The sequence below is a fragment of the Simochromis diagramma genome, unplaced genomic scaffold, assembly GCF_900408965.1.
Source record: "Simochromis diagramma unplaced genomic scaffold, fSimDia1.1 OVJJ01000424.1, whole genome shotgun sequence".
Taxonomy (NCBI): domain Eukaryota; kingdom Metazoa; phylum Chordata; class Actinopteri; order Cichliformes; family Cichlidae; genus Simochromis; species Simochromis diagramma.
The window spans coordinates 135,287-207,375 of NW_024387119.1; the positions used below are offsets into that span (position 1 = coordinate 135,287).

The following is a 72,089-nucleotide window of genomic DNA, read 5'->3' on the forward strand; positions in this document are numbered from 1 at the left end:
TGAGGGCTTCCCGGGCCTGAGCATCCAATGTTAAACACTGTTCCTCAGCTAGACTCTCTTCCATCATCTGCCGCTGCAATTCTGCTAGCTCCATGCCCTTCATCTTCTCTTCCAACATCGCTGTCTGCAAATCAGTTAGCCCTGCGATGATAGAGCCTCCCGAAGGTGAGTGACCACTAGCCTGGGATCTAGGTTTACTGCATTGAGAACCTGAGGCATGTGATCGTGAAGCGGTCGAGCGCTGCCTGGCAGAGCGCTGATCTATAGCCATCCCTGCCTCTGCACCTGCTGTTGGTTTATCGGTGGATGTACCTGATTTGGGTTGATATTCAACTTCATAATCATCAAAGTAAGCCGGGAGATGTCTCTCTCGCTGAGTTTTCCGTCGCACGGATATGTCAGGGATATCCTGGTGCGTAAACTCCATGTTGTCCTCAGAGTAGCTATCTATCCGGCTCGAAGGACCACTTGTTAGCGAGTGTCTCTGGGATGCTGGGATGATAGCTCCCTCAGGACTTAAACTCCGGTCAGAGAGTGGGGCACAGAGAGTGATGTCCGGATAGACTTTAATGGAAGTTAATAGCAGCTCAACAGTACAGCAGTAGGCATACTTAACGAATGTGGGAGGGGGTGGACAGACGTGTGGTTCTGAATAACAAGAAACAAGGAGAAACAGTTTTCACATATAAATATAACACTCGTCACTTCCCAACATCATGCCAATATAATGATCTGTAACCCAAATAATCAGCTGAATGCTCTGACATAAGAAAGTCCCACAATCCCATTTAAACAGGCAGGAAACAAGAATATCTATATATCTCAGACAACAGAAAAGACCTAATGCCCCCAAATTAGGAAAGGTCAGCAATTACATGGTCTTCAGTGCCCTCTTGTGGCTAAATAACACAACCGCGGTACACAGATCCAACCCGCAACAAATGCTACGGTGGTAAGTCACATGCCTCTACCACTCTCGATAAATCTCCCAGCATAAACCCCCTGTAATCAATGTCAAAGTACAACCCGTGCTATAAGTGGAAATAGACTCGTAGAACCGGAGGGATTTTGACTCACATTTGCACAGGAACGCACACGGCTGGAGATCGCTATTCCCCCACACTCATGGAGAAAAACATGGCTAGTGCTCCTCGGACTCGTGATACGGCAGGAGCGTCGTAAAAGCATGTGACGTCATCACCGCAGCAAACAGTAAGAACAAAGTGGAACTTATCGGCAGAAATTAACACTGCACTTATAGCGATGCGATTGAAATATAAGGAGACTTTCGGACAGATAGATTATGACCCAAAGCATACAGCCAAAGCAACCCAGAAGTTTATTTAATCAAAGTAGAATAGTAGTAGAAAACTCTTGAATGGCCAAGTCAGTCACCTGATCTTATCCCAACTGAGCATTTCACTTGTTGAAGACTAGACTTCAGGTGATGTCCATGAGTTCAAGACTTCAGTTAATTAATTACTTTACTAATCAATTACTTTTGAGCCCCTGAGATGAAGGCATCATGTTAAAAATGTTTTAGTTCTTCACATTTTCATGGAATCTTTTTGTTCAACCCACAGAATTAAAGTTGAAAGTCTGCACTTCAGCTGCATGTGATTTGCTTAGTTGTCAAACAATATTAGTTGTTAAAATACACATATTCCAATATCCAATTTGTTTTAGTGGGTGTAGACAGGGGGAACCTGAAGAACTGAAGGTGAACCCATTTTATGTAAAATCCTCTATTCCTGGTGTTTCTGTCATATCATATTATTCAAAATTATTCAAGGCAGAGACAAATAAAATTTCTGTCTTAAGAGGTGAAAGCAGATTATAGATGTGAATTATTTCCTCTCAGCTGCACGTGTAGCTTGTAATGGTAAATGGAAAATATTTGATGCTTCTCTACTAAGTTTTCAGCTATCAAAGCAATTTCTTACTTCATGCCTTATTCATCCATTCACACACACATTCATGCAAACACTTTTGTCTAAGCCTATCACTCACATCTATTTGATCTGGCTAAAAGTTCTTTCATATACAGAGAACAAGGCCCAGGTGTCACAGTGGCATCACTCAACATAAATGCAAGGAGATTTAAACAATCGCTCTGACCTTTGACCTGTATCTACAGCACTGACCTCTGACTTTCAGCTCCACCTTTCTCTTCAGCAGGATGTTTCCCTTCCTGCTGTAGACGGTGCAGGTGTAGATTCCACCCTCTGTGGGGTGTTTCAGGGTCAGACTGAGGTCTCCCGTTTTCAGCAGGTCTTTATTCATCTTTGTTCGGCCTCTGTAATACTGGTGCTGTTTGTGAGGCTGGTCAGAGCCATTCTCATACACGTGCACCTTCATGTCACTCTTCTTCCACTCCACTTTAGCATCACGAGGTAGGTGAGCTGTAGTTTTGCAAAGTAGGTAGACCGTCTCCACCCCTGAATCTGCCATCACCTGGGGGACTGAGGGGACAACAAAGCACAGCATGAGCATTTTTTGACTAAATGAAGGGAAAACATGTTTGACTGGTTCCAGTAAGACTCATCACTCAACTTAAGCTCAGTCACACATCTCCCTCTCTTCCATTCAGTTAAACTGAATAGGAGGAGGAGTGGCAGCTGTAATTCCCTCCAGCTCATCAATAAACCAAAGACCAAGACACAGTGATAATTCATTTGAAGGGCTGACTCTGAGATGTTGGACATTAACTTGAAAACTCAACAACAAATAAAACGATTTTTTCTATCGTCCTCCTGGCCTGGTCACAGTCCACAGGCCTGGCCTGAGCACACAGCATCACCAAGGACCACAGCCACCCAGCACATCAGCTGTTCTCCTTGTTACCATCTGGCAGACGTTACAGGAGCCTGTCTGCTCGGACTACAAGACTCAAGAACAGTTTTTACCACCAAGCCATACGACACCTCAACCACAACACTTAAACACACACAACACAGCACTCAGAAGCTACCCTGCAGCTTCACAAGTACTCTGTTTAATCTGCACCGATCACTCCACTTTATTGTCATTGATATTTATATTTAAAAGTGCAATACTGTGATTTTCTGCTGCTCATTCCTGTGCAATATCCCATCTGCCCTCCGTCATATTTCTTTTCAAGATTTTCTTATTTAATCACTAGTGTACATATATTTATATTTATAGATACATATATATATTTAGTCATCTTTTCTCTTTGACCACATCTCTCTAATATTTTGCTCTTTACTATTTTTCTATTTATTTTTTTATTATTTTATTTTATTATATTTTCTCCTACTGTATCATGCTGCTGAGTGACTGCTGCTCATCAAACACATTTCATTGCAATGTTGACCCTGTGCTAACTTGCATATGACAAATAAAACTGAAACTGGTCAGCTGGTTTGATTTCTCAACATTTTAATTTGATTAAAATGTTCAGTTCAATTCGGTTGAATTTTATTCATACAGCGCCAAATCACAACTGCAGTTGTGTTAAAGAGCTTTGTATTGTAACGTAGACCCACAATAACACAAAGAAAACAAAGATCCCAACAATCATATGACCCCCATGAGCAAGAGCATTGGTGAAACATGGGGAAGTAACTGTGTGAACAGGAGTTAAAACACACACACACACACACAATATACCTTTGTTGAGTAATCTCCTCACATATACTGAAAGACCCACAATGACAGCAAGTGCAACAAGCAGGAAGGCCAGGAGGACCGAGGCCTCAGCTGGGAACATGTACGGCTCTGTAACAAAGAATGAAGTCAACAGGATCAATTATTTGAAATCCACAACCAAACTGAAAGAGCAGTGAGGACTCCCTCCCAGAATGCCTGACTTAAAACCTGGTTCAGCTCTAATTTCCTTAAGCTTAATGAGGATGAAAATGAAATCCTCCTTATTGGCACTAAATTCACTATCCTATATATGTCACATCAATAATCTGACCTGTTCTGCCTATTTTTTCCATCTACGCAACATTAACAGATTATGTCCTTCTCTTTCCACCCTGTCTGCATCCATTCCTGCTCATAGTCTCGTTACCTCCTGTATTGACTGCTGCAGTTCTCTCTTGCATGGTCTCCCCCATAAATCCCTCCATAAGCTTCATACTGGTTCAGAACTCTGCTGCCTGCATTATCACCAGGACCCTCCTACCAGCACATCACCACCATTCTCCAGGAACTTCACTGGCTCGCTGTGAAACTCCGGATAGTGTACAAACTTCTTCTGCTCACCTTCAAGGCCCTTCATAACCTCGCTCCTCCTCAGCTTTCTGACCTGTTAAGCACTATCACTTTGATCTTCTATCCAGCTTGCTGTGCCTTCTTTCCGCCTCACCACCATGGGAAGCAGAGCTTTCAGCTGCTCTGCTCCCAGGCTGTGGATTATTATTAAGTATTGGAGTGTGCTGCTGACCTTTGACCTGCAGCTGAACATGTGTCAGTCTGGGTTCTTCTCCTGTCACTCTGATGGTGCAGGTGTAGTTGCCGCTGTCAAAGATGTGGGGTTTCCTCAGAGTGAGGCTGAAGTCTCCAGTCTGCAGAGCGTCAGTCTTCATGGATGTTCGGTCTCTGTAACGCTGGTTTTGATCTGTCAGCTCGTCCTCTTCCTGCTGACGCTGGTGGACGGTTGGAGGATTGAGGTTGTAGCGGCTCCACACCACTGTGGAGGGTCCAGATACAAACGGGATGTGACAGGGCAGCAGGATTGACTCCGTCCCCTTGTACACCTCCAGGGTGAGGACTTGGCGGGACACTGTGAGGACACAGAGACACATGAGTCAGCTGTGTGCAGGTCACATGACTAAATAGAGACCATTTGTAATAGATTTTGTCAGCATAAGAATCACGAGGGAACAATACCGAGTAAACTGTCTTAAACATAACTGCAGGAAAATATAATTATTGAAGAGTTACTGAATATCTGATTGTTCACTTTGTTCTGCCTTTATAAATTATGCTGGATTACACTTTAAACACCATTTGTTTCTGCATCAGCTACACTAGACCAGCACCGAATCAAGGTTAGAATTGAACCACGAGGACTTCAAGCACCTCTGGAATAGAATACAATAGAATACAATAGAACAGAAAAGAGCATCAGTTCCAGGGATGCTCAGATTGTTGATTGATTAAATTTAAATAAAAACAGAACGTAAAGATTGATAAAGCCAAAAGTTTCTCATAGTAGAAAAAATATTTGAAAAAAATAATATAAAATGTTTATATTTTATGTTATAGGAAATATGAAAAATATTTACTCAGTTTGAAATCGAGGGCAGCAACACGTCTCCTCTGACCTCTGACCTGTATGTACAGCAGGTTTTATAGTGTGTTACTGACCTTTGACCTGCAGCTCTACTTCTGTCAGTGTCCGTGTGTTTCCAAATGCAGTGATGGTGCAGGTGTAGGTGCCGCTGTCAGAGGTGATGGGGTTCCTCAGAGTGAGGCTGAAGTCTCCAGTCCTCAGAGAGTCCGTCTTCATGGACGTTCTTCTCCTGTAACGCTGGTTTTGGTCCCTCAGTTCATCTCCTGCCAGGTTACGCTGGTGGACGACTGGAGGACCGAGGTCGCGGCGTGTCCACATCAGAGTGGGACCCGCAGGTACAGAAGAGTCCTGACAGGTCAGCAGGACAGACTCCACCCCCTCATACACCTCCAGAGCCGAGGCATGCTGGGAAACTGAGGACACAGAGACAGAAACATGAACGCTGCCTCAGTTCACTCAGAGAGCTTTCAGAGTTTGGAGTCCACACAAATATAAGAGGACATAAAACATCTGTCCTCAGGTCAATAATGAGATCTTCTGTCTTCAGATGTTATTAGAGCTGAACTGTTAGACTGCAAAGCACAGTCTTGTTTTATTGTACAAATAGAAATGTTTTGTTATTGTAAATAGGTTTTTCTTATTCCACAGGTGAAGCTTTCACTACATTTCCCCCTTTTAAAAAATATCAGTGGTTCAAACAGATCAGATCCAAGCATCCAGAGTCCATCACTGCAGCAGAAAATAGAACAAAGACCTTAAAGTTAATCCACCTTATGAAGGAGCTCAGTCAGACTGACTCTGAGACTCTGTGTAAATGTGTGAATTAACTGATGTCTGCATAGTAAAAACTGTTGCCACGGCTAACATTAGGTTTTGTTTTGGTTCAACAGTTTAATGTGACCTTTGGCAGCTGCACATCGTCCTCTCCAGCTACAGCCTAGTGTTTGTGTAGAGCGATATTTTAAATATAAAAATGTGTTTATATCGTTTAACTATCAGTGTGGCTGGTGGATCTAAACATGCAGCACAATGTCAGACAGCACCTCCCATCATCGCCACATCAGCATTACAGAGAAACAGTCAGTAAATCTTGCTCCATCCAGCACCACAGTGACATATATGTGCTGGGTGGTGGTGGGTGGTGATAGCCACTGACAGCAGAGATGTGTGCTTACATGTTAGGAAGAGCTTTCTACATCGCTTAGTGCTGATCTGCTATTTTCAACATCTCTCTGTGCGACTCACACACACAGGGATCAGGTGGTGCTGACGTAGTTTGATCATCTGCGAGGTGTCAGAGCAACTCTGCTTACCTCTGCTTCACCAACACTGTTTCTCTCTCTGTGCGACTCTGCTGGGGAGACACTGGTCAGGTCGCTTGGAGAGCATTTAGGCGTTTGAGTTTTCAGTACTCGTGTGTAACACCAGTGATTCCAGGTTTTTAGGGGGGGCTCAGCCCTCAATCATGATGCTGTCTAACAATTCAGAATGCATGATCACAGATTTCAGTATAATACACCAGCTTTAAGGTGGAACCTTAGTTATCAAATCTGAGCCAAAAGCTTGATGTTCAGTTCCATGTTGAACTGAATTTTCCAAAAAAGTTTAAGAATAATTTGTAATAAAGCAGATGAAGAGAAACTTGCACAACATTGTTTCAGTCTCCATTGTCCACCAAATATAGTAATTAAAGCAGCATTAACCAGCACAGACACCTGAAAGTCTCCCTGCCACTACAACAGCTGGACAAATATATGTCAATATATATTATACACTAATTTATATTATCCCGCCCACAGCACCACAACAGTCTCTACACAGCATACGATGATCTCAGCTACAGCCCAGAGACCTAATCTGCCCACTTATACTGTAACTCAGCTACAGATCTGACAGGTGTTCTGTGGTGGAGATGTCACAGCACACCTGAAATCTGGACCACACATTAACGACCTGTGGCTGAACATAGGAAACAGACTCAAACTGAGTCAAACAGTTTCCTGAAGTCTGTGATCCATTCATGAAATTACTGTTCAGTCAGATGAACATGAAAAAGGCACAAACCTGCACAACAACACACACAAATCTTCTCACACCTTGGTGAGTACATCTAATTGACGTAATGCTTTCCCTGGCCGCTGACTGCAACCAACAAAAGTGAATAACTAAACCTAACCCTGACCTAATTCTAACCCTGAGACTAAAACCACATTTTGAGTCTCAAACATGCCTTCAAGCTTGTGGGGACGGGCATTTGGTCCCCACAAGAATGGTGGCACGCCAATTTCTGTCCTCATAAAGATGTCTAAAAATGTACACACACACACACACACACACACACACACACACACACACACACACGCACACACAGCACCAAGTTTCCTTTGGTCACATATGAAATGTGAGTCCGAGCTTCAGCTACACAACAACACACACAGCAGCTGATTGTAACATGAGCTCATCTGAAAGCCACCAAGAAGAATCCAGTGATTTGAAAGTTGCTGCTTTGGATTGTTAGTTTGATCTGAATCAGAATCCAGTGTTTGATGGAAATCTCCTCCTGCTGCACTTCAACACATTAAAGAGAGAGAGATGAAAGAAAAGCTGATGATGAGAGCAGAGAGAGGAAGGTGTACTTACCGTGCAGGAGGATCACAAACACCACAAACATCTTCATGTTCCTGTCAAACTCAGAGACTCTTTAAAAGCCCTTCAGGACATCAGCTCACAGCAGCTTCACTTTCCTCTGCTGATCATCTACTGACACTCTCACACTGCTTCACTGTCACAGCTCAGAGTTCAGCTTCACACTTTGTTAAAGCACATCTGTGGAATGAAGTCCGGCCGGCCACAGATCACTTCTGAGGAAAGAGGAGGACGTCGGCTTTCCTCGTAGTTTCACGCCCGAGCGCTCCGGGTGGAGGCGGCTGCTGCGGCCTCACCCTGACACGCACAAAGCTCCGCCTTCAGTCCTGACGCTGAAACATCCACTGTAGCTACAATGATGCAGATGTGACCCTCAGCAGCTGGATTTCCTCTCCATAGATGTGTTTCCATGCAGATCATGGACATAAAGCAGCTCCAGGATGAAGAGTGTGAAAGAACTTCTTCCACTACAGTATTCATTACAGCACTGTGGCACTCCACAAACCCTCACACTGTCTCAATCCCTGTTTCCAGTTTGACTGAGAGAAGGCCTGAAGCTCAGCCAATCACAGGACAGGAAGTGATCAGCTGACACAGTGATTTGAAGCTGTCAGGGTGAGGCTGCTTCATGCAGGTGTGAAACTATGAGGAAGCTGAACGCCTCCTCTTTCCTCAGCAGTGATCTGTGGCAGTCTGCCATCATGTTTGGCTGCTCACACTAAATGTGACTCACTGGAAGTAAAACTACACGTACACAGGTGTGTGTCAGGTATATTTAATTTTCTGTCAGGGACTGAAACTAACAAATATTTTCAGACACAGGAAAATTTGTGGAGGCAAAAATGTGTCTTTAAATGATCTTTAATCAAGTTTGGATTCAAACATTTGTAAAATACTTCACGTTATTTTTATTTGTGTCTGGATTGAGGCACAAATGATTTTGTTTGTATATCTTAGTTTGTGCCTGATGATCACATCATACACAGCTGCAACTCTCAGGAGGAAAAGTTCTTTCTGCATTATTTATTAGATTTTTACGCACCAGTCTACCGTTGTTTACAGCTCTGTCGACCGCTGTTGTTGTTTTTTAAATGACCTCCGACAAGGAAGCCTCTTTTCTGCTGTTTAATACAGAAGAAATTTAAACTTTTAAAATGATGCCAAACTGCAAAATGCTTGGCTGTCTCTAATAAAACCTCTGTAACTTTACCTGATGCTGCTGAAGAGAAGCAGAGTAATGTTCATATGTTGATTCATGGTTTTCTTCAGTTTTTGTTCTACTGCAGAATATTTTTAAGGTTGTCAGGCCAGGAAAATCTCCTTCATGTTTTTCTGTGTTTTAACCTCAGTTACTTTGACACAAAGGCATCTGCTGTGATGTTTACACCTCTGATGAAGTCTCACAAGTGTCAGTACAGATAAATGATCAGAATTATAATATTTCTGACTGTCTGAGGCAAAATTGAATCACATTGAATAGGGGATCAAACGGCATCAGATAATGAGCCACATACAATCAACTCCGAGCCCACTGAGAGTAAATGGGGGGAAAGTGTTTACATTTGGAAGAGAGTGCCTTGACCAGTTTCCCTGGTTAAGACACAGTAAAGCTGACAACATGATGCACTGAATTTACTGTGGTGTGTGTGGAAAGACTGTATGGACAGCAGTTTAACAAAAAAGTGCACATATAAAACTGAGGTGTTAAAAATTTGTGTGCGCCTAAGAAAAAAAGTTGGTAGTTGCACCAATGCAACCGTGGCAGAAAGTTTCATTCCTGCTTTTGCTGTAATGGTCATATTTTATTAGAAGTTTATTAGGAGTTTGTATTTTGAGATATTAGAATCAGAACAGAAAAGAAAAAGAAAGAAATTAGTGAGGAAGTTTACAGAAGGAGAGGGAGAAAAAAGGGAGAGGGAGAAAAAAAAACACTGAGGATCTGCTCCAAACCTGCCCTAAGAAAAACAAAAAAACAAAAACAATCAAACACACACACACAACAAAACCAAGCGCGCCACAGGCCCAGAGATCCAAGACCCAAAGACCTCCTCACCCCCAAGCAGGGGCCTGACAGAGCCAGGGGGCCAGGCCCCACCAAGCAGCCATTAGCCAGAACACACCCGAGCACCAAGAACCACCAACTCACCAGAGGATGGGGGCACCAGCCACCAACAGAGAGTGTTGGGGGGGAAATAGTGTCTATTTTGATAGTTTATTAGAGATTTCCATCATGAATTCATTGTGGAAACTGAGCACAAGTTAAAGACCAAACACAACTAAACGTGTTTATCATCCAAATATAAAAGGGTGTTCTAATAATATGTGGCTTACATGCCTGTTAAAACCTGCCTGGTGACAGATGACACTGACAGTAATCTGCTGATGATTGAACTGCAGATTTAATGCAGGAATATTTCCTGTTTGAACTCTTCAGGGACCCGTGTATTTCCTGAGCAAACACTCTTCTCCTCATGCTGCTGCTGTGCTGGCAGCTTTAAGATGCAACAATAAATATTTCTATTGATTTGCACAGAAAGCTTTGAAAAAGCAACAGAACAATAAAAGCAGCAGCAGCTCTGACTGTGTTCATACCAACTTAAATATGTCAAAGTCAGGTTTCTGTTTAAAACACTGAATGTTTGAGTTACAAATACACAGATTTAACTACATTAACTTAACTGTGGTGTAAAAACTGGATTCATTGACTGCTATGTAGCAAACATAGAGCTCAGTTTAACACACAGAGTAGAAAGGTCTGTATAAGAATGAAGCTGCTGATGCAGGGCTGTACACATGTTCCTGTTTAGAGGCAAAGTCGCCCTCTACAATGTAGCAACAGGAAATAGAAACATAGTTTTATTGTCCTTCTTTTTCTTCTGGTTCAAGCTGAATACAATTAGAATAAATTCTCCATGGAGAAGGAGGCTTGAGGGCAAGATCAAAGTAGCACGGAGGGAGGTTAGCCAACTAATGGAGTTGCAGAAAGGTGCGACAAAGAAGGTGCATAAGAAATACAGCAAGCTGTCCATACCTGAGGCCTTGGAAACTGCCAAGCAAAGACTCACAGCCTTGGCCAGCCACTTGAGGAGGTACACCAGAGAGATAGAAGGCAGGAGAATAAACCAGCTGTTCTCCACAGAACCAGCAAAGGTGCACTCTCAGTGGCAAGGGAACAATAATAATGAGAGAACAGCACCACCAAGGCTGGAGACAGAGCAATACTGGAAGAGCATATGGGAGAAGGACGCAACCCATAACGGCAATGCTCAGTGGCTAGTGGATCTGAGGGCAGACCACAGCGACCTCCCTGAACAGGGTCCAGTAACCACACAGTGGCAGATATCCAAGAAAGGGTCTCCAGTATGAAGAGTTGGACAGCACCAGCGCCTGGCAGCACAAATGAACCAGCTGCTAGTTAACGAGAGACACCCGGAATGGCTAACCGAAGGTCGGATGGTCCTGATCCCCAAGGACCCCAAGAAGGGACCGGTCCCCTCCAACTACCAACCAATAACCTGTCAGGCATCATATCGGCTAAGATGAACAGGCACATGGGTCAATACATGAGCGGGACACAGAAAGGAATTGGCAAGAATACCAGAGGCGCAAAACACCAGCTACTGGTAGACAGAACAGTCAGCCGAGACTGCAAGACCAGACTGACCAACCTGTGCACTGCCTGGATTGATTACAAGAAGGCCTATGACTCAATGCCCCACAGCTGGATACTGGAGTGCCTAGAATTGTACAAGATCAATGGGACCCTAAGAGCCTTCATCAGGAACTCAATGGGGATGTGGCGTACAACACTAGAGGCCAACTCCAAGCCCATAGCACAAGTCACCATAAAGTGCGGGATCTACCAAGGAGATGCTCTGTCCACACTGCTGTTCTGCATAGTCTTACAGATGACGTTACAGGTCTGTGAGAGCCAGAGATTTTCCATGTTTGAGGTGACCAAATACTTATTTTGAGTAAGAGAGATTGGACTCATCTCGGATGGGGATGAGTCTGCCTACAGGAGGGAGGTTGAACGTCTGGTGTCCTGGTGCAGCCACAACAACCTGGTGCTGAATGCCCAAAAGACAGTGGAGATTATTGTGGACTTCAGGAAGCACACAGCTCCACTCCCCCCCATCATCCTGACTGACACCCCCATCACCTCTGTGGACTCGTTCCGCTTCCTGGGTACCACCATCACCCAGGACCTGAAGTGGGAGCCCACCATCACTTCCGTCATTAAGAAAGCCCAGCAGAGGATGTACTTCCTGAGGCAGCTGAAGAAATTCAACCTGCCAACTGAAGCACCGCAGCAATTCCCTAATGTTGTAAACCTGCTCAACATTTGGCAATAAAACCCTTTCTGATTCTGATTCTGATTCTGAAGGTAGTCAGAACTGAGGGGATTGAACTACCAGAAGGCAACATTGCAGACATAGAGGACAGTTACAAGTACCTGGGAATCCCACAGGCGAATGGGAACAATGAAGAGGCCGCTAGAAAAGCTGCAACCACCAAGTACCTGCAGAGGGTCAGGCAAGTCCTGAGGAGTCAGCTGAATGGTAAGAACCAGATCCGGGCCATCAAGACGTACGCCCTGCCCGTGATCAGGTACCCTGCTGGGGTAATAGGCTGGCCAAAGGAGGAGATAGAAGCCACTGACATAAAGACAAGAAAGCTTGGGGCAGGGGTACCTAGACCCGGTTTGTAGAGTACGCTTGGGGAGTGTGATCGCGTATACAGTGTCTCTTTATATTTGTCTCCACGTCGGTTGAGTGTGAAGTGCACATGAGAGCATGAGGGTGGGAATGGATGTTTGTGTCTGTGTGTGCCTGTATGTTTGTATTTATATGTCAGGTTGGGTATCAGACGCCACCTCTCTGGGGACATCTCGGGCCTTCTAAGGTTTGGAGGCCTATCTCCGCCCACCACCACTTCCCCTGCCGGTGGCGGACTCCCTCAGGTGTCGGTGCGTTGGTGGTTCTTTGTATCTGGGGGTGGGCGTCCGGGTACACACCGGCTCACTCCTTGGCGGCCGCTTATTGGGGCTCGCTCGGGCCATTTCGGAGGTGGGGTGCCCCCGGCCTCTCGGCCTGGGGCTCGGTCACTCAGGCACAGCTGGCTGCCGGCGGAGTCCACGGGCGCATCACTGCAACTCCCCCTGGCTTCTGCTCCGCGGCTGCTGAGTGAACCCTCATCTGGGACTCTCCTTAGCTCTTACTGGGACAGTGGCGCAGCTGCCCCTCTGTGGGTCTTCCTTGGTCTCTTGTGTTCTGGGGGCCTCTGGATGTCTGGAGTTTTGATCTCCTCCATACCTGCTTGATACCATAGAGGACAGTGCTGTGGCTCCCCACACTCCCTAACAGATCATTACATGGAGAAACCTTTGGAATGCAAGCATGCTGATCCACACAGGTATGCACACAGGTGTACACATGGGTATTCACAGACGCGGACTAAAGCTTTCTTGGCTGCTGCCTCAAAGCACACTGTGCGCTGTCTATCTTGCGTGCTGCACAATATCGTTTATTATTTAGTAACTATTGATATCTATGGCTAGCTAGTTTATTGTGATGGTGCTTTTTTTTTTCTATTATTATGTTGCTCTTTGTTGTTTGCTGTCTCCTCTGTTTGTTTGTTTTTTTTCTCCATACAGGTGACCCAGGAGTTTTTTTTTTGTTTGTTTGTTTTTTTTTCTCTCTTCCCCCCCTTCTCACCGTCTCTTCTCCCCTTTGGTTTTCTTTCTTTCTCTCCCCCTCTTTCTTTCATTCTTTCCCCCTGTCCTATTAAAAAAAAAAAAGTTGACAAAGGATGAACTGAAGCTCCGCCATCACGTGATGTCACATGCTGCTGTTTCTGATGTCACTTAAAAAAAAAAAAAAAAAAAAAAAAAAAAAAAGACAAGAAAGCTCCTTACCATGCATGGAGGAAATGAATGGTGGCAGCAGGATTTCTGTCACATGTAGGCATTCATGTGCTCGTGCACATAGACACAGACAGAGTTTGCAGCACACCGTGGGGGGTTTTATGATGGGGTCGCTTCTATAAAGCTGGCTGTAACTAACAAAGGGGTGAAGATTTTGGAGAGGGACACCGGCCTCGTCTTCCCTTCTAGAAGTGCATGCTTAAATGAAGATGAATAAAGATGAATAAAGGTTTTGTGAAAATGACTACTGAGTCCGGTCCCATCTCTGGATGCTCGAGGAATAAAAAGAACCGAGGTAAAACTGATTTCACAACAGAACTCACCAGAACAGGAAACTGATGACATCTGTCGTGGTTTGTTCGGTTTGGATCAGAGAAGAAACGCAGGCTGCATCCAGGTCAAGGTGTCAAAATAGTGATCTTTATTACATACTTCCAAAAGAAGCATGGGAAGACAAAACATACAGCAAACAAAGCAAACAACAATCTTCTTCGGGCGGAGGCCCCCTCTTCCATTTATATTATCCTGATGACGTCACACAGTTAGATCTTACTGGAAATGATATCAACTCTCCACACTGAACAAGATTACCTTATATAGACATCAGGATAAGACTTTTAGAGAAAAACACGTGTGTTCTTATGTGTATTTTGTGAGGCTGTGTGTCCTTAGAAGAGAGGATGTCCTAACACGACCTCTTCTTATTAATAAGTGTGTATGTGAACGTGCGTCTTACATAAGGCCTTGTGCATGTTAGTTTTGGGTCTGACTACGTGCAGAACTGAATGTAGACGTTCAAGGCCCAACAGGATTCTCCTGTTCAGATGGTGATACAATGCTGTGCAGCCCATTTAAGACTGGTTAGAAGATGATGATGAGCATACACCAATATTCACTCAGATTAACATAGATATACTTCAGAGATTATGCTGTCATCAGATTCAACAATGATAAATGATTAATCAATGGTGGTTATGATTATAAACTGTCATCATAAGAATACAAAATAAAATATCTCTTTTCCACACTCCTCCTCTTTGGCCATCGGCCAGCCTTTACCCAATATTGTGTCACTCCTCCGTCCAGGCGGCCTCTCTCAAAGGCATCATATACCCCGGACCAGCTGAAGCAGCTGAACCAGAGTCTAGGGCCCTGCTCACCAGTCTTACCAATAACCGCCTTACCAGAGGAATGAGACAACATCCGATCATCAATATGCCTAGAAAAACTACAAGAGAAAACATGGCAGACATAAACACTCCACGCCATTGCCCAAAAGTCGAAGTGATCCAGTCTCCCAGCCCCGTGTCCACGCCAGATTGCTCATGCATAGTTTTAGATAACGTTTTTAGACTCTCAAGTGCCCTGGTAACCGTCCCATCGGGGGCAGTGTTGTTGGGAATGAAGGTACAACATAAATCTCCGAACATCGCGCATACGCCCCCCTTCTCAGCTAACAGCATGTCCAGCGCCATTCGATTTTGGACTCCCATTAGCGACGTCGGACCTAATTGCTCCGCAAGGCCTTCCACTGTGTCCCTAGTGAGATTAGAGAGTCTTAACACATTATAATGGACATAGTTAATGCGATCAACATTTTTATTTGGAGTTACCCACAAAAACACACTTTCAAAGCCGGCCGCTATTTGATTAACTAACTTATACTCATCTGGAACTCCCCTGGGAACTCCTATTGAGTCAATCCAGGTGGGCGAGTCCCATCTTGGATCATACCTGTGCATCCCTCCTGTGCTTCTTCTTTGTCTGGCTGTCGTCGACGCATTCGTGCCCCGCTGTAAAACTGTCCCTTGTCTACTCCCCATAAGCATCAACGGTGCACCTAAGCGCACCAAAGCACATGTTCCTACACTCCCCAAGGGAACCTGTACCAAAAGAGTGTATTGCCCACAATAATAATATAGCCCACCCCTGGCCCAGGTGCCTATAATTGTGTTTGGGTCACTTACATTATTGGTAGTTCTGCCTGGAATCGTCCTCTGACACCAGCTTGGATCAATCCTCCCTACCGTATATCTCACTCTATCTGTAGAGAACTCAAAACATGTATAATTGTCTCTTTTAGGTGTGAATGAGCCTGGTATTGTACGTTTATCAATTGGCGGATATAAACCTGACAAAGTAGTGCAGTTACCTGTGTTCGCTGCCTCTCTAGTTAATCTCAGCATACAATCATAACCCCACTTATCCTCTGGATACAGAGGAGCGGGTTCAGTAAACAAACGAGGTCTAGCGGTAGCACAAGCAACACAATCAACCACTTCCTGCTCTTTAGCATTCTGAGCCACCCAAACTAACCAAAGATTCCTATCACCGAAACCTGTGGCGCGCTCTATTAACTCTTGAGGTTTTAATCTAGTGTAATCAGTGGCAACAAACCATTTTTCCTCCGAGACCTTGTAAGTAACTGTCTCTAAGGAATCCACTTGCTCTGTGTGATTCATTACCGAATCATCCCCAATCGATTTAGAACTGGGATTGAATAAGTTCACCCGAATTAACCCATAGGGATCTGTCCCTGTTTTATCTACCCCTATGACTAGATAAAATGCACCTCCGTCAAACCCTGATTCCGGGAGCTCGCTCCATGGTCCTAGGGAAAGAGTGACAGGGTTATTTGCAACAGAAAAATCTCTCTGAATGGCTATCCCTTCAAGGGCCTTTGGCACTGTTGGCTGCCATCCTACTCCTGTCCACGCCACTACATCCTCCCAAGAACACCACTGATCCGTTACATAAGTGTAAACGCCTCCTTCTCCGTCTGGGCCCCACACCGACTTTCGGAAGCCCACCATCGGGTGATAACAAACCCACACCGCATAGCTTTTCCACCTGCTACCGTCTCCTGAACATTTAATTACCTCACACAAGTCGAATGTGAACGCCGTCGTAGAGCCATTAACATACCCAAGCTCCACACCGCCACTGGCTTTGAGACATTCATCGTTCCCACCTGAACCAACCGCCCGCTCGAAGCGTGTGGATCGACCTCGGCGTCTGGGCAATTCACCTGTCTGCCAAAAAATAAAAAAACATATTATAACACTTATCAATGCCAACACCCCCGTTAATTTCCAATTTTCCCACAACTTCATGGTCAGAGTTCCCAGGCTCTTTTTACTTTTACTCTAAACTTTGTGATAAAAATATAAGGTTATAAGAATGAGAGTATAAACTTCTGAGTATAAAAATACGTGGTTAACATACAAAACTATTACGATTCCTTTGAACTATCAAATTTTCAGACTAGAGCCCTAGCCTATTAGGAGCCTGGAATCAATTACTGCTTGGCGTGTGTCGCTCCTCTTCGTTCTTCACCTTACCCCAGGTTAGACTACTGGGGAGGATCGTGGCACAGGGGGAGAGGATTATTCTGCCTCTATGTTCCCCCCTGTGTTTGTTGGGGTGGAGCTTAGCTCCAGCAAGCTCTTGTCCGCGACTGCACACTGAGACCAATGAAACCAGGTCTCTCCTTTTCCCTTCAAACGGACTGCACTGGTGGTACGGGCAATTATGGTAAATGGCCTGTATTTATATAGCGCTTTACTAGTCCCTAAGGACCCCAAAGCGCTTTACATATCCAGTCATCCACCCATTCACACACACATTCACACACTGGTGATGGCAAGCTACATTGTAGCCACAGCCACCCTGGGGCGCACTGACAGAGGCGAGGCTGCCGAACACTGGCGCCACCGGGCCCTCTGACCACCACCAGTAGGCAACGGGTGAAGTGTCTTGCCCAAGGACACAACCCAAGGTTTAGGTTCATTCTTTCTACCTTTCCCTGCGACTGGGGGTGATATACAGTGCCAAATCTATGTTGCAATCCCAGCTTCTGCTCTACCTCTGCCAAATCTTTATTTTTGAAATGAGTCCCATTGTCTGACCTAATTCTCTTAGGAAAACCATGCCGGGGGATGTAATGATTGATTAAACACTTAATCACACTTTTTGCATCCTCCCTCTTTGTTGGCCATGCTTCAGGCCATCCTGTCAAAGCATCCACACTTACCAGTAGATATCGAACTCCTCCTGGTCCCACATCGATCATGTCAGTAAAATCAATGACAATCTCTTCCCCTGGTCTTTCTGGAATGGGGAACTTACCTGCCTCCGGTTTAATTACTGGCTTTGGATTGTGCCTCCCACAGATCAGACACGTCCTGGCTTTTTCCTTAATCATATCCCTCAAAAAGGGATGCCACCAATGGCACAGATGTCTTCCCATCTGGGCCACACCTACATGACCAAGCCCATGCGCTTCGGCAATCTTCTGTTTTGCCAGTTTGGCCGTCAACACTGGTCGTCCGTCAGGTCCTCGCCAGAGACCTCCTTCCTCCCAGGCTCCTCGACTCTTCCAGATCCCCTTCTCTTCTGGGGCCGCCTCCTCTTGAGCCTTCCTGGCTTCCTCTAACATGTTAACTCCTTGTTCTTCTTCCACGGTTATTTGCACCATCTGTCGTAGTGCTTTGTAGCCTGCTGCCTCTTTCGCTGCTCGATCGGCTTCCTGATTTCCTCTGGCCACCATGCCTGTCCCCGAGGAGTGACCTTTACACTTTATGATACTCACCTCCTCTGGATCTCCCAAAGCCTGCTCAAGTTCCTCCATTTCCTTTTTGTGGCAGATTGGTGCATTCTCAGCTGTCCTGAATCCTGCTCTCCTCCATTGGGCCAGTTCCACATGAGCTGCTCCAAAGGCATAAGCTGAGTCCGTGTAAATGTTGACTCTTTTTCCTTTTGCAAGTCTTAGTGCTCGACTTAGAGCAATTACTTCTGCTCTTTGGGCTGACTGCTGCCCTTCAAGTCTTCCAGCCTCCTTCACTTCAAATTCGGCCTCTCTTCTGCAAACTACCGCGTAGCCTGCTTTCAATCCTTCCTCATCTCTGTAGCAGCATCCATCTGTGAACCAATCTTCAGCTCCTGTCAGAGGTTCTGCTTTCAAGTCTTCTCTTATCTTCTCTTCAACTTCAGCTCTCTTTGTGCAATCGTGGGGTTCTCCTGCTCCTCCCATTAAATCTGCCATGTTAATCCCTTCATGTGTGAAGGTCAAGTTGGGAGCCTCTAAAACTTTACAGACTCTCTGCTGTGTAAGTGGTGTCATGGTGAAGGCTTGTGAGTTAACATATGCCACCACACCATGAGTGGTCAGCACCTTCAACGGATGGTCCCTGACTACATGTGCTGTCTTTTGTATAATCTTTGACACCCCAATGGCATGCTGAGTGCATCCCGGATGCCTTGACTCTAATGGATTCAGTCTGATGCTGACGTACATCAGTACATCTCTCCCTCCTCCTTTTTTCTGAAACAACACCCCATTAACTATCCCGTGTGTTTCTGAAACATCAAGATAGAAGGGTTCATCATAATTAGGAATGGCAAGATCAGCCGACCTTGACAAGTCCTGTTTCAATGCGATAAACGCCAACTCAGTGGCCGATGTCCATGGCAGCTCAGCCTTTAAGTTTCGGACACCTACCGTTTTCACCAAATCCCTCAAAAGGGCTGGTTTTCCTGCATAATTTGGAATGAAGTGACGGCTGTATCCTGTCAACCCTATGAATGAGAGCAACTCCTTAACCGTACGCGGTTTTGGATGTGTCAAAATCTGATCACGATGGGTTTTTAGCAAACCCACTGATTTGTGAGCAATGACTCGGCCCAGAAATGTTACTTCTGATCGGACCAACTGCAACTTTTCTTTACTGACTTTGAACCCGCACTCCGCGAGTCTCTTCAGTATGGTGAGTGAGGCTGCCGTACATGCCGACGCCGACGGAGCCGCAATGAGCAAATCATCAACATATTGCACCAGTGAACACCCCTCCGGTAGGTGGCATGGCGTTAGAGCTTCTTTCAACACTTGGTTGAAAATGCCAGGGGAGAGTGCAAAGCCTTGTGGGAACCATGTGTATCTGTATTGTTGCCCCCTATATGTGAATGAAAAAACGTCCCTCAGAGACTCATGTAGCGGGAGACAGAAAAACGCATTCGCTAGATCAATACATGTAAACCACTTCTGGTCTGGTGTTAATGCCGTCAGTGCTGTGTATGGATTTGGGACTGGCACCGTGTCAGTACGTAAAATGGCATTGATGGCTCTTAAGTCATGTGCCATTCTGTACTTTCCTGTCCCGTGCTTCTCTACTGGCAAAATAGGAGTGTTCCAGTAGGAATGAGAGGGCTCAAGCACCCCTACTTTCAATAGCCCTTCAATTGTTTCTGCAATTCCCTCCTCAGCTTCCCTTTTTTGCCTATACTGCGGTTTCCAAATTGGCATTTGCGACTTCAGCTGGAACAAAACAGGCGAACAAGTTGCCAGGCCCACATCCGTAGGCCCTGATGACCACAAGGTGTCAGGAAGAGTCGCAAGTGCGGCAACTGCATCCACATGGTCTATTCTTTCTCTTCCATGGATTCTTGAGATTTGTTCATGCTCCAAAATCACAGTGTCCTCTGATTGACAAGTGATACGGTAAATTTTGCATTTTGGCGAGTACCAAACATCTGGAATCTGAGTAGCTTGCCAGCCAGGTTCCTCGAGGGTTCTCCTGACCATTGTTCCCAGCTCCTTCGCCCGATGACCCTCATGGACCGCCAATGTAATGTGGGGCACTGAATCAGGTCCCATTTTGAACCAAGGCCGTTGTTCTTCGGTTAAATTTACTGCTGCAGCGACGCCTTCAGGACTAACATAGATGTTCTGAGAACACACATTCCAGGTCTGACCTTCAAGGTCAGACTGGAACAGGTCCCTATAAATTTCATCATCGTTCCTATCATAATAGAGGGTGACATGGTATGGATCCCGGGGGGGAGAATAGACCGCCAAGGCCATAATCCAAGGTTTCCACAACTGATACTGTCTCAGAATGCCTTCTTCCACCACACGACCCCAGTATATATCCGCTGTAGATTGTTCACAGTCCTGCAGCAAATACTGGTTCTTTGAAGAAGTCCCCAGGCAAAGGAATTCTTTTCCTCCCGGAAGTGTCACAGTTAGTCCATCAGCTGAACACATGATAGTGGCCCCCAGTTTAATGAGCAGATCCCTGCCCATCAAGTTCACAGGCACATGGGGAGACACCACATAACTGTGCTTCAATGTCTGTTTTCCCAGCACCGTCAGGGCTGGATTGGTTGTTGGCAGCGTCATCGGAACCCCAGAGAACCCCACAACACTGACCACGTGATTGGAAAACGTGGCACTGCTTGGTTTGTGTCTCAGTGTTGAATAAGTCGCTCCAGTATCTACAAGAAAGGTCATTTCAGTACCTTCCACAGTCATCGGCAACAGAGGTTCCGCCATATCCCTGCCGCCGGATCTCTGCGGGTCCCGTCAGTACAGCTCCTCCTCTCCGCCCCAATAGGCCAGAGGATACTGAGCCACCGGCGCCATGCCTGGGTTTGGAGCTTGATGCCCCCTTGTCTGGACTGTCCTGCCTCGCGGAGTTCTTTGTGCCTGGGGTGGTGGTTGATAACTTGTCTCTGATAGCCATGGCGTAGGACAATTACGAGCCCAATGTCCTCGTCCTCCACACCTCCTGCATACATTTGGGTCCAGCATAGGTCCCCCCAGACCACGACCCCTTGGTCCACCTCCCCTTTGAGATCCACCACGCCCCCTCCACGGCCTAGTAACCCCCCAATTCCCTGCGGGTCTTCCTGGCCTTGATCCATTGGCAGCCCACCGGTCATCAGGGTACAGAACCAGATCCAAATCTGGCCAATCTGGCCCTGGGTCGCCCTGTAGCTGTGCCACCAGCATCTTTTTAGCTCCATCTTTGTTTTCCTTTCTCTTTTCAGTTACTTTTTCTCTTGCCTCAGCCAATTTCAATTTTACTAACTGCCCTTGCGCCTCCTCCAGCTCCTGTTTTTTCTTGTTCACCTCGTCTCTTTCCAGCTCAAGTCGATGTATTATATGCCTCTCCCATTTTGCTGAATCCGCCACCGCAAAGTCTGGATTCTTCTGTAGATCTGCTCTCACTCGTTCTGGCAGACCTGCTAACACCGCACATCGGAACCACGCCCTCGGTTCTCCATCCTGCCCAGGATGCTCTCCAGTTTGGAGAATCCACTGTTCTTTGGCATGTTCTATAAATTCTCTAGGGGAATGTTCTGGGCTCCAAGCAATCCTAGGGATAGTGCCAGTATTATGGGTTGGATACTTCTCACGCACTGCGTCAGAGAGAGCATTTCGCACCCTTGCGTAGGGGACATCGTTTGGTTGGCATACAGTTCTTGCTATCTCTTCCACATCTGCGAGGCCTCCTCCTCTGAAGGTCCTCCCACCGATAGCACGAAAATCTCCCAGGGCCAATTCTTCTCCTTCTGTAAGACTTCCTAGTCTTCTCAACCAAGCCGCTCCTCCCTCTGTAATCGGGGGCAGCTGCTTCACCAGAGCCTCAAGATCTCTGATATTATACGGGTGGTAGACTGGTTCGCCCCGTGAACCCGTCAGTAAAGGCATTGTGAGGGGCAATTCCTCCTCTGTGTCACCCTGCCCTTCTCCGGTTTGCAATGCAACATTCTGCTTTCGATTCCTTTCAAAAATTGACGGTCTTTTATCCCTTGCTTCATCCAGAACCCTCCCAGAACGAAGCGTCGTCCTTGCTGGGGGTCCCTGAAAGTTTGGGGCGAGTCCTCCCCATTCCAGGTTCGACACTTCTCTAGACTTTCGCGCTTTACTTGCAGAGGCCGCCAAGTCCTTTTCCAATGCATCCAGCGTTTGTGCTACGCTTTGTGGTGATGCCACGCCTTCCTCCTCCAGTTTTTTCAACATCCGTTCCAACTTTATCACAGCGTCCCGGTTGTCCGATACTTTCCCAACGACGTGGCCCTGCCACTGTTCTTTCACACTGTTGTCAACCGTCGGCTTCTGACTGGATTTTTGACTCACCTTTGATGGCCCCTTCTGGTACTGCAGTGAAGGTGAATCCTCCTCTGAGGTCCAGACCTCCTGGGATGAATTTCCCTGGGTGGGCTGTTGTGGTGTCACCTGACTGGTACTTGTGGAAGCCACAGGTTGAGCTTCTCCTGCAGCTCCATCTGGGCTAAAAATAGAGGGAGGGATCAAGATCACCCCCCATGTAGTACTTCCTTGTGATGTCCCAGCAGCTGGGTGGGGCTGACCTACCTGTGATCCAGCTGCTGATTGAGACGGGCCCACTCTCGTGTCCGCCTCCTCTGTGCCCCGAGCAGATGTCGATGGTGCAGGATTCTCCTGTACGTCCAGAAGTCCTCCTTTAACAGTTCCTGTTTTTCCTCCCGGCCCCCAGAGGGTGCCTCCCTCCAAAGTCACCACTGGACAGATGTAAGGAGGAGGTGGGGCAGTCAGGAATTCCTTCAGGCTGGGATATAATGTCCCCCCAGCCTCCGCTTCCTTTGATGAGACTGGTTTGGTGTCTTTCACTTCCTCTTGCATCCAGTGAGAAACGCCTTGAGAAACAATCATAAGCTTGCAATACTTATTTTGTTTTTCAATCATGCGTTTCTTTTCGGCCTTTAATTTTCTCCCCTGAAGACGTCCCAAGGGTTCCTCATCAAGCTCTTTAATCCTCTTCTCACATTTCTCACCTTCCAGTTTAAAGATGGAATGTAGAGGAATTCTGTCCTCCAACGTCTTCTGTTGATTGTCACATAATTCCTTCACTTCTTTTTCCAAATCTTGGCATTGACGGGCAATTTCCTTTGAAGACCCGTCTTCAGTAATCTTAATTGCCTTCTTCAATTGCTGTATTTGCTCCTTCAGAGGCTTGTATCTCTTTCCCCCAGCAGGGGTCGCCTTTTCCTCTTCAGCCATTTTGTTTTTCGACCTCACTTACCTTACCAAAATGGCCGCTCCTAGGCTCCTCCTCTTGGGGTGGCCTTAGTACACTTCCCTTTCGGCAGTCAGAATCCCACCAGCTGGTCAAGCTCAACTTCCGCTAAGCAGCTCCAGCCGGGGAAAGACCCGCCCACAAACACACACACACACACTCTAATCCTCCTTTACAAGAGAAACCTCACAAACTTCTGCAACAGTTTTAAGCACGCAAAGCCAGCGAAAATTCAATCACACATTCACTCCTTAACCACTACAAAGTTTTACACACAAAACTAATCCACTCAATCTACCATGCACGCTGTTTCTCTCCCTATAGCGAGAGAATCAACCACTCTTTAAAAGACTTTATATAAGCAACATCAAAATAAAGCACAAATTTCTGCCTCTCTCCAGGCCGAGAAGGAAATGTAACCCAACTAGAAAATCTCCCAGCAATCACACAAAGTACTCAATTTTCACCAATATCCTTAGCAGTGTCCTCCTATTTTACAGGAGTTATACACGAGAGATCATTACACATTAGATCCTATCAAACCATGCTAACTTTAGAGAACACACTCTCACAAGATTGCAAGGTTTAATTTATTTAATATACTGAAATCTTTTAATCACACTTCTGAAACACAGATTCACCTTAACCCAAACGAAACTAAAAAGCGTAGAAATGGAGAAATAGGGAGAGGAAACACAGCGGCCACACACACACAGCCCCTCCTTCTCCTAAGAAGAAATACACACACACACAGCCTGAGCGCTCGGCTCGGCCCCCACCTTTTCCTTCTCCTCACAGAGAAGCGCGTGCCCGCGGCTTGAGAGAAAAGAAAAGAGTTTTCCTGCACTGGCTCTGGAATCACACAGCTTTATACAGTCTATATAATGCAATTTACACTTTATTGACACACGGGTAATCTACATTCTATTTACACACGGGCCCGTATAAACGTAAGAAAAACACCACATGCCAGACCAGCCTCTTTTCTCTATTTCTCTGCTGGTGTACCTAAACTTTTTGACTAATTTAAAAGCCTCTATAGCCCAGGCCGCGCCTTTCTGATCAATTAAACGTTTCAAGTACGCCGCCTTGAAAACGACCAGATTCCTAAGTTCTTAGAAATTTACAACTGCTTCCCGCCCGGTAAAAACAAGGATCTCCACCAGCTGCGTGAAAGGCTTTGCACTATCCCAACTCACGCTTTTGGCTTTACTTAAAGGTCCCAGTCCCCGACGTTAAAAGGTTACAGCCGGTCCGCGACCCTATCTGCCAATTAATGCAGTATAAGACAATCACTCCTAGAATGCCTGGCCATTAAGGGCGTCCCAAAGTTCCCCCGGTAGGCCAACCGAGCTTAAACATAACAACGCGTCCGTTGCATGTGGCGTCTGCCAAAACGCTGAACAGAACTGCATTCCTAGGGGCCACGCCCCAGTCCTAATCAAGTTTACTTATTTTAAAAGCCTCACTGTGGGTACCCTGCCCTCCAGTTTAATTACCTGAGACCCGAGACCGCGTCTCTGCTTAATCGATTAAATCAAATACCCTACACTACCGGGTGGTTGGCTGGCATCCAACCACCCCACATTTAAACCTTTAAACCTTTTAAACCGTATTGACTTAAACACATAACATAACCTCTTAACTCAACAGTTCACTCCCAGAATAAACAGCAAGACACTTAATCAACAATCACTATGGACAAAAACCAGAAGTCTATACTGAGTGAATATTAATTAAATTTAGTTTTAACTTCCAATATAGCGCCTTTGGATAAAACAACAGGTGGCACTACTCACCTTTCTTATTTCGCCTGGCGTCACTCAGATAGCTGCTGGTCTTTGTCCCCTTGGCACCTCCAAGCAAGAAGCCAGCCGCAAATGTCCTCTCCTCCTCCCCACCGAGGTTTCGGCACCAAAACATCCATGAGCTGCTGTAATCCTGAGAGCTGATTTCAAAAAGCGTGAAATGTCCCCGACGCTCAGACCTGACGGGTCTGTGGACTGTTTGAAGGAAGCGTGGACTGTGATGTTCTCCTCACTGAAGCAGATTCAAACTCATACGGACACAGAACACAACCATGATGTCAGCGTGACCCAGCTCTCATTGATGAGTGACATTTCCTACTGTTTAGTGGTCAGTGAACACGCCACGGTGATGCTGATGTGGGCGTGGCAGCCACACACTGCAGTTGTGGATTTTCCTCAGTGTGCTGGAACTTGGTTTCAAAGTAGTTATGATGAGTTTATAAACATGTGTGTGAGCGAAACTGATGAGTGTAATGTGCTGTCAGAGTGAGGAGTCACTTTGAAGCTGTGTCCAGGAGTTATTTGTGATCACACAAACTCCTCTGGTGAGTTGGTCTGATGCACATTCATGGTTAGTGCTGCCCTGTTATACCTCAGTAACACAACTGCTGTGATGTTCACTGTCAGCCATCCTGTAACGTATGAGTGAGATTATTAGTAGATTATTAGCTCTCTGCCAGCAGATTAGAGGCTAAGCAGGCCTGAGCCCTGCAGCTGGCTGTGAGTACAGATGTGTCACAGCAGCATGAACTCTTAAACATCATCAGATGTTTGAAACCAACCGTTTCTGCCACAAATAAAAAATACATTTTCATTGCTGGATTTGATTTGTTTCTAAATCTACGTCAGCTCCAGATATCAGTGATCGGTCTCATTGATTACTGATAATCGTCCACATCAGTCCGTCTTTATTTTTAAGGCTGCTGATATTATGATAAAGAAGCTCAAAGACTTACTGACCCACAGGGGCAGCTGTCACAGCTGTTTGAAAACCTGAGTTTGTGGAAGAACTTTGCAGAAACAAAAACACTCCTCGGTCTTGGATTCAGGTTTTGGCTTCAAAGCGACTCTTTCATCGGGAAGTTGAAATGAGACGTGTTTAATAAACTGGCACATTTTCTTTCTCCTGTCTGTACAAAGCTCTCATTTTAGAGACGTCATCAAAGAAAACACACCGTTCACTTCCCCCGACGGTTTTTGGGCTCTGACTATTTCCTGGATCTTTTTAATGGACTTAAAGTGGCCACGTTGTGTAACACGGATCCTTTCAGCTCCTTCTGGAGATGATTCCAGGGAAAGGTCGGAGCTCATTGAAAAGACTCTGAGCACAAACATTAAAATCCTGTGAGAGCGAAGCCTGAACTGATTCTGCTTTTTCCTCATGAATGTTCACAGATAAGAGGAGATTCAGAGAGGAACCAACCAATGTGAAAGTGAGAGACAGACGGAGACAGCAAGGAAGGAAAGTGAAAGGTTTCCAGGATCAGACGAGTTCAGGTGGATTCAGAAAGAGAGATCAGCAATAAAAGGAATGAAGTGTTTCCTCAGCTGGAGGCAGAACCAGCAGCTGGACTGTTCCCCCACAGGTGGACTCACAGGTGAGACACCTGCAGCTTTACTGACACCCAGTGGACGCAGAAGGAAACTGCAGCAGCTCAGACAGTAATTCAAGTGTTTATTCAGGGCTGCTGTGGCTCGTTAAAAACTCTGAGATTCAAATAAACGAAGGTCTTCAAATGTCTCATATTTCTCCAAAATCATTAAATGGAAGTTTTTTAAGTCTGGAAGGAAAAATAAAGCCAAGAAGAATTTTTTCAGTCAGTTTTTAAAGTTTCACTCGCTCAGCGTCTCTCCTCTTATCATCGCTGATCAGACACATTTATTTATTTGAAGATGCAGTTAGCAGCTGACACGCTGATGATGCTCAGTAGATCTGATCTTTGTATCTGGATTTATTTGACAGGGACAGTGTTCACGTTCATGGACATCAGGATAAAATCAGAAGATGGAAACCTGCCAGATTTGAGCTAAACTGCTCATTTCCATGTGCATAGCTGGACTGGCCATCGGGCATACCGGGCATTTGTCTTTACCCACTCCGTCTTTTTGTTTGTTAACTGAAGACGGAGAGACAACAAACACTAAGGAAGTCCAGCCATCAGCTCCACCTATGGCAGCCTCCACCCTGCTTCCAACTCCAGCAGTCCAGATGCTGCGGTGAGTGAACTGGGCTCTGCTAATGTTGCTAATTCCCATCCTGTGACTATTAAAATGAAGGAGGAAAAAAGGCAGAAAAGAGTGGAGGAAGAAGGGATAAGTGTAGAAGCAGAGAATAAGAGGCTTGCAGAGGTGGAGAGGGTTAAGATGGATGAGATAAGGCGGGAAAGGAAGTACTGACTGAGAAGAAGAGACTGAAGGTAAACACTCCTGAGGTTGTTCATGTTAAAGAACTTGGGAGTCCAGAAACTGCTCATGGCTGCTGATGGGTTGCAGAACCCTGTGTCTGAGCTTAGTTTATCTAAGCCTGACAGACATGAGACATTTCCTCACTCCAGGGCTTCCCTGGGACTGAACTGGAGTCCCCAGCTAGCTCTGGATTCCTGGAGGTTGTTGTTGGTGTGACACCATCGTCTCATCTGCCTGCAGCCACCACTCTGCCATCTCTTCTGCCACCTGCAGCCCGTGCTGCCCATGGAAGACCTCAGCGAGCCGGAGGTCTTCCATGGGCAGCCTTTGTGGTTTTCCAGCAGTAGTGCGGGAACGGGAGAGCAGCGAGCACAAGTTTCACGGGAGTGCAGACACGGAGAAGAAGAAGACACGGAACGGGAGTTGGGATCGCACTGGGGATTTATTGTTGTTTGGATCATTACACCACTGTAAATAAACGCACTGCCTTCATCATAAAGTCCTGCACTTTGGGTCCTCATTCCTCACATCCCCCCCACGGTCTGGCACACAGACCATGACACTCTTAGCCTTGTATGATGTCAGAACTGATATCCTTAATATCGTTATCTCAGGTGTGGCTCTGGCCGTCAACAGAGAAGTACAACACACTGTTGTGCTGTTCAAGGGATAGCCAATCGGAACAAAGTTGCTGTAAAGGAAGACAAGCCGATTTCAGATCGTTTCAGGCGATGTAAGCTTTAAACACCCCTCAAATTTTTCAAGAATGTTTATATTAAAAAAACAAAAAACCACTTTAATATGATGTTGTCTTAAGTAAGCAACAAAATTTGGCAGCAAGTAAAGATGACATGTAAACAAAATAGTTTAGCTTATGTTTGCTATTTGCTATGGGGAAAAGTGTCAAGCTCTGACCAGTAATCAAGTCGCTCAGATCTGTTTTTGGTAAATTATAGAGTTGAGATAAGTTTTTATTCAAATTAATTTGGCACCAAAAACTGACTTGTAGGAAAATAACAATTAATGATTTCTAACCAGTTAATCTGAAGGAGTTTTATGTTACTAGCACATTGAGGCCCCAAAAGTAAGAAATCAAACCATCTCCATTCACTTCACTTTGGTAAAGGGAATCAAAAACTGTTTTATGCAGACATGAACACAGCAGGACACATTTAACTTAGCTGGGTTAGTTTGCTTTGTTTCTCCAAATCTTAATGTGATTAGTTGTAAATTCTTTACTTTACAATTTAAAGCGCCTTGTGGTGACTGCTGTCATAAATTGTCACTATATAAATAAACGTGAATAGAATTAACAAAGTCAGAAAGTGCTTTAGCCTGAAACACCAGCCACAACGACCCCTAAGGTCCAGCTGTCAACTGTGATTTAAGGGCTAATGTGTTGACGAGTTTAGTCTGACCCATAATTTATGTTGGAAGCAGTGGAACAGTAGCAGAGCTGAAGGCAGAACTGATCGATTCTGGAACGATGACTTCATTCCCCTTTGTACTGAGGCTGCCTCTTCTCCTTGAAAGCAGACAAGCCTTCCAAACGGTCTTTGGTTGGTATCACCTGGGAATAACAAGCCTCTTCTATTGCCAGACCTGTAGATAAACCCACCTCTATCCCCTGGTTAATTGCCAACTTTGCCATCCTTATTGCAATTGGGCCCTGGGGGTTAATCTCCCGTGCAAGCTCCAGAGCCCTCAAGTAGGCAGCATCTCCACTGTTATTCTGCTCCACAGAATGACTGACAAGACCCATTTGTTGCGCCTGTGTTCCATCAACCACTCGTGCAGCAAAGATGAGCTCCTTGGCAAGAGAGACGCCAATCACCCTAGGGAGACGTTGTGTACCACCTGCTCCAGGAATAATTGCAAGTTTAGTCTCAACTAGTCCCATTTTGGCAGTATTGGAGGAAATTCTGATGTCACAAGCAAGGGCCATTTCCAAGCCTCCTCCTAAGGCAGCACCATCAATTGCAGCAATTGTTGGTACTGGCAGGTTTCCTAGCTCTGTAATAAGGGCTCGTGCTTTGGATACAAATGGTCCCACTTCGCTCTGGTGCATCTTGGCCCTCTCCTTCAGATCTGCACCTGCACAAAATATACCAGGAACCAAACTACATAAAATTACACTGCGCACTGTTTTATTCTTCTTGATGTCCTCCACAGCTTCAAACATCATTTTCACAAGATTTTTGTTTATGGCATTTTTAGCTTTTGGTCGATTTATTCCAACGACGACAATACCGCTGTCTTCTCCGTCCAGGTATCTAACGTGCAGGTCATCCTTTGAGTCGGAGCTGTAGTATCGCGTAACAGCACCGTGGCCATTCAGGCGAGGACAAGGCACAGACTCCGCCCCTTCCTCCACCTGACACACTGAAAGGACAACAAACACAACATGAGCTGTACAAAGTGTGATTGGTGTTCAGAGCAGCATCATGTGACTCTTGTTCTGCACTAAATGAAGCGATGGAGTGGCGCCTCCTTCAGGCAGAGAAACAGCTCATGGAGAGAAATAATTATTAGAGCAAAAACAAGAGTGGAGCTGCAAATAAGGCCGAGAGGAACGCTGCAGAAAACTGTTCATGTGTGAATTCATCACTTCATAGATTTCTTTGAGCACTAAAATCAGAGCTGCTTCTATTTCTAATATGACAGCTGTACATTAGAGCTGGAACACTTTTCCACCCAAACCCAAATGTTTTGGCTGGAAATCAAATAAAAACCAAAACAGCCACAAACATCAGACATGCTAACACTGTAACATTATTGGATGGAGCCACTGAGACTGAACCACCATCATGAGTATGTCAGCTGTATCCACAACACTGACCTCTGACATTTGACCTGTATCTACAGCACTGACCTCTGACTTTCAGCTCCACTTGTTTCTTCATCAGGATGTTTCTCTCCCTGCTGTAGGCAGTGCAGGTGTAGGTGGAGTTGTCTCCGTCTGTGGGGTATTTCAGGGTCAGACTGAGGTCTCCAGGTTCCAGTAAGTTTCTCTTCATCTTCGTTAGACCGTTGTATTTATCGTCCTGTTCTTCAGGCTGGTCAGAGCTCTTCTCATACATGTGGACCTTCCTGTTGTTTGCATCCTTCCACTCCACTTTAGCATCTTTAGGCAGATAAACTGTGGTTTCGGTGATCAGCTGGACAGACTCCACCCCTGAATCCACCTCCACCCAGGGGACTGAGAGGACAACAAAGCACAACATGAGCTGTAGTAACATTTTTTAATAATCATCTGATGGCCTCCTTACAGTAAACCTACCTCTGTACTGCGCCTCAGTGCTGCATTTGATACACCAGAAAACATTGACAGTAAAGTAATTATGGTCAAAGGAGCTTGCAAAGAAAAGCATCTGGACTTCTTTAAGTTACTTGAAGACGTTTCACCTCTCATCCGAGAAGCTTCTTCAGTTCTAAGGTCAAATGGTGGAGAGTCCCAGATATAAACCTAGTGGGAGTGACCCCCCACAGAGGGACAAAAGAAGAAGCTTCTCGGATGAGAGGTGAAACGTCTTCAAGTAACTTAAAGAAGTCCAGACGCTTTTCTATGCAAGCTCCTTTGACTACGATGACCTGGATGACTGAGAACCTTCACAGACATAAAGTAATTATGCTGCTGCTGTGGTTTCTGTCATATCCATCTCATAGATTCATGAGGATTCTTCCTCAGTTACAAACGTTAGTCATGGAGTTCCAAAAGGTTCTGTACTGGGACCAGTTCTATTCAAATTATAAATCTTTCTCTTGTAATATAAGAAAACAATGTAAACATTTTCACTGATATGCAGATGAAACCCATCCATCCATCTTCATCCGCTTTATCCGAGGCCGGGTCGCGCGGGCAGCAGCCTAAGCAAAGAGGCCCAGACCTCCCTCTCCCCAGCCACCTCCTCCAGCTTATCCGGGGGAACACCAAGGCGTTCCCAGGCCAGCCGAGAGATATAATCTCTCCAGTGTGTCCTGGGTCTGCCCCGGGGCCTCCTCCCGTTGGGACATGCCCGTTCCCGTTCCACCTCACCCAGGAGGCGCCCAGGAGACATCCTTATCAGATGCCCGAGCCACCTCAGCTGGCTCCTTTCGATGCGGAGCAGCAGTTGCTCTACTCTGAGCCCCTCCCGGATGGCCGAACTTCTCACCCTATCTCTAAGGGAGAGGCCAGCCACCCTTCTGAGGAAGCTCATTTCTGCCGCTTGTATCCGCGATCTCCTTCTTTCGGTCACTACCCACAGCTTGTGGCCATAGGTGAGGGTAGGGACGTAGATCGACCGGTAAATTGAGAGCTTCGCTTCACTCAGGTCCCTCTTCACCACGACAGACTGGTGCAGCGTCTGCATTACTGAAGCTGCAGCCCCAATCCGTCTGTCGATCTCCGGCTGCCTTCTCCCATCACTCGCGAACAAGACCCCGAGATACTTGAACTCTTCCATTTGGGGCAGGAACTCATCTCCGACCCGGAGTAGGCACTCCACCCTTTTCCGGCTGAGAACCATGGCCTCAGATTTGGAGGTGCTGATCCTCATTCCCGCTGCTTCATACTCGGCTGCGAACCGTTCCAGTGCGAGCTGGAGGCCCTCACCCGATGAAGCCAACAGAACCACATCATCCGCAAAAATCAGAGATGAGATTCTGAGGCCACCAAAGCGAAAGCCCTCCGCCACTTGGCTGCGCCTAGAAATCCTGTCCATAAAAATTATGAACAGAACCGGAGACAAAGGGCAGCCCTGGCGGAGCCCATCACCCACCGGGAACGAGTCCGACTTATTGCCGGCAATGCGAACCAAGCTCTTACAATGGTTGTATAAGGATCGAATGGCCCGTAACAATGGGGCAGACACCCCATACTCCCACAACACCTCCCACAGGACACCCCGAGGGACACGGTCGAATGCCTTCTCCAAGTCCACAAAACACATGCAGACTGCATTGTTCCTCCTGTATCCGAGGTTCGACTAGCGGACGAACTCTCCTTTCCAGCACCCTGGCATAGACTTTCCCAGGGAGGCTGAGGAGTGTGATCCCCCTGTAGTTGGAACACACCCTCCGGTCCCCCTTCTTAAAGATGGGGACCACCACCCCGGTCTGCCAGTCCACAGGTACTGCCCTGATCTCCACGCAACATTGCAGAGGCGTGTCAACCAGGACAGCCCTACAACGTCCAGAGCCTTCAGGAACTCGGGGCGGACCTCATCAACAGCTGGGTTGCAGATGAAACCCAGCTTTATTAATCTATGACAAAAGATAAGAGTTAAACTACCAGCATGTCTTAAAGTCAACAACCTTGATGACCTCCAGTTTTTTTTAAATTCATACATAATTGATACATAATAATTCTTCTACTGGACCATTAAAACCTGAGAAACAGGGGGATCAATGACTGATACAAAAGGAGGAACATTTACTATCAGCACATGTTTCCATGGCTGTATCCCAATTCAGGGTCTGCAGCCTTAAAGGCCACATTTTAAGGCCGATTACGTCACATCGACGTGACGAAGGCTGTCCCAATTCGAAGGCTACTTGAAATGCGGCCCTGAAATGCACCCTGAATTTCAAGGATGTGGCGGTGTAGACTTCGTGGCCCAACATATCCCAGAATGCATAGCATGGCGGTGGGTGCGGATAATTTTGCCGAAAAAAAAGAAAAGGCGGATGAGGGGCAGCCGAAGAGTAAACTTTAAGTACAGAATATTATGTCACTTATTTATGTGTAAATGTTTAATAACGAAGAACATTAAACATTACTGTTGGTCACATGTCGGCAAAGTTATGTGACATTAGTGACGTTTGTACTAACTTGGTTTTAAAGCCTTTACTTTAAAATATGCGCCGTTCAATAGCTGAGCTTAATCTTACAGAGAATGATCAAAGCTCATGTAGCAAGAAACAAACAAATGAACAAAAGATTTTCTCCTTCATTTCTGTCAAACAAAGCTGTATGAAACGTTTCCAGCTGTTAGTATCATGGTTGCTAGGCAACCTGGGCAGCACAACGGAGGCTAGACCGTCCCATTTCACAAGCCTCGCACTTCCGGCCTTAGCGGTCTATAAGTACACGGCCCTTGAGGATCGTTGAGGCTGCGTACTTTAAGGCTGCAGACCCTGAATTGGGATACAGCCCATGTCAGCCTGCTGTTTACCACCACAGAAGAAGAACAGCTTGTCCACATGCAGCCTCTGTGTCAGATCAATGCAGTGAAGCACACACACTGTTTAGTAAAGTCATGCTGTGGAGCTGTTTCACTGATCAATGACTGAGTCTGAAGGAGGTTTTCTGACTTCTGGAACAAACCTGGAAGTTTCTCTTCAGCTCTCTGTATCAGCTGTTTGTAACTCTCAACTCTTTCAGCTTCTGGAACAAGTTTGTGTGAGCCGCAGTCAAGGAGCCACCAGAGGACACCCGCTAACCATCGGCATTATGGGTAGTGTAGGAGGAGACACTCACCTGACATGAAATAGTGCCGGAAATGAAATAAAAGACCTCCAGAAACCACAAGAAGAATCAGGAGAACCAGGAGAGCTTTGGCCCAGGATGGAAACCGTTCTGTGGAGAAACACAAAAAGAACAACGTGACCTTTGACCTCTGACTGAATGAATTTAATGAAGAGGCCTTTACTTTACTCATAAAGCTAACATGGTTATTCTGACTGTGTTAAAATAATAAAGTTTTATCTGAGTGATGTCAGATGTGTCTACAGCAGATGTTTGTTGCTGACCTTTGACCTGCAGCTGTACATCACTCCGACTCAGTTCATCTCCAAAGTCTCTGACGGAGCAGGTGTAGGTGGCGCTGTCAGACAGTTGGAGGTTGGTCAGGTTCAGGCTGAGGTCTCCAGTTTCCAGAGCATCAGTCTTCATGGATGTTCGGCCGCTGTAACGCTGGTTTTGATCTTTCAGTTCGTCCCCTTGAAGCTGACGCTGGTGGACGGTTGGAGGACTGAGGTCGGAGCGACTCCACACCACTGTGGGGTCAAACAATCTAGAAGTGTCAAACTGACAGGGCAGGATGAACGAGTCCCCCTCATACAGCTCCACAGCTGAGGCATGCTGGGAAACTGAGGACACACAGACAGAGACTCCATGAGTCAATTTGAGGTCAATTACACCAGGTAGATATTTGTGTTTTTCTTTCCTTTACTTTCTGTACAGTCTCTCACTTCTTATTTTTTATTTTTAGATTCTTTACTTTTTTGTGAATCTGCATGCTCCATGCATGTGTAACAGGTGTATTAATTAAAAAGATCATTTGTATCTCACCAAAGATCCATCCTGTGGTGCTATTTTCATTTGTCAGTCTTGTTTATGGACATGCACATGTATATATATTTATTTTCTGTATTTATATTTTGAGAGCTTTTATTTTCCTTGTGTGACCTTTGACGTCCCACAGAGTCACTTCCTGTTCCGGTTACAGAGCGATTAAGCACAGTTAAAGTAATTGAAGTCATTCAAATATTGTTTGTTCCACTTGTGCATTTTGTCTCACACTGTTACTATATGGTCACGATGCAGTGCATTTTAATTTGTTACATATGTTTATATGTATATTTCATTATTTTAGCAGCTTGATTTATAATGAGGTTTGTTGTGATGTCACACCTCAGTCGTCTAGAGGCCCTGCTGGGGAGAGGTGTGCATGCAGACGTCCGGTCATATGAAGTTGCTGCACTGAATTTGTTTTTATTTGAACAGTTTTGGGAGGATAAACCTGCCTCAGCTGCCAAAGCGAGAGTCAACTCGTCTCATCATTCGCATAACAAAACACAGAGAACACAGTAATCAGAGTGTCAGGCCAGACCACCTACACCTGTCACTGTGCTGCTGGAACACTCACCCAGTGAGGGACAGTAAAGGATATTTATGTTCTTCTCTTTTTTAAGTTCTTTTTTTTTTTTAATTGTAAAGGTTTAATAAAATATTCAAGTGTTGATTTTCTCTGTTTCTGCGCTTTGGATGCTTTGGAATAACCTTCCTCTCCATATTAGACAGGCTACATCAGTGCAAGTCTTTATTAAAAACCTATTTTTATTCCCTGGCTTTTAACTCTGTGGGTAACTGATATTATTATTATTATTATTTTTTAATTATTTATGTATTTCTTTTTTTTAAATTTTATTGCTATGTCTGATTTTATTACTATGTGCATACAGTGTTGGGGAGTAACGGAATACATGTACCGCCGTTACGTATTTAAAATACAAAATATGAGTAACTGTATTCCGTTACAGTTACCGTTTAAAAAGGTGGTATTCAGAATACAGTTTATTTGTTGAAATAAATGGATTACACGGCGGTATTTTTCTGTTTCATATTGTCGCGGGTCAGGACTGTTTGGGTTTTGTGCTAAGCTAACAGGCAGAATGCTACAAGCATAGCTCTAAAGAATGTAGCATCATGGGCAGTGTAGTCCGTGCTGCAGGGAGAATGGACCGCCATACCCGTTATGTGTCTGTGAGCGCGAGGAGGGAGAAAAAGGAAAAGTACGAGTTGTCATCGAGGAAAAACGGGAGCTGGAAGCATGTAAATATAATAATAACCACTGCAGCCAAGAAGAGTGCCTGACGAGCCCAGTTGTAAGTAAGCTATTAAGACTCGACTGTACGCTGTGTTCGTGTTTCCCTCCAAAAACAACAAGTTCCATTGGAGCAGCCTTTCAACGCCTCTCTCTATCGCTCGCAAGCAAAGTTGACCCAGACAACAAAGTAAAGCTAGTTTGAGCCCGACACAAACCCGACATATTAGTCAGAGGTCCCTTTACTATGGTTCGGCGCCGCGGACCTTCAGTAACAGTAATAAATCACAGCAATAGTACATTCATGTAGTTGTAAACAGCATGGTAATATATTAAGTAATCCAAAGTATTCATATTCGTTACTCTCATTGAGTAACGTAACAGAATACGTTACAGAATACATTTTGGGGCATGTATTCTGTAATCTGTAATGGAATACATTTTAAAAGTAAGTCAAAGGAGCTTGCAAAGAAAAGCGTCTGGACTTCTTTAAGTTACTTGAAGACGTTTCACCTCTCATCCGAGAAGCTTCTTCAGTTCTAAGGTCAAATGGTGGAGAGTCCCAGATATAAACCTAGTGGGAGTAACCCCCCCACAGAGGGACAAATGGACCCCCTGATGATCCTCTAATCGCCTGAGCCAAGGTGTGAAACTGGGTGTGGGTCCCAATCAGCCAATAAAGGTGTGTTTATCTTGTCACAAAGAACAAGTTTTGTTTTTATCGCGAAGTTTGGGCGTGATGATATAGGCTGTGAGCCCACGTTTAATAATCACGCTAAGGAGTTCAGCGAGCTATCTGCAAAGGCCTGGTTAGTCTACCAGCTGTTCAAGGAATTTGATATAACTGTATTGTAATATTGTGAAAATTTGCGATGTATGGTGTTCTAATTATTTTATGTTTTTAATTAGAATGCACAGGACTGTAAAGTTATTGTTCTAGGACCTCCGAAGTGGCAGGCGGCCACGAGGTAATTCTTTTGTGTTACTTTTGATAGACTGACGCGCTTAAAGCCTTTGTGTTTTATGTTTGTAGTTTTCACGGCGTTCAATAAATGCAGCGAAGCGCCCGTCTTGAAGTAGCCGTGCCTGTGTTGTCATTTTGGAGTTACAATAAGTTATTTCCTCGCTGTGAGAACATAACTGAGTGAATTCATAGAAAGTTATTTAATCTTTCTTTCTCCTGTTTGGCCGGGGCAGCACTCATGGTGGGTTCACACCCTTGGCCCACGCCTTCCTGGATTGGGAACACCTGGGCCTCATCAGACCAGCTTGTATTTAAGAACTAGGAGGTCTGCTGTTCGGCGCTGGACTGTTGTGAAGACTCTCATTCCCCGGACCCGTCCCCGTGTTTCCCCATGTGAAGTGTGGAAGGAGCGACTGCTCACTGGTGGAAAGAGAGAGGTCGGAATGGACGTGTGTGATTCCCCTTTTTTCCCTGGAGCCCCTCACGTCTTGTTAATAGCACAGTCCTCGCACAGCCTGTAAATACACTTGGTGAAGAAATTGTAAATAAACTTTCTCTGTTAAATCGCAACTCTGGAGTCCTGCGTGTGGATCCTCAGAGCAACCCGTGACAATAACTGAGTGAATTCACAGAAAGTTATTTAATTAAAGCAGGAAAACAACAAAAAAAAGTGGTTTGGTCCTCCATCATTAAACATTAAAATCATTAAACAATTTTTTTCTTTTTTATTGCTGAAAGGGATTTTTTGATTTCCCATCAGCCCCTTACAGCTGACAGGTGCACAGTTGAAACCAGCTAACAGTATTCAGGCTCCACCCACTGCACCGCAACAGTCTCTACACAGCACACAGTGATCTGTCTGACTGAAGCTCTGCTTTGTGCTGCTTTCTGATAACTCCACATACAGATGCTGCGTAACAGCAGAGACTATGATGGCTGTGTTGGTCACTACAAACACTTTGGATGTTCAGTGTAGAGCCCTGCATTGGGACTGGGACCCAACGCAATCTTGCAGGAGCTGCTGGCGGGAACGGGCAGACGAGACTGACGAGTTTACTGTCAGCATTTTAATCGCTAGTTTAAAGGCTGTAGGCTGCAGCCGTTGCTCTAACACTGTATAAATGTAATAGGCCTCAGTGCTGGTTCTAATAGTGTGAGCTGCTTCCAGCTTTATTTGTGAAGAACACAGCAGCTCACAAAACACATAGCTAGCTCGCGACGTAAAACTTTCATAAACTAAGATGACCTTAAAATAACGGGGCTACGTGCGGTGATGCTAGCGTTAGCCATGTTACCTTCAACAGGTGGTCAGACTGCATAAACAGGCACTCAGTCAGAGGTTGAGCTCTCAGTTTCGCTGCAGGGTCCCTTCATTCTTCACATTTCCGTGTCAAGCCGAGTGTAAATCCTGAGGCTGAACAGCCTTTGTACAAGCACACACACTTCTTAGCAGGGCGAAGCTACGAGCTAGAAAAATCCAGGCTGGCAGCCTGTGTCTGTCCAACCCAGTGACTTTCTACAGTCATTGGTCCAACCAATCAGAGAGCTCCTTACATCCCACGGTGTGGCTAATTTGCATTGCAGCAGGATTTTGAAAATGAAGTAGCTAATCCAAATGTTAATCCCTGAGCAAACAGGAACGGGAAATGGATTTTGAAATGAGGAGTGGAATCACCATTTTAAAAAGCATTTTGAAAATGACTTTATTAAAGTGGAATTCAAAAATGAATTTACAAATGCAGAATTTATTCTACAATTCATTATTTAAGCACAGAATACTTTATTTCAATGCGCACGACTCTTGTGGTCCTCCATAAAGGAGTCCCTCTTGCAGCAGATATGTATATTAAAATCACCAGAAATAAGAACACGGTCATAATTTAAAAACAGAGAAGCTAGAAAATCCGCAAATTCGGGAATAAAAGACTTATTGTATGTGGTTGGCCGATAAATCACAGCGCGGAGAGTCATAGAGGGGCCGGTCAGTTCCAATAATTGAGCCTCAAAGCAAGAGAAAGTAGGAGTAGGCGGTCGCTGAAGTTTAAGTTTATTTTTGAAAACTGTGGCTTGGCCTCCAACCTTCCCCGGAAGTCTCGGTGAGCTGGAGAAAAAACAGTCAGGGGGAAGGAGTTCAGAGAAGGAAGTTCACCGGGGTGAATCCAAGGTTTGGTCAGGAGCAAAACATCCAGCTGCAGGGTGAGGAAAAGATCATTTAGAATGAAGGTTTTATTCGCTTGAGTTAAACAATGCCATCCGGCTCTTAGCCACCTCATCCCTGACAGAGGCGCATCTCAGCTTGCTTAGGAGTCTCAGAGGTTCCAATCCAGGTCCGAAGCGGCGAGTACACCACTGGAAAAGTCGGATAAAAATGAAGTCCAATAGGGCAGATCCAGCAATGGCTGAGCAGTTTGAAGGATGGCCGGCCACGGGAGGTAAATGGAAATCGCAGAGGAGTTAGCCGCAGCATGTGCCTTAAATAAGGCTTTAAGGGAAACCCGAATAGTCTAAATAGTCTAAATAAAAAGTACAAAAACAGAGATAAGGATTGGAGTGGGTAGAGGTGAGCTGCTGTTTCTTTTGATCACCAGTTTTCTCCTGTTTTGAGTTAGTTAAGGAGGTCAGACTGTCTCGGTTTTGGGTCGCTGCTCTTGCCGTCGACCGGCCAGTCAGCTGAGCAGTTTTGCGTTCTTTTTCTAACTTTAATGCTGTTTTCGTTGTTGTTTTTCACCGTCTACTCAGTATATTTGTATTATTTTCCTTTTCCTAATTTTTGTGATTTTGTTTTCGACACTCGACATGACCCCAAGGCTCACCTACACCAGGGACTCCCTCATCTAGCTGCGGCTGCAGCTGCAATCCGGCCTCCGGCTTTTCCTGAACATTGATGGCTTTTCACCACTTCTTCGTCTGGACAGGCGGCGGCGGCGTGTGTCTGTATTTAAACAACAGCTGGTTCTCTACAGTCACTGTGAGGGACAAACTGTACACTACAGACATCAAGCTTCTGGCTGTTTCCCTGCGCCCCTACTACCTCACCCAAGAATTCCCACAGCTTTTCATCATCTTGGTTTACATCAACCCCAGAGCTGATGCAGCTAAAGCCACAGAGTTCTTCACCAACAATCTGTACCAACTGGAACAATTATCACCGGACTCTCCCAAGTTCATCCTGGGTGATTTAAACCACTGTTCCCCTGACAAGTCACTTAAAGTCTGGTCTGCTGGGGTGGCAACATCTCTGCCGGGACAGGAAGAGACTGAACAGGCTGATCTGAAGGGCCAGCTCTGTTCTAGGATGCCCTCTGGACCCAGTGGAGGTGATGCGTGACAGGAGAATGGTGGCTAAGCTGTCATCCTTGTTGGAACAACATCTCCCACCCCATGCAGCAGACTCTGACAGCACTGAGCAGCTCCTTCAGTGGCTGCAGCACCCACAGTGTGGGACGGAGAGATTTTGCAGGTCTTTCCTCCCCACTGATGTCAGACTCCACAACAAAGACTTTAACTGATCAAACACACATTCACCAGTGTGTGACTGGGTGGATGACTGAATGTGTAAAGCGCTTTGGGGTCCTTAGGGACTAGTAAAGCACTATACAAATACAGGCCATTTACCACACAAACCCACACATGTGCAATAAGACTAAGTGCAAAGTTGTATTTTTACTTAGTTGTATAAAGCATTTGTATTCTATTTTTATCCCATTGTATATTTTATTTTATTCTATTGTATATAGTATTTTAGTTTATTCTTTTCTATTCTGTACAGTTGTGCACAGGATATTATTCTTATTGTATTCCAGTGTTCTCTAATTTTTGCTATATAACTTTGCACTGTCCACTTTCTGCTGTGACAAAACAAATTTCTCACATGTGGGACTAATAAAGCTTATCTGATCTGATCTTATCTTATCTTATCTTATCTTATCTTATCTTATCTTATCTTATAGGATACCAACAGTATGTTACATGCAGCACACGTGAGGGGAAGACTCTGGATAAAAGCTATGGCTCTGTACCAGATGCATTCAAAGCCCTACCCCTCCCTCCTCTCAGCTCAGCAGACCACCACACCATCCTGCTGGCCCCTGCTTACACTCAAGTCATCAAGAGGATTAAAAAGGTCACCAAAGACATCATGCAGTGGACAGAGGAAAGTATCCTCACACTACAAGGAGGATTTTCTTCACCGGCTCTGCTCTGGATAAAAAGGAGGGCAAGAGGGCCATAAAAACTGCTAAACTGGAGTACAAAAACACAGCTGGAAAAAAATTCACCACAGGGGACCTCCGCTCAGCCTGGCAGGGCCTCAAACCATGGCCTCTGTGAATACTGCAGTCACCACCCCCAGGCAGAGAGCAGCAACCGCTCCTCCCTCCCTGACGACCTCAACGCTTTCTACACCAGGTGTGAGACGGACAACATGGCCCAGCTTGAGGAGTCCAGATCCTCACTCAAAGCTGGCAGCTCTGCACTCACCTTCAGGACTGAGGGCGTGGTGACAGTCCTCAGGAGGACCAGGGCGAGGAGCTCACCCGGCCCTGACAACATCAGCAGTCGAGTTCTGAGGCACTGTGCAGGGCAACTAGGAAGTGTGCTCCAGACTCCATTTCAACACTCAATTGACAGTCACACTGTCCCCAGCTGTGGAAACACTCCACAGTCACCCCCATCCCCAAAAGAAACAACCCAAAGTCTCTGAATGATCTTCGTCCTGTGGCCCTCAGCTCCCTGGTGATGAAGACCATGGAGAAGATCATAAAACAGCACATCGTAAGAGCAACTGACCCCCTGATGGACCCACTCCAGTTTGCTTATCGTGCACGCAGAGGTGTTTTCCACCACAAAGTTACCACCATGCAAACTAACGTTTTTACTGGAATCAGGGATGGACTGATAATCTGGTACACTGTGCATTTTACTGGTGGCTGCTACACAGCCGGCCCTACAAGAACGAAAAGCAGCCCATTTGTTTATTTTCATTACTGACACTGGATTGTCCAATCAAAGCTCTTAGTGCAACCAGGCCCCACAGTCACAGCAGGCTGCAGCACCAGCTGGGGGCAAGTGAGGAATACAAGTAAGAAGGGGCAGATTGAAGGACTGAGGTAAAATGAATGGCTACTTTCACCATGACCACTGCTAACAGATAACGTGTAGTTAACTGCATAATGTTGCCCCGAGGCAACAACGCAAAAAGAGACATTTTATAAAAAAGAAACTGAATATGAATCTTTAAACAACTACAAATACACCTCAGATATTCTCTTGATATTCTATATACTGTCACGGTCCTGGGTCTTATGGCCCAGTGTTTTGAGTTTTAGTTCATTTTGATGTTTATAGTATGTTTAAGCTCATTATGTCTCCTATGTTCATTTGCTTATTAGATTCCCCTTGTGTATCCAACCCCGTTAAGTCTCCCTTGTCCTTCATGTGCTTCATGTCTGTGTTTCTTATGTTGTCATGTTTGCATTTCTTTGTTTCCCATTTTATTTTGAAAGAGGTCCTGTGTTCCTGCATTTTGTTTCACTCTTCCCCTGTGGCGTTGTTATGTTCATGTTGATCTACTGTGCCTTTCTGTTCCATGTTTCAGATCCCTATGTTCTGTCTCCCCCAGTCTGTTAAGTTCACATGTCTTGAGTTCCGTCAGTGTGTTTCCTGTTTTACTTTCACAGTCTGTTCTATGTTAATGTTTCTAGTTTTGCTTCCCTTGCCTCGTCCTGCTTAATTACTCTCAGCTGTGCTCTCCTCCTGTGGCTCATTCCCCCTCGTTATCCCTCAGTGTATTTAAGCCCCATGTTTCTCTTTGTCAGGGTTGCGTCCTCCCTCATAGCTGTTTGATTTTTTTTCCCTGTGGCTCCTTGTGCTTTAGTTTTCCCAGTTTAGTTTACTTTGTATTGTTTTTCGTGTCCCACTTCACGCCAGCAATAAAGCTGTGTTTTTTGAGTTTACCTTTTGACTCTGTGAGTTTGCGTTTGGGTCCTACTCTTGCCTGCACACAGCCGTACTGTGACAGAAGGACGCAACCAGACAATGGACCCAGCAGCTCATAATCCCTCCGCTGAGCTCCGGGAGGACATGATCTATGCGGTGGAGTTTCTATGCCAGGAATGGTTTGCACTGCCCTTTGAAGAATACCAGTAGGAGTTAGCCATCCGTCTGCAGAGGATGGTTTCTGGACTTCCCTGGCTATTTGGCGCGCTAAACCCTCTCATCCAGGACTTCCTCGTTTCCACCGTACACATCCGCCCGGATCTGCCTCTTCACTATGAAGACTCGGAAGAGGTTCAGCCCGGTCCGCTGGAGGATTCGCGGGCTGGCATGTCTCCTTCCCGGAGAAAACGGCGTTCACGCCGCCATCGTTCCACAGCAGCTGAGCAGACCACTTTCACGGGTAAAAGTGACTGTTTGCCACATTCTGATTCCAATCCTTCTGCCATTTCATCCACGGTTAGTCATGCTGCTCCTATGAACACTTTAGTTTTTCAACCAGCTCCTCCGAACCTTCATGATTCCAATCCTGTATCTGAGATTCTACATAATGCTCTGCCAGTATCTCAGGCAGTTATTTTTTCTGTGCCTCAGCTGGGAGGTGTAAATAGTAACAGAGTGCCTCCTACCATGGTTAAACTGGCTAGAAGACTTGGACTTGATGCCACTGAGCTCATGAATCAAGTTGAATTTTGTGTTCCACAGCCAGCCATGTTCAAACACACTCACCATGTTTTAGAGTCAGACCAAGTTTTGGTGACTGTTTTGGGTGTGGCTTCACCCCTGGACTGCTCACCAGTCAGCTTATTCTGAGACTGCCTTTGCAAACCTACCTACTCCTGTGACCACTCCTGAGCTCCGCTCTCCACCACCTAGGCTCCCAGGGTGAGGCCAGCCAGGACACAGCCTACCTCCGCACCCGTACCTACTCCTCGGGTGGAAGTGGCTCGTGTCCGGCGGGTGCCTGCACCCATTCCTGTGTCCGCTGAAGGCTCAGGTGAGCCTATCCAGTCCCTGTCCTTGTGTTCTGTAGGCTCGGAGATATGTCAGCAACAACTACCACAATCACTACAACCTCTCATTTTTTCCATAGTTCAGTCTGTTGCTCAATTAGCTCAGTCATGTGGTCGGGCTTCAGTTTTGTCTCCAGGTCAGGCTTCAGTTTTGTCTCCAGGTCAGGCTTCAGTTTTGTCTCCAGGTCAGGCTTCAGTTTTGTCACCCATGCCGGTCCCCAGGGTGAGGTCAGCCAGGATACAGCCCATCTCCGCACCCGTACCTACTCCTCGAGTGGGAGTGGCTAGTGTCCGGCATGTGCCTGCACCCGTCCCTGTTTCTACTGAGGGCTCAGGAGAATTCAGTCTACAACCCACACCGCGATCACTACTGCATGCCTTTCAGTCATTAGCTCGGTCACTAGCACTGTTAGCGGCCCAGCCCGTAGTACGCTTTCCTGTGCTTCCGTTAGCTCAGCCCTTAGCCCACTGTGCAGCTCAGTCATTTGCTCCATCACCTGCTAAGCCTTATGTTTAGCCGGTGGTCTCTGCACCTACTGCTCATGCCTCGTCAGCTGGAGGGCCCGAGGAGCCCGTCCAGCCTCATGCCTCGTCAGCTGGAGGGCCCGAGGAGCCCGTCCAGCCTCATGCCTCGTCAGCTGGAGGGCCCGAGGAGCCCGTCCAGCCTCATGCCTCGTCAGCTGGAGGGCCCGAGGAGCCCGTCCAGCCTCATGCCTCGTCAGCTGGGGGTTCAGGAGAACCGCACCAGCCTCATGCCTCGTCAGCTGGGGGTTCAGGAGAACCGCACCAGCCTCATGCCTCGTCAGCTGGGGGTTCAGGAGAACCGCACCAGCCTCATGCCTCGTCAGCTGGGGGTTCAGGAGAACCACACCAGCCTCATGCCTCGTCAGCTGGAGGGCCCGAGGAGCCGGTCCAGCCTCATGCCTCGTCAGCTGGAGGGCCCGAGGAGCCGGTCCAGCCTCATGCCTCGTCAGCTGGAGGGCCCGAGGAGCCCGTCCAGCCTCATGCTTCGGTTTCTGCTTCGCCTGGTCCGGCTTCAGCCTCGGCTTCTGCTTCGCCTGGTCCGGCTTCAGCCTCGGCTTCTGCTACGCCTGGTCCGGCTTCGGCCTCGGCTTCTGCTACGCCTGGTCCGGCTTCAGCCTCGGCTTCTGCTACGCCTGGTCCAGCCTCTGCTTCTGCTACACCTGGTCCAGCCTCTGCTTCAGCGTCGCCTGGTTCTGTGCCCTCCGAGCCTCGGCCGGTACACTTGACACTTGGGAGCCGCCGCTGCCTTCCGCGCGGCCGGCCCCCTGAACCGTTTCCATGTCGCCACCGTTGCCGTCCGCATGGACGGCCCCCGGAACTGTTTGGCCTTGAACTCCTGTGCCGTCAGCCTCTGGGCCGGCCCCCTGATCGAGTGAACCCTGGGTTTCTGGACCGTCACCCTCCGGGTCGGCCCCCTGAGGAGTTGTGTACTGTTCTCTGTGCTCCTCTGCTTTTGATGGACATTTTGGTTTTTTTGGCCTTGTTTCTGGCCCTCCAACCTGGACCCTGGGTGGGTTGTTTTTGGTTTTTGTTTTGTTTTTTTTGTGGTTTTTGGGCATCTGGAATCCGCCCTTGAAGGGGGGGCTCTGTCACGGTCCTGGGTCTTATGGCCCAGTGTTTTGAGTTTTAGTTCATTTTGATGTTTATAGTATGTTTAAGCTCATTATGTCTCCTATGTTCATTTGCTTATTAGATTCCCCTTGTGTATCCAACCCCGTTAAGTCTCCCTTGTCCTTCATGTGCTTCATGTCTGTGTTTCTTATGTTGTCATGTTTGCATTTCTTTGTTTCCCATTTTAGGTCCTGTGTTCCTGCATTTTGTTTCACTCTTCCCCTGTGGCGTTGTTATGTTCATGTTGATCTACTGTGCCTTTCTGTTCCATGTTTCAGGTTCCTATGTTCTGTCTCCCCCAGTCTGTTAAGTTCACATGTCTTGAGTTCCGTCAGTGTGTTTCCTGTTTTACTTTCAGTCTGTTCTATGTTAATGTTTCTAGTTTTGCTTCCCTTGCCTCGTCCTGCTTAATTACTCCCAGCTGTGCTCTCCTCCTGTGGCTCATTCCCCCTCGTTATCCCTCAGTGTATTTAAGCCCCATGTTTCTCTTTGTCAGGGTTGCGTCCTCCCTCATAGCTGTGTGATTTTTCCCTGTGGCTCCTTGTGCTTTAGTTTTCCCAGTTTAGTTTATTTTGTATTGTTTTTCGTGTCCCACTTAACGCCAGCAATAAAGCTGTGTTTTTTGAGTTTACCTTTTGACTCTGTGAGTTTGCGTTTGGGTCCTACTCTTGCCTGCACACAGCCGTATTGTGACATATACACAATATTTTAAAAAATATTGTTTTTTAAACATGCATAAAAATGACATTAGTCTTAGGTCCAATCCTCCGCTGCTCCTTATTTCACTCAACACTGAGAGGTTTCATGTAACAAAATAAGTCAATAAATGTAAGGTACAGGGTCGTGACATAAAGAGTTAAACGTGACACACTCTGTTGGCAGCTCCGCCCTGACCACAACCATCCACAAAGCACCACAATCCTACAATCCTGAACGTGTGTTGTAAGGTTTTTGTACCACATGGTCCATGGGCGACGTTCCAGTCACCTTAATACTTATAATACCTGTAATGTTGGACTTGGGTTTAGATTTTTTGGGAGATAGATGAAGCAAATATTTCTGGATTCATAAGCTCTTTATTCCGAGGGGTCACCCTGTGTGGTCTTTGATGCAGCCTAACAGAGAGGACACTCAGTACACCACTCATCTAAAACTGCAGCCATTTGTTATTTTTGAAACTTAGTCATCTGTCAATTATTGTAAAATGCTTTTGTCTGATTAATGATAAATAATAAATCTTCAAAAGTGAAGAATCTCAGGTGTTTCAGAATAACTGGCTTCTGTTTTGGAACTTTCAGTATTTTAAAGTTGAACTAAAACCCGACTAAACCCATCATCGTATTTGCATGTTTACGAGTTTTAAAGAAAACATTTGCTTAAATGCAAAAATATGTAATTTCTCAAGTACAGTCGAAGTCAAATGTAATAAAGCATAAAACATGAATCTTTACTCTGTAAATGTAAAGTGGCTCTTACTTCTCTGTTACTTCTGTCTTGGACAGAAGCTTCTCTCGACTCTCACGGAGCACACATCATTGCATTTGTATTTTGTAGCAATGAATTAAAATCATCACATAAACACCACACTGAGATTATCGGCCTTAAACTGTGGTGTGAGTGCAGATTGATCTGCATTCAGTTTCTTACCATTTGTGAGGAGCAGGATCACCAGCAACGTCTTCATCCTCCTGTAAAAAGCTCAAACAAACACAAAGTCCTTTAAATCTGCTGCTGACTGAACAAAGAAACAAACACTCAGCAATTTCTCTCCAGCTGAAAGCACACAAGGAAAGTTCACTTTTGTTTTTAAGAGGAAGTCAGTCGTGTGACATGAAACTGTCCACTGTGAAAAATCCTCTTTACAGCCCACAGCTTCCACCTCAGTGCTGACACAAGGCTCATCAGCAGACTGACATGTATGAAATGTCATTTGAATAAAGAACAATAAAAAAGTGTTGCCATGCTTAAAAAGCGTAAGTTTAATAACCCAAAGCTTCAGCTTGTCTCTATGTTTGTGATATATTATCTATGTAAGTGTAGGCTCATCAATGCCCTCACTGATAACACAGAGTTGACTGTGTTTAATAAATAATGTGTCAGAATTATTTCAGAGTTTAGTCTAAGATTAGTTTAAGTTTTGTAATTTAAGCTGGACTGTTTGAAACAACACTGATGGGGTATTTTTGCACCACCTTTTCAGAGCAGGTAGAAACTCGTGATGGTCCTGGCAGGTCAGGTTTGTTCTCCTTCTTTCCTTCCTCTGCTTCCTCTCTGTGTCTCCTTCCCTCTCTCTTTCCTCTCGGGTGGCTGGCTGGATCTCCAGTTTTCCTGGGCTCTGGCTGTTTGTCATCAGCTCATTCACTCAGTAGAATTTAAACACTAACAGGCACCTCCACTCTCCAACAGACTGCTACCTATCAATGGTGGTAATTGCCGTCCAGTGTTTTCCTCTCTGCTTGTTCCTCAGGAATTTTCTCACCTGTTTTCTTTTGTGTTCTGACAGCTGGAAATACTTTCATGTGGAAGAACTCATGGTGAGTCCTGCAAATCCTGCTCACCTGAATCTTTGAGCTGGTTTGAGCTTCTGCTGAAGAGAGAAACGCCTACCTGTGACTCACCTGCCTGCCCACTCGCCACAGCTCTTCTCAGTTCATCTCCTGCCAGGTTACGCTGGTGGACGATTGGAGGACTGAGGTCGTGGCAGCTCCACACCAAAGTGGGACATGCAGGTACAGAAGAGTCCTGACAGGTCAGCAGGACAGACTCCACCCCCTCATACACCTCCAGAGCCGAGGCATGCTGGGAAAGTGAGGACACAGAGACAGAAACATGAACCAGCTGTGTGTGAGTCTAAAGCTGAACTGCAGTAAATTTTGAACAATGAAGCTGTGCAGGTTTTCAGGTCTAAGATATCAAATCTAAGTTTAAGAACAGAAGATTTCACTTTAAATTAAGGACAGTATGCAGCTGATGTTTTATATCTAAAGGTCTCTGAGTTTTAGATTTAATAATAATAATAATAATAATGGATTGCATTTATATAGCGCTCTCTAGGCACCCAAAGCGCTTTATAATTCCACTTTTCATTCAGTCTCACATTCACACACTGGTGGAGGCAGCTACAGTTGTAGCCACAGCTGCCCTGGGGCAGACTGACAGAAGCGAGGCTGCCATATCGCGCCATCGGCCCCTCTGGCCAATGCCATAAGAAGCTCTTATGGCTCCATGAGTCACATAAATCCAAATCAGATCAGATCACAGCATCCAGAGATCACTGAAGTCTGAAACCAGGACAAAGACCACAAAGAAGATCCTCCTTCTGAAGCTGCTTTGCTAAATTTCCTTCTGAGCCTGTTTTCTTTCATCCAGTCAACATTTCCATGGCACAGATCATTTCTACTCACTACAGTTAAATTTTGGAGGCAGGTTCTCAGTTTCATCCATGAGGTCTGGACTCTTCTCACTGAGCAGTTTCCTGTTTCATGGCAATAAAAACTCAAATTAGGTTCAGACGACAAACATTTGACATTTTAATTAGTTTTGATCCGTCAGCCACACGTCGTCTACTCCAGATACACAGGAAGTGTTACCGGGCAGGCTTTTTTAATATAAGAATATATTTATCTACATGTTAGCTGTGGCTGGTATCTCACAACATAACACAACCAAATCCAGCCCACAGCATCATATTATTTTACATCAGTTGGTTTCCTGTCACCAGTAACATTATTATTGTGTCACTGAGGCGCCGTGACAGTGGCAGCCTGTTGCAGAAGCTCCTGTTTCTGGTTGTTCTTCATAGTTTTGATCAATATTGTCGTTTTAATGTTTCACTTTATAAACGTACTTATTCCTCAGTCATGTGTCCATGTTTGTGTGTGAGTGACTCTGTGTTACATACACTCAGGACCAGCTGCTTGCACGCTCCCAAACATGGCTGCTGCCTGGAGTTAGACCTCCAGAGGAGATGTGGTGGAGTGAGAGTGTGTTAGACAAACTCTCGTATGAAGTGAGACACACAGAGTAACAAGGTCATACATGTTTATTTACTGTGATGGAAGTAAAAGCAAACACAGTGAACGTCTATGTGAGAGCTCGCCGGGGCATTTCTGCTACTCTTGTTATGTATGAATTAGGATTTTTTTTAAATGTACTATTATGTCTATTTTTAATATATTTTTGGACAACAGATGGAAATTAGCCGTGGCTGTGGTGTTCACACACAGGAGTACTGTCCTGTTGTAGTATTAGTGAGTGTTAATAACCTGCTACAGGTAAGCTATCCCCATGGATCCCCACACTGCTCTACATGAACGTCTCCACTAATGGGAAAACAGGCATCTGCACACATGTGCTTCACTAACTACACGGAGTACTGATGTATAATAACTCTGTCACAATCCTAACAAAGCAGCTTCTTTGAACACTTAACTTACAGCTTGTGATCATTTCCAGTCTGTCTCTGCATCTAATCTGGCAGCTGGATAGTTAAAGGAAACCAGTGTGTTACATCCCCCAAGAGGATGTTGGTTTTCTTCTTTCAACTAACTGCTTATGTTTTGTCTAGGCTCCACCTCCTCTGTCCTGATTGGATGCTGCTCACAGAATCCAGCTAATTGTCAATCAGCAGAGTTACTTAAGGCCTGTGGAGCTGTGTTTCTGGGCCCTCTGGCCATTTTAATTGCCATATCTGTGCAGGCTTGCATGCCTTTTGACTTATATCTGCATTGTTGTGTTTTCATGTTCAGACTGCCTGTAGGAGAGAGCTGCCTTTTGTTTTGACACCCTGTTTTCTCCTGTTTATGTGTGTTAGGTAGGTTATGGTTATAGGTTGTATATTTTGTTTTCTTTAGAGTTGGGGAAGTTTCTTTTATTTTCATATCTGGGATGTTTTGTTTGTTATGTTGGCCTTGGCTCTTCCTGAAGTTAACCCTCAGTCTGAACCAGAATTTCAACACGAGCATGAAATAAACCTTTTAAAATTACCATCTGGGCTCCTCCTTCACTACTTGCCTTTATGTTAGTCCCTTCAAACCCCCCTAGACTAGCCAGGGGATGTAACAAGTGTTATCCTTGGAGCTGCTCTAACTACACCAGCTTTATTACTCTGCTCACTGCTTTGTATCTGCTGCAAGAAAAGTCACAGCTGGGTACGGTTCATGGTGCCACGTGGAAGTTTTGTCAGTGAAGTTCAAGCTGAAATCATTTACTGAACATTAATAGCTGTGTGAGTCTCCCACAGTAAATATGGTGGTATTTATTGGCACCAATAAATTGGGTGCCAATATGTTTAAACATCTAACTACAATATCAATGCTGTAGATTATATTATTAATGCAATGGTAATGATGATGATTATTAACAATAGCAGCAAAATAATTTCCCTGATCTCCACACTTCACACGTGTGCCGGCCTCCTCAAAGGTGAAATGGTGATGGCTTTGCTTGTTGCTCTATCTCTGGTGGTATAAAGTTTGTGTACCCTAACATTAACCTATATGCCCCTCCTCTTTCTACAAAGGAGTAAGAGGAGCAGAAGGAGGAACCAGCTGGACTGTTTCCACCACAGGTGGACTCACAGCTGAGACACCTGAAGCTTTACTGACATCCAGTGGATGCAGCAGGAAACTGCAGCAGCTCCGACAGTAATTCAAGTGTTTATTCAGGGCTGCTGTGGCTCATTAAAAACTCATTAAAAACTCTGATATTAAAAACAAATGAAGGTCTTTAAATGTCTCATGTTTCCCCAAATCATTGAATGGAAGTGTTTTGAGACTGGAAGGGAAAATGAAGCCAAGAACAATTATTATTAATAGTAATGATGATTATTATTCTTATTGTTATTTTATTATTATAAAACAAAACAAAAAACTTTTTCACTTGAAATTTATTGGTGAAAACTTGAATGAGTTTTCCTGACCAATGAAATAGTGACATGTTCTCCATCCAAATCAATCAAAATAAAAGCTCTTAAAGTGTTAGATCATAGAAAATCTCCAGGGCCAGACTTACTAGATCCTTACTTCTTGAAACTGGCAGCTGATTTTGTGGCAGAGCCTCTCACAACACTTTTCAACCTCACACTCGATATGAATGAAATTCCCTCAGTATGGAAATCAGCTTTTGTTGTCCCTCTGTTAAAGGGGGCGACCCAGCAGTGTTAACTAATTACAGACCAATATCTAAACTATCTGTGGTGGCCAAAGTTCTTGAAGCTCCTTTGTTTCAGCAGTTAAAGGAGTTTTTAGACACCAATGCCATTTTATCTGAATATCAATCAGGCTTTAGGAAAGATCCCTGGAACTCATTTGAGGAAATGAAAGGATTTTAAGCACACCTTATAGTCACTATACGCACACACTCACACACCTGAACTGAAAAGACTGAAAAGAACTCTGAACACTGAGCTCTGAACTCTAAAACTGAATACACAGACTGACAAATATGGACAACTGGAACTCTGTTGTGAGCTGTTGGATGACTGTTTGTTTTTGTTTTTAATAAATGTTGACTGTTCTTTTAGCTGTGTGTCATTTGCTCCTTAGTCGATTCCTAGAGACCATAAGCCTAAGATCCTAACTTTCTCTACATTCAGTAGTGGTAAAGTATCGTGTCTTACACACATCTTACCTTGGGCATAGGCATCAGAGGTCCCTCCCTGACTATCTCTGAATGTAACAACAATAAGTCAGGAAGTGTACTTCTAAAATGTCTTTGTTTCCTCTGTAAAGTGTGCATTTTTTGGTGGTTATTTTGAGGAGCTGTCTGGATGAGGCTATTTGAATAACCAGGATATTCATTACTGTCTTTTATTCATTGATAATCTTAATATTAAGCTTTGAGTAGTGGCATTCAATTAAAGCATTTATTCAATATATTACATATATAGTTTTAGTAGATTGTTACACATATGAGAGTGGCCTCTGTCTGGTTGTGAGCTTTAGTAGGTGAGGTGAGAGGTGAAACAAAGTGCAATTGAGGTCGGGAGACATATACACACACACATCTTAGGTAGACTTTTTGAAACTTATGCATGTATTGTATCTGCTTGGCGCATGAGGGGGCGTCATAAACAATACCCTGATGGTATAAAAACAACTGATTGTGTATTGTTCGAGTGAGATCGATGCTGTCTGCGTACAGTGTTCATCTCCCACACGTGTGTTCATTAAAATCATCGTTTGACCGACTCTCCTGGACCAGTGTTGTGATTTTGAATCCCTCCTGTATCCCTCCTCAATATTTGAACCCTTAAGTTTAGACCACGATATGGGCACAATGTGTGTCTGTTGTTGACCACACAGAGACTTTCAAAGTTGCAAAGACTTTTCTTTCTTTTTTTTCATTCGAATGGCTGGTCTATGATTTTTTTGGCAGAACACTGGTGGAATGTGCAGGTGTCGAGCAAACAGCAGCAGCACGGAGTCGGTGGTGCAACACTTTAGGGGTGCGTTCAGCTACTCTAAGCAGCACCTTCATGATTGGTTTGGGTCATGATGGGGGCATAATGTTGTCTGCTGTTGGCCACACAGAGATTTTTTGTTTTTGTAAGGTAGTGACTGGAATAAGTCACAAGGTGTCGCTGTTGAGCTGCATATATGGTGCAAATGTTAGCAATTTTGACCATTTGTCCTCTGCAGGACACCGTACTTTAGATTTCTTGTTTGCGCGGGCGCCATCTTGGGTCAGTGTTTGCTGTGATTTGCGAAGGTAAGCACTGCCAGTGGCGAACTGCATCAGTTTTGTGTTGTACTCATTCCCGAGACCGTGGAATGTTGTAGAAGGCACGGTTATTTTTACTTAATGTGTATTCTGTGTATATGTGTTGTTGTATTTTGCAATGTTGATGGTCACGCAGTGTTTGCTGTGATTTGCGAAGGGCCAGCAGCAGAGTTGGAGTGGTGTTTGCCCCTGCTTCCGAATAAACGGCGCGGTCCGAGCCACAAATTGAACGCCTGTGTCCGACTGGTCTCTCTGCTGTGCACCCCAATCCAACACAAATTAACACAACGCAGAGTCCGGGGTGTAGGAAGGCCCCTGCACTGGTTGGGTTACATCTTTGGTGCCGTGACCCCGGATTTGTGGCACTTCGAGACCGAAGAGAAAGCAATGCCGACACCCCCCAGCTACGCTGCCACAGTAAGAAGTGTTGCCATCTGATGGGGTGCTGAACTAAGTATATAACGGCCTGTGCAGCTGTATTACTGGGACCTTCATCTCCCCAGGCATATCCTTTGAAAGTGAAATCTTGGGGTGGTTTCATTTGAGGGTTTTCTGTCCCTGGAAAAAAAAAAAAAAAAAAGAGACTCAGAGACTTGAATTGTAGCGAGAATGTTAAATGATGTTCCCTGTCTATAATGATAATCATCGGATACGGTTAAGAAATTGCTGATGATTTGTGTCATTCACAACCTCTGTGCTGAAGATAGTTGTTTAACTGCACTCTGAGTTTAATGCTGTTTTTTGTGAATTCTTTCTTTTTTTTTCTGCGTTATAGTATGATAGTTGTCATACATCTGTGTTGTGTTCTATTTTACTAGAGATATATTGTACTTACTCACAGTTAAGCATACTACAAGTAGCCCACACACATTTTCTGGTGCAGCTAAATTAGAGATACAGGACAGTGAAAATGTTGAGAGACTATGCAGACACCCCAAAGAGGGCACAGCCTCACCTTTTGAATGAAGGGGCAACAGCTAGCGCCAGTACAGTGGACCAACAGTCATCAGTGAAGTCGAAGCTGGTCACCCAGTTCCCCAGCTTCACTGGCCAGCGGTTATAGTATCACACCCCAATCAGGGACCTCACCGACTCTGGGCTGGGCACACAACAGACCCCACCACCAACCATGCTTTCACCCCAGACTGATCTTGGCATGGCTCCAGCTCATGCCCCACCACTGCCACCCTATGGAGGCCAAATGCAGGTGCCCTCACACCTATCTGAAATTCGCCAAAGTTCAGTGCCAGCCAACCAGACAAGCCAGTCCAACCACAGCCCTCTAACTACAGCCCCTCCAGTGTTTCGGCCAGATGTACAGATAACTATGCCACCTGCTTTTTCCCCTCAGGCCAGTGTCCATGGGCCCACTGCTACACCGGCATCCCATGTTGCCTCATATCCCAACTACCCAGCGGTGCACAGTACCCAGCATCCCACCCCCAACCAATCACTTAACACTCCTTACCCAACGATGACTGTTCCATTCAGCCCCCAAGCATACACCAGCCATCTGTATTCCACACCTGCCCCCCAAGCCGCCATGCCAAGCCCCCTAACAGTGCAGGGAGTGGGCATAATGAATAATCCCTCTGCAGCCGAGCAGACCCTTGAAAGTTCAAAGCATGGGCTGACGCCCCGTTTGCCCCACATGCCACTAGCTGCTGTCCATGACTCTCGAGCCCCCCTCCACTCATCTGCTATAAGCCCCAACACTGTCATGCCCCCTATCGTGAATATGACCCATGGAGGTTTTATAGCCCCACCCGGTACCCATGCCCCAATGCACATACCAACCTCTGCTTTAGACCCCCAAGTTAGTGGACACCCTGGCATACCCCCCCAGCAGGTGCATACATCTTTAAGCGCCCCTGGCGGGGCTGCAGCCAATGCTAACCCCCCATTAGCTGCCTACGGTGGTTTTATACAGACTCATCAAGTGAAAAATGTCCAAGTCTTCACTGGCAGTGCTGACAGCAAGGTGCTTGTAGAGGACTGGATTTGTGACATGCAGTATCTTCTTGAGGCAATAGAGCTCCCCATTCACCTCCGCTTTTCCACGGTGGTGCGTCACCTAACTGGTGAAGCCCGAAAGCTGGTCCTGAATCTACCTCTCCATGACCAAACACCTGAGAGGGCATTCGAAGAACTGAGAGCAGAGTACGGCGACACACAGAGCTCCTCAGATCTACTAGCGGACTTCTATGAGCGTGTTCAGAGGTCTGGGGAGTCTGCCTGTTCATATGCTATAGCACTGGAGGCAACACTGCGAGCTGTGGAAGAAAACCAAAGAGGAGGCAAGCCCTTTCCTGACCGTGACAGTAAACTCACCCGGCAGTTCATACGGAGGATTAATGATGGGGATGTGTATCCGAGGATCTCGCCAATGAAGCCCCGGCTTTTGAGTTTCCGTGAGCTGCAGGCTGAGCTCCGAAATTTAGCAAAAGAAACAAAGAGATTCCAGCCTCAAAACAAATCAAAGAAAACTTATGCCCAGTTACAAGTGGCATCAGAGTGTAGTGTGAATGTGAAGGCAGAAAAGGCTAAACATCCCTCAGAGTGGTCAGAGCTAGCAGAGATGGTCAAGAAATTAGCACTGAGCCAGGAGGAGCAGATGGCCAAGTTGACCCACCTCGCCGGGGCAACCATGGGCGAGCAGCAAGTCCCCACACTGCAGGTGAACAAAGGTGACAGAGGAGAGAGCACTCCCCTAGTTGGTCCCAGGAACGAGGGGGAGGTGGAAGTCAACGGAATGAAGTGCAGGGCACTCATCGACTCTGGCTCCCAGATAACCAGTATTACACACCAGTACTGGCGCAGCCACCCCACCCTCCATAAACAAAAACTGCAGCCTTCTAAGATACCCATAGAAGGTGCACGGGGCCAGAGTGTCACCTACCATGGTGTGCTACGCATCAACCTAAAATTGTTGGGGAGAGAGTTTAAGGGTGTGCCTGCTTTTGTTGTCACTAACACAGAGTACCGCTCCTCTGTTCCTCTGCTTGTGGGAACTAATGTCCTCCGTGCCTCCAGAAGTCACCTCCAGGCAACCTACGGCCAGCAGTTCCTCCTCCAGGTCAAGGAGACTCATCCGGAGTGGCACACCTCCCTGCTAGAGATTGAGAGCACTGAACAGTGTGATATGGATGACACAGTGGGCCCTTTTGTTTATACTGGTCGTAAGGTGCACATTCAAGCAGGGAAAGAGATGGATTTAATGTGCAAAATAAAAGCTGGACCACGAAGAAAGACTTATACAGCCCTAATTGAAGGCCACCCCTCCCTGCGGCTCAGCCAAGACATCCTGGTCGCCAGAGTTCTTGCTGATGTAAAGAAAGGATGTGCCCCGGTAAGAGTGATGAACCTCTCCCAGCATGCTATCACTATCAAGCCTCACACGCATCTGGCCAAGACATCTCTGGTGGAAAGTATTGTGGACTTTTCAGACACAATACTTTCTGCGGGGCAGTCATCACATTAGCGGAGGCAGAGAAGCATGCCTGGGTATGGACCACGTTGTGGCAAGCCAGGAAGTGGATTTAAGTGGAGCAGATGTCGAAAACGAGCACCAGCGTTCCCTTCTTAACCCTAGAACACTATCGCTATAAATAGTAACACGATCACTAATGCCGGGTGATTTTTACCCGATATAATATAACCAATGAAAAGTAATCAAATATATCAAAATATGACAACACTTGACAAATTAGAGTGGTCTTCTTTTACTTTCAACTATGCCATGTCTAACAAAATGAAAAATAAAACTCCTAAAACAAAATAATGACTCTGGAAAGCTGGTCTTTGGTCCACCATTCCTGGGACATTTGAGACTTCCCTGGTGATGGCACAGGCTCCTCGACACGCAAACAGCTGCAGGAGAGAGAAATCATGTAAATGTATTTTCTCGGGTGTAAATCACCCAGCGATAGTGTTCTAGGGTTAAAGAGCTTGTGGAAAGGAACATGGGTGTGTTCTCACAGCACCCCCTGGATTATGGCCATACAAAGATTGTGCAACATGAAATCCCTCTGGTCGACTCTAAGCCATTTCGACTGCCTTACCGTAAGATCCCCCCATCACAGTGGCAGGACGTGAGAAGGTTACTGACAGAAATGGAAGCAACAGGAGTTATCAGGCCCAGCAAAAGTCCATATGCTTCACCTGTCGTGATCGTAACCAAGAAAGATGGATCACTAAGGCTGTGTATTGACTACAGGAAACTGAACTCCTGTAGCACGAGAGATGCTTTTCCTCTCCCCAGAATAGAGGAAGCCCTGGAGGCTCTAGGGCAGGCAAGATACTTCTCCACCCTTGACCTCACCTCTGGTTATTGGCAGGTAGAGGTGGCGGAGCACGACAAACACAAGACGGCATTCAGCACCCCTATGGGGCTGTTTGAAGCAAATCGTATGCCCTTTGGACTGCAGAATGCTCTCTCCACCTTTTAGAGACTCATGACCTGCTGCTTTGGCGACTTGAACTTCACCCACCTCCTAATCTATCTTTTTTTTTTTTTTTTTTTTTTTTTTTTTAAATGACATCAGAAACAGCAGTATGGGACATTACGTGATGGCAGAGCTTCAGTTCATCCTTTGTCATTTTTTTTTTTTGTTTTAATAAATAGGACAGGGGGAATGAATGAGAGAAAGAGGGGGAGAGAAAGAAAGAAAACCAAAGGGGAGAAGAGACGGTGAGAAGGGGGGGGAAGAGAGAGAAAACAAAAAAAAAAGGGAGAAAAAAAAACCAACTCCTGGGTCACCTGTATGGAGAAAAAACAAACAAACAAAAAAAACAAACAGAGGAGACAGCAAACAACAAAGAGCAACATAATAATAGAGAAAACAAAGCACCATCACAATAAACTAGCTAGTCATAGATATCAATAGTTACTAAATAATAAACGATATTGTGCAGCACGCAAGATAGACAGCGCACAGTGTGCTTTGAGGCAGCAGCCAAGAAAGCTGTAGTCCGCGTCTGTGAATACCCATGTGTGCACCTGTGTGCATACCTGTGTGGATCAACATGCTTGCATTCCAAAGGTTTCTCCATGTAATGATCTGCTAGGGAGTGTGGGGGGGCCACAGCCCCGTCCTCCAGGGTGTGAAGCGGGTATGGAGGAGATCAAAACTCCAGACATCCAGAGGCCCCCAGAACACAAGAGACCATGGAAGACCAACAGAGGGGCAGCCGCGCCACTGTTCCAGTAAGAGCTGAGGAGAGTCCCAGATGAGGGCTCGCCCAGCAGCCGCGGAGCAGAAGCCAGGGGGAGTTGCAGTGACGCGCCCGTGAGCTCCGCCGGCCCCCAGCTGTGCCTGAGTGACCGAGCCCCAGGCCGAGAGGCTGGGGGCACCCCACCTCCAAAGGGGCCCGAGCGAGCCCCAGGCCCCAGGCCCCGACAAGCGGCCGCCAAGGAGTGAGCCGGTGTGTACCCGGACGCCCACCCCCAGACACAAAGAATCACCAGCACACCGACACTTGAGGGAGTCCGCCACCGGCAGGGGAAGTGGTGGTGGGTGGAGATAGGCCTCCAAACCTTGGAGGGCCTGAGGTGTCCCCAGAGAGGTGGCGTCTGATACCCAACCTGACATATAGACACAGACATACAGGCACACACAGACACAAACATCCATTCCCACCCTCATGCTCTCATGTGCACTCACTCCACACTCAACCAACGTGGAGACAGACATAAAGAGACGCTGTACACACAATCACACTCCCCAAGCGTACTCTACAAACCGGGTCTAGGTACCCTTGCCCCTGGAGGGGGGAATTGCACCCAGACCCAGGTGGTGTTACCCTTTTCCCTGCGGTGGGGAGAGGCAGACCACCCCGACTCCGCAGCAGCAGGGAGGCCCCACACCCCAGACCGCAGTCGGACGGCCAACTCCTCCTACTAGCCCTCCCGCTCCAGCAGGCCGCAGAGAATGGGGGTGGGAGAAGACTCCAAACCTCCTCCTAATCTATCTTGATGATCTCGTCATATTCTCCAAAACCTTTGATGAGCATCTGGAAAGACTGCAGCTGGTGTTCGATCGGCTTCAGGAGCATGGCTTGAAGTTAAAGCCTTCTAAATGCCACCTAGTGAGAAAGGAGGTTCAGTATTTGGGTCACTTAGTGTCTGCTGAGGGGATCCGGACAGACCCAGAGAAGATCAGCAAGGTGGAAAATTGGGTGAGGCCCACAAATCGCAAAGAAGTGTTGCAATTCCTGGGATTTGCTGGATACTATAGGAGGTATGTAAGTGGGTACTCTACCCTAGCTGCTCCCCTGTACCGCCTAACTGCTGGTGACCCCAGAAAGAAAAGGAGAGGGGGAAAGAAAAGTCTGGCTACCGACCCACCCTTTTTGTGGACAGATGAATGCGAGAAGGCATTTAAGACCCTAAAAGAAAGGCTGACAAGCGCTCCAGTGCTGGGATATCCTGACTATAGCTTGCCCTTCGTTCTGCAGATGGACGCCTCAGGGGAGGGTCTGGGCGCCGTTCTAGCTCAGATCCAAGGTGGAGCTGAGAGGGTCATAGCCTTCGCCAGTAGAGGTTTGAGCCCAGCAGAGACAAGGTATCCTGCACACAAACTCGAGTTCCTTGCTCTTAAATGGGCGGTCACCGACAAATTCTACGACCACCTCTATGGGCGTAGATTCTCTGTCCAGACAGACAACAATCCTCTCAAGTATGTTATGTCCTCAGCGAAGCTGGATGCCACAGGCCAGCGGTGGGTGTCTAGGCTGGCTGCTTTCGATTTCGATGTCCAGTATCGGAGGGGACAGAGCAACACAAACGCTGATGCCCTCTCTCGCATGTCTAACCAGGAGGTCATGCACATCCTACAGACATGCCCTCAGTGGGTGGATGTCGACGAGCAGGGGCATGGTGTGACACAGGTTACCCAGGATACTCAAAGCCTCACTGGCCATGGCACGCCTGCAGGGGAGGAACTGGAACTCGGGCCACCTACATCCACTGAGCCTTACAGGGATGTGGGGATGGAATCCCTGCCCACCATGACCAAACAGGAGATCCGTGCAGGGCAGAAAAAAGACCTCGTTATTGGCCCTGTCTTTCACTATAAGAGTATGAACCAGAAGCCGAGCCGCAGTGAGCGAATGAGTGCTGAAGGACACGTGCGCCTTCTCTTAAAAGTGTGGAGAAGGTTAGCGGTAAGGGATGGCATCCTGTACCGCTGCGTCCAAGACAGCCAAAGGGGAGTAGTTGAGCAATTGGTGCTACTAGAGGATTTGCGTATATCAGTGAAGACTGCTCTTCACGATGACTCAGGCCACCTTGGTTTTGAGAGGACATTGCACATGATAAGGGAGAGGTTTTATTGGCCACGGATGTTTCAGGAAATCAAGGCTTGGTGCGAGCAATGTGAGAGGTGCTGCCTTAGGAAAACCCCAACCGCAGGGGTCAGGGCCCCCCTGGTCAGTATCCACAGCAGTGCCCCCTTGGAGCTAATTTGTGTGGATTTTTTGACTCTTGAGAAATCAAAAGGTGGTATCGAAAATGTCCTCGTGGTCACTGACCATTTCTCACGCTATGCACAAGCATACCCCACTAAAGACCAAAAAGCCAGCACAGTGGCTAAGGTGCTGTATAAAAACTTTTTCTGTCGGTTTGGCTTCCCAGCAAAACTGCATGCAGACCAAGGGCGCAATTTTGAAAGTGCTGTGGTGAAGGAGCTTTGTAAATGCATCGGCATCACTAAGACCCACACCACGCCCTATCACCCACAGGGCAACGGGACAACTGAACGGTTTAACCGCACCCTCATGAACATGCTGGGAATGCTAGAACCTCACCTGAAACCCCGGTGGCACGAATATGTGGATGCAATGACACACGCCTACAACTGCACCCGCCATGATTCGACAGGGTACACACCATACTACTTGATGTTTGGCAGGCATCCACGGCTCCCTGTAGACTTGGTCTTTGGGCTGTCAACCACTAATGGGTCGGGGGGATATAGCGAGTATGTCCAGACCCTGCATGACTGCTTGTCACAGGCTTATGCACGGGCTAATCAGGCCTCTCGCCAGGCTAAGGGTCACCAGAAAAGATACTATGACCGACAAGCAAAGAGTCAAAGCTTCAGCCCGGGTGACAGAGTCCTTGTTAAAGTGTGTCATGTGGAGGGGCGAAGCAAACTAGGAGACAAGTGGGAGTCACGTCCATACATTGTGGTGAAGAAACAGCCAGACATGCCGGTGTATGTGGTGCGATCGGAAAATGGTGATACAGAGAGAGTGGTCCACCGCAACCTACTCACGCAGTGTATGTTTCTTCCCGTGGGGCAGGTGGGAGAGGAGGCAAGAGAGAAAATGGAGCTCGACGTGGAGGAGGTTCACAGAGGAGAGATTGAGGACGTAGAGGACAGTGGAGAGCAGGCTGGTGAAGTAATCAGACAGGATGAAGAGTCGGACATGATCGAGGACGGGGAGGCTGATAGCCTGGAAGGAGGTGTGGAGGGAATTTCACCTGAAGCAGCAAATGGATCACTTGCCCCCACAGGACCGGAGGAAAGGGACACAGGGGCAGCGCAAGAGAGTGAAGATTGGAGGGGGAATGAAACTGCCAGGGTCACCCACTCACCTCCCAGACCAAGAGAACCAAGGAGGAACTTGCCGAGGAGTCGGCATCCCCCAAAGAGACTGACTTATGGGTTGAGAGTTAACGAACCAGGGGAGGATCAGGAGAAGATAGAAAGGGGATGGAAGCTGTGGCAGAGGGCCAAAGCAAGAAGGGCTGCAGGAAACACATAGAATACACACATAGACATTTTCCCATTACACTGCACATCTTCCACCACCATTATTCTTGTGTACATAGTGAGACTGTTCTGTTTTATTTTGTTTTGTTTGATGACTGGGACGCCATCACTTAAAGGAGAGGCGGATGTAAGGTAGTGACTGGAATAAGTCACAAGGTGTCGCTGTTGAGCTGCATATATGGTGTAAATGTTAGCAATTTTGACCATTTGTCCTCTGCAGGACACCGTACTTTAGATTTCTTGTTCGCGCGGGCGCCATCTTGGGTCAGTGTTTGCTGTGATTTGCGAAGGTAAGCACTGCCAGTGGCGAACTGCATCAGTTTTGTGTTGTACTCATTCCCGAGACCGTGGAATGTTGAAGAAGGCACGGTTATTTTTACTTAATGTGTATTCTGTGTATATGTGTTGTTGTATTTTGCAATGTTGATGGTCACGCAGTGTTTGCTGTGATTTGCGAAGGGCCAGCAGCAGAGTTGGAGTGGTGTTTGCCCCTGCTTCCGAATAAACGGCGCGGTCTGAGCCACAAATTGAATGCCTGTGTCCGACTGGTCTCTCTGCGGTGCACCCCAATCCAACACAAATTAACACAACGCAGAGTCCGGGGTTTAGGGAGGCCCCTCCACTGGTTGGGTTACATTTTTATTCGAACGGCTGGTCTCAACTGTAAGTTGTGTTAGCGCTACTTTAGCATCTAGCTAGCCCTGCTGAAGAGCAGCGAGCATAAAGGGAGGAACGTTTTTGAAGTGTCAGCTAATTTCAAATGCAGCGTTTCTATCAGCTCAACAAACATCAGCAAACACACAAACTGTTTGTGTGCAGTTTGTCTCACAGTGTGTTGCAGCCAAAGGTCCAGCTGCTGTATTTCACAGTGAGAGAAAAGAAAGAAAAGAAAAGCTGCTGTAGGAGAGGAACCCAAGCTTTGGCATCGCTCTGAAAACTATCGCTGATCCTTTTACTCGCTGGCTTTCAAATCAAAGCTGGAATGAAATTTGTGGCGTTTGCAGGATCTAATCAATCACACAGGATCAGGGGAGAAGACAGCAGAGCAGCTGATTTTACACCTGAAGATAAAACTGTAATATTAGAAACATGAAGATATTACACACACAATACAGACTGCAGCTCAGACAGCTGCTGGACAGATGTGTGTGTGTGTGTGTGTGTGTGTGTGTGTGTGTGTGTGTGTGTGTGTGTGTGTGTGAGTACTGTAACTCCTTTATTTCACACAGACAGCTTCAGCATTTGTTCTGCTTTCTCTGCTTTTATTTGAATGTGACAGAAAAACACGACTAGAATTTACACAAACGTGTTTACAGGCTGACTTTAATGTGTTTCTGCACATGCTTGTCCTCTGGTCATGTGATCATGTGGTTTGTAGGAACGCTCCTCTTCCTCAGAGGATCCACCTGTGCTTCCTCTCCTCTCTCCTCCACCTGTTACAGTGAGGGAACGTCCTCCATGATGGAGGAGCTGCTGGAAAGTGCTGAGAGTTTCCTCCAGAGTGAGACCTCTGTCACAGTTCAGAGGATCTACGGCAGCAGAGACCTTCATGGACACTAAAAGTCTCAAACACACAACAACAACATCACACTGACTCCACTCTGACATCACTGATCAATAATCAAAGAACACACAGATCAAACTGATTGATCAGCCATCAGAGGAGTCGGATCAATGGAGCTGCTTCTGTTCCTGATGTCCCCTGTTTGATCCTGGACCTGAACTCTCCCTGCAGAGGAGACACAACACAGTCAGAGGACAAGCATGTGCAGAAACACATTAAAGTCAGCCTGTAAACACGTTTGTGTTTTTCTGTCACATTCAAATAAAAGCAGAGAAAGCAGAACAAATGCTGAAGCTGTCTGTGTGGAATAAAGGAGTTACAGTACACACACACACACACACACACACACACAAGCACAAACCTTTAACTTTGAGCTGCACAGTTTTGAATCTAACCCGTCCGTTCCTCCTGACATCACATTCATATCTCCCACTGTTTCTCTCTGTGGGCTGTTTCAGGGTCAGACTGAGGTCTCCAGTTTTCAGCGGGTGTTCATTCATCTTCGTTCGGTCTCTGTAAACCTGGTGCTGTTCTTCAGGCTGGTCAGAGCCGTTCTCATACACGTGGACCTTCCTGTATTCAGGTTCTTTACGTTCCCACTCCACCTCAGCATTTTCAGGCAGGTTTTGTGTGGTTTTGAAGGGCAGCTGGACAGACTCCTCCCCCTCCTCCACCTCCACCTGACACACTGAGAGGACAACAAACACAACATGAGCTGTACAAAGTGTGATTGGTGTTCAGAGCAGCATCATGTGACTCTTGTTCTGCACTAAATGAAGCGACGGAGTGGCGCCTCCTTCAGGCAGAGAAACAGCTCATGGAGAGAAATAATTATTAGAGCAAAAACAAGAGTGGAGCTGCAAATAAGGCCGAGAGGAACGCTGCAGAAAACTGTTCATGTGTGAATTCATCACTTCATAGATTTCTTTGAGCACTAAAATCAGAGCTGCTTCTATTTCTAATATGACAGCTGTACATTAGAGCTGCAACACTTTAAATGTGAGCCATAAAAACATGATGCTCTACAAGTGCATTCAGCTCTGACACTGTCACATCATGAAGGAGACGTGGAAATCACTTTGTTACACAAATCAAAGTCAAATCAGTTCTATTGATGGAATATTGTGTGATCAATAGACTGATCAGTTTCTAATCTGTCATCTATCAGCTGGAAATCCAGCATGTCAAACAGACAGGCAGCAGATTAGGAACAAACACAAACACATGGAGACTTTTTCTGTCACGGCCAGGCGGATCAGCTGCACGCTGATCAGCCCTCTCTGTCTCTCTCTTCCTCTCCTCTCTCGCCGGGGCGGAACTCACTGTGGGTTCACGCCCTCGGCCCACGCCCTCGGGAGATGAGACACCTGGGTCTCATTAAGGGGAGCAGCATTTAAGCCAGGAGGTGACTGCTGTTCGTCGCTGGATCGTTGTCTACCACGCGTTAGTGAAGTCAAGCTACAGCAAGTTTAGTGAAGAGTGTTTTCCTCTGTGCGTCGTCCTTAACCCTGTCTCCCTGTCTACAGAACCTCTTGGATTTTTCCCCGTGTGTTTCCCGTGTGACAGTGTCAGAGTGTGAGCCTGTGATCGTGTGAGTGGATATTCTGAAGAATGTATGCTTCTCTTGGACTTTCCTGGAGACCCCTTCTCCCCCCACTCAGCTGTATATAACACCCCCCCCCGCACATTCTTGTATATACACCTGGTGACTTGTAAATAAACTCTTCTTGTAAGCATCTGTACCGGAGTCCTGCGCTTGAGTCCTCCTCCCAACCGTAACAATAACGATCCAGCCCTCATGGACTCAGCGGACTCAAACCCCACCCAGCAACCCGTCCTCACCCCGGAGGCAATTCTGGAACGCCACGAACACATGCTTCGGCACATAAATCAACAACTGGCCGCACTCACTCAAGCCCTTGCTCAACGTCTACCATCGGTAAGCCCTCCCTCACCCCCTCCGTCTGTTTCTCCTCAGCTATCGGCTCCCGGTCCCTCTGCAGCCGCTCCGCCTGTTTCCCCCACGCCAGCCCCCACGGAACCACCCGAGCGATCGTTGCCAGCGCCGGAGCCTTTCTCGGGTGAGTTCGATAAATGTGGTGGATTTCTGACTCAGATCACACTACAATTCCGTCAGTTACGAAGAATATACGAGACAGATGGGGCCAAAATCGCCTTTATTTCAGTGTGTGAATGTGTGTGTGAATGGGTGGATGACTGGATATGTAAAGCGCTTTGGGGTCCTTAAGGACTGGTAAAGCGCTATATAAATACAGGCCATTTACCATTTATGGTTCAACTGTTACGTGGGCAGGCTTTAAACTGGGCGCAAGCTGTTTTAAGAACGGCCCCGGACATTTCTTATGAGGATTTCCTCACCAAATTTAAAAGCGTTTTTGAAAGGGGCACCGGAGCGGAGGCGGCTGCCCACAGACTGTTAAATCTGAAGCAGGGGAGGCGGAGTATGGCGGATTTTTCGGTCGAATTCTGGACCTTGGCCGAAGAGACTGGCTGGGGCCAGTCGGCATTGATAAGTACTCTCTTGAATAATGTTTGTGAAGAGTTAAAGAGAGAACTGATGATGAGAGATGTTCCTAAGACCTTGTCTGATGTGATTACACTATGTGTGAAGTTGGATAAGCACCTACGGGCGCATCGGGGAACCGGAAACTACATTTCCCAGAGGCCCCCGGGCGCATGGGGACGTCAGGTGGGGGCGCGCTTAGCGGCAGTCACTCGTTGGAAAGCACGGAAGAGAGTGAACAGCCCATGCAACTGGGCCGCTCCAGTCTGTCGCCGAGGAGCGGTATCGTCGCTGGAGAGCTGGTGAGTGCTATTATTGTGGCCGCAAGGGCCATATTGCCATGGATTGCCAGGCACGGCCAAAAGACAGCGCCCGCCGGTAGTGAGGAGTGTACGGGTGGGCGAGGTCACCTGTTCTCAGTCTCCTCCTCGTCTCATGATTGCGGCTAAGCTCACGGTTCGTCTCAAGACTCATTCTCTCGACGCTCTGATCAATTCCGGGGCAGAACAGAATTTTATTGATGCCTCGCTTGCGCTAAAATTAGGTTTTGGCACGGAGCCTCTGTCTCATTCACTCCAGGTCACAGCCCTTAGTGGCCAGCGTCTTCCTGACATTACTCATGTCACGGAACCGATTTCCCTGTCTCTTTCTGGCAATCATGTTGAACCGTACAGTTGTACGTCTTTAAAGCCCCACTCACACCACTAGTCCTGGGTTTTCCCTGGCTATGTCGACATAACCCAGTGATTGATTGGGGGAAGGGACGTATTTCGGGGTGGGGGAAGGAGTGTCACATGTCCTGTTTAAGAGCTGCCACCCCCGCCATGAGTCTACCGCCCAGTAGAACTACTTCAGAACCGCCTGATTTGTCCTCCATACCATCTGTTTATCATGACCTGGCGCAAGTGTTTTGTAAAGATAAGGCACGCTCCCTTCCCCCTCACCGGCCGTACGATTGTGGGATTGACCTCCTCCCAGGCGCGCCGCTCCCGACCAGTAGGTTGTATAGCTTGTCTCGACCAGAGCGGGACAGCATGGAAAATTACATCAATGAGTCACTTGCCGCTGGTCTCATTCGCCCCTCGTCCTTGCCTGTTGCCGCCGGTTTCTTTTTTGTCACCAAGAAAGATAAAAGTTTACGGCCCTGTATTGACTATCGTGGCCTCAACTCCATCACAGTTAAAAACAAGTATCCCCTCCCTCTGCTGAGTTCCGCGTTCGAGCTTCTCAAGGGTGCCACCATCTTCACAAAGTTGGACCTGCGCAACGCCTACCATCTGGTGAGGATTAGGGAGGGAGACGAGTGGAAGACGGCTTTCAACACTCACCTGGGTCATTTCGAATATCTTGTGATGCCTTTCGGTCTCTCCAATGCTCCGGCTGTGTTTCAGGCTCTTGTGAATGACGTGCTCCGGGATTTCATCGACCGTTTCGTTTTTGTTTACTTGGATGACATCCTCATCTTCTCCCAATCTGTCGCCGACCACCAACGCCATGTCAGGCAAGTCCTTCAGCGTCTCCTTGAAAACCGTCTCTTTGTTAAAGGGGAGAAGTGTGAGTTTCATGTCTCAACTATTGCCTTCCTGGGCCACGTCATCGATCGGCGTAACCTCAAGACTGATCCCGCGAAGGTTCAAGCCGTTGTGGCCTGGCCGACCCCTTCCAACCGTAGACAGCTTCAAAGCTTTCTGGGGTTCGCGAACTTTTATCGGCGCTTTGTTCGCGACTACAGTACACTTGCCCTGCCTCTGACCCGTCTTACTTCCCCCAAGGTTCCCTTCTGCTGGGATGGGCCGGCTCAACGAGCATTCACCCGTCTGAAGGACCGCTTTGCCTCGGCGCCCATCCTCGTCCAACCCGATCTCGACCGGCAGTTCGTTGTGGAGGTGGACGCCTCGGACGCTGGAGTGATGCTTTCCCAGCGGCACGGAGGTAAGCTGCATCCCTGTGCCTACTTTTCACGCCGTCTCACCTCCGCAGAGAGCAACCACGATGTGGGAGATCGAGAGCTACTGGCCATCAAGCTAGCCCTGGAGGAGTGGCACCATTGGCTGGAGGGTGCTGTGCAGCCATTTGTGGTCTGGACCGATCATAAGAACCTGGAGTACATTCAATCGGCAAAACGCCTCAATGCCAGGCAAGCCAGGTGGGCCTTGTTTTTTACTAGATTCCAGTTCACCATCACTTACAGACCCAGTTCCCGCAATGTCAAGCCAGACGCCCTCTCACGCCAATTCGCCGCCTCCGAAGACGCGACCCGGGACTCTTCCATTCTACCGCCCACTTGTGTAATCGGGGTCCTGACCTGGGAGATCGAGTCGGCTATTCGAGAGGCTCAGCGGACTGAACCGGACCCCGGAACGGGACCTCCAGGGTTGCTCTACGTCCCCTCCTCAGTAAGGTCATGAGTGTTACATTGGGCTCATACTGCCAGATTCACCTGCCACCCGGGGGTCCACCGCACTGTTACTTTCCTCCAACGTTTCGCCTGGTGGCCTTCCCTTGCCAAGGACGTCCGCGAATATGTTTCCGCATGCTCGACCTGCGCTCAAAACAAGAGCGTCCATCAACCCCCTCTGGCCTCCTTCGCCCTCTGCCGACTCCGAGTCGCCCTTGGTCACACATCGCTGTCAACTTCATCACAGGTCTGCCCGCCTCGTCAGGTAACTCTGTTATTCTCACCATTGTGGACCGCTTCTCCAAAGCTGCTCATTTTGTCGCCCTTCCTAAGCTCCCCACTGCTCTGGAAACCGCCCGGCTACTAACTGACCACGTGTTTCGCCTCCATGGAATCCCCGCGGACATTGTGTCGGACAGGGGACCGCAGTTCACGTCGCGGGTCTGGAAGGAGTTCTGCAATGCCCTCGGAGCCCAGGTCAGCCTCTCCTCTGGTTTCCACCCGCAGACAAATGGCCAAACGGAGCGTGCCAACCAGGAGCTCGAAGCGGCTCTCCAGTGCCTGGTCTCCTCTAACCAGTCGACTTGGAGCGAGCAACTGTCATGGATCGAGTATGCTCATAACAGCCTTACCTCCTCTGCCACCGGTGTGTCCCCTTTCGAGGCGTCCTTGGGCTATCAACCGCCGCTCTTTCCGGCCGTCGAGGGTGAGCACTTTGTTCCCTCTGTCCAGCAGCATCTTCGGAGGTGTCGGCGCGCCTGGAGAGCGACTCGGGCCTCCCTTCTCTGCACGGCGGAACGCAATAACCGCCTGGCGGATCGCCACCGGACCCCTGCTCCCACCTACACACCTGGACAGAGGCTGTCTACCAGATTTGTTCCGCTCAGGTCTGAATCCAAGAAGCTGTCTCCCACTTTCATTGGCCCCTTTGAGGTCGACTCTGTGATTAACCCTGTCTCTGTCCGTCTTAAACTGCCCCGGAATATGAAGATCCATAACACCTTCCACATGTCGCAGGTGAAGCCATGCCTCTCTAGTCCTCTGTGCCCTCCTTCCGTACCCCCTCCACCCGCCCGGGTCATTGCTGGCCACTCGGCTTTCACCGTGTCGAGGATCATGGATGTCCGGTGCCTGGGGCACGGTCTGCAGTATCTCGTGGATTGGGAGGGCTACGGGATGGAGGAGCATTCTTGGATCCCGCGGGCGGCCCTCTTGGATCGGGGTATGGTGCGGGTGTTCCATGCGGCTCACCCTGACAAGCCTGGGGGTCGCCAAGGGGCTCCCGTTGGGGAGGGTACTGTCACGGCCAGGCGGATCAGCTGCACGCTGATCAGCCCTCTCTGTCTCTTTCTCTTCCTCTCCTCTCTCGCCGGGGCGGAACTCACTGTGGGTTCACGCCCTCGGCCCACGCCCTCAGGAGATGAGACACCTGGGTCTCATTAAGGGGAGCAGCATTTAAGCCAGGAGGTGACTGCTGTTCGTCGCTGGATCGTTGTCTACCACGCGTTAGTGAAGTCAAGCTACAGCAAGTTTAGTGAAGAGTGTTTTCCTCTGTGCGTCGTCCTTAACCCTGTCTCCCTGTCTACAGAACCTCTTGGATTTTTCCCCGTGTGTTTCCCGTGTGGCAGTGTCAGAGTGTGAGCCAGTGATCATGTGAGTGGATATTCTGAAGAACGTATGCTTCCCTTGGACTTTCCTGGAGACCCCTTCTCCCCCCACTCAGCTGTATATAACACCCTCCCGCACATTCTTGTATATACACCTGGTGACTTGTAAATAAACTCTTCTTGTAAGCATCTGTACCGGAGTCCTGCGCTTGAGTCCTCCTCCCAACCGTAACATTTTCTTCACAGTAGTTGCAGGTAAACTGCAGCAACAATGCGACTCAGACAGTTTCTCTGTAACTGCAGGGCTTCCTGCGCTGCTGTTAGCCAGACACGGATCAACAGGTTGTGGATAGAAAGCAGATTCCTTCAGCAGAGGATCCATATCACACTTGAAGCATGTCGTCGGGAAACGATCAGTGAAAATTGGACACTTTGAGCCTCAAACTCTGAACATGACCTGCTGCAGACCAGCTGATGTGTTCAGTTACCATGGTGAGGAATTTCACAATAAAGGAGGCGTGCGCTCTGCTCTGTCTTTTCCCGGCCCGACCCTCTGGGACATTTTCGACACTTCAAATGCTCCCCTATTAAGGTGGATGAAGGGTGTAGTTTGGAGTTGCTGCTTGTTAAAGTAAAGTGTGAAACAGCTCCTATCTGTGCAGGTATCTCCGCCCTCCTAAGACTCCATCAGAGTTGCAGCTGAACTCTCAGATGTTTCCTGCTCCATGGTTCTTATGTGTGATCACATGATCTGAGCTGCTGATTTTAAGATCCATGTTGATGATCTTACTGACTCATTTGAGTTCCTCAGTACAGTAAATTCATTGGTTTCAAACAGCGTGTTGTTGGCCTACATATAACTGTGGGCTTCAGTATGAACTCCAGGCTTTGAGCTGATGTGTTTCTCTCTGATCATTGATGGATTCTGTTTGAGATCATTTTTCCAAGTGATCAGGCAGAAGCAGCCGTGTCAGTACGCTGACGCTCTTCAAAGATCCAGCCTCCATCCTTCTGACTACAACAATCACAGAGCCAGCTCAAAGTTTCCTTTTAGAGCAGAACTTTTGGAGAACACTGTCTGTCTGAAGCTTCTTGAAGCATCACGTCCATGCTAGAACTCCACTTTGACTCTGACTGTGGATCCTGCTGAAGCTTCTCCAAATAGTGGAGAAATGAAGACAAGATCAGCAGAGCCAGCTCAACAATGTCTGCAGGTGCTAACAGGTCAATCTTTGAGACGCTGAATGTTCCCAGTTTGCTGCTGTGAAACTAGAAGTGATGACTATTATTGTAACAGCACTGCAGCTGGAACTGCTGACAGGGCTGGAGATGAACTGGATTCTGATTTCAGGGACAGTTTTGGCTTTCAGTCATCATCAAAACACTTTGTTTCATTCATGTTGCTCTGAAGCTTTCCTTTCTTCTCATTGACGTGTTCTGAACCAATCACAGCCCTTTCCTTTACAGCGCTC

At 46.9% G+C, this 72,089-nt stretch overlaps 1 protein-coding gene and 2 long non-coding RNA genes across 3 annotated transcripts; 1 reads left to right on the forward strand and 2 right to left on the reverse strand.

Moving 5' to 3' along the window:
- Window positions 1–9,722: 9,722 nt before the first annotated feature.
- Window positions 9,723–23,842, reverse strand: LOC120743299. The gene is made up of 3 exons (XR_005698148.1): window positions 23,820–23,842; window positions 17,192–17,193; window positions 9,723–9,867 (listed from the first exon to the last, which is right to left on the reverse strand). It is a non-coding gene; the product is annotated as an uncharacterized LOC120743299 (long non-coding RNA).
- Window positions 18,825–40,728, forward strand: LOC120743296. The gene is made up of 3 exons (XR_005698145.1): window positions 18,825–18,838; window positions 36,389–36,393; window positions 40,596–40,728. It is a non-coding gene; the product is annotated as an uncharacterized LOC120743296 (long non-coding RNA).
- On the reverse strand, window positions 29,079–30,238 carry LOC120743293 (methylglutaconyl-CoA hydratase, mitochondrial-like). Its single transcript, XM_040046876.1, has one exon. It carries the CDS (start codon window positions 30,074–30,076, stop codon window positions 29,384–29,386), a length of 693 nt encoding a protein of 230 aa, XP_039902810.1. The 5' UTR covers window positions 30,077–30,238; the 3' UTR covers window positions 29,079–29,383.
- Window positions 40,729–72,089: the final 31,361 nt, after the last annotated feature.

Coding starts and splice junctions, on each gene's coding strand:
- LOC120743293 (XM_040046876.1), bottom strand. CDS start 30,076: ATGATGTTTGAAGCTGTGGAGGACATCAAGAAGAATAAAACAGTGCGC.